Consider the following 69916-nt stretch of genomic DNA (forward strand, 5'->3'; position numbering starts at 1 on the left):
GGTGAGGCTCCAGCAGAGGGACGGGCATTTGGGAATCAGCCTCACGGTTTGGGGAAGCTTGTCGTTTATAGGGGAGGACTGTGTTCCCAGTCTACGTGCTCCTAGATCCTCAGTCCCATGCCACAGAATGAAGAGGTTGGCCATTTTCAGTAGTTAGTTAATATTTGACAAATAATTTCCTCATGTAGCCTTGAGGAGGTCACCTGTTTTTGGTTTCAGAACCCACGAGTGTCGTACTTTTGTCTTCTAGTTGTGTCGAAATACACAAGAAAAGCCTAACAGGAGACAGCTTGGGCTTCTTAACATAGGAAGGTCCAGACAAGGCAAATTGTGTGTGTGTGTGTGTGTGTGTGTGTGTGTGTATTTTTCAGAGGCAGGCTCTCACTCAGTAACCCAGGCTTGCTGGAAAATAGGTAACCGTCCTTTTTCTGTCTGTGTCCCTGTCATCTGGCTCTAGGATAGGGACCTCATATCTTAATTCCTGGCGACCTGGCAATCATTTTGGGAACTGGCAATCATCTTGGGAACAGGCTCACCCTTTTCCACCTATGTTGGCAGTGACTGCCGAGTGGACTTGGATCTCATCTGCTGCCATGGTTATGTCCATGCTGTCCACAGTTACGTCATCAACCTTTAAGCTGCAGAACGACAACACAGACTCAGTTCTTTTCCTGGATACCGCCTGGCCCTCATGAGAAATCCCTGTGAGGCTGCCAGTTCACCACCACCTGAGCTGTGCTTATGTCTGCCGAGCTCCTCTTCCCACCCAGTGGTTCAAGCTCAAGACATCCTGGTCACATTTTGCAGCTATTCCAGCAGGAATAAGTATGTCCCTGTATGAAAGGGTGGCTGTCCCCGGGGTTGCTGTAGGGTGAGTGTCAGCGTTCCCAGTGAGCAGTAGTTTGTCCAGAAACCCAGAGAATTGTGAAGGAAGCACTTACTCGAGCAGAAGGTCTTGGACCTTGACCTTGAGCAGATCTGAAAGTGGGTCTTTGACGCTTTCTGGGAGTATTTCATTCACCTTGGCCTCTACAGAGTCTTTCAGGTTGTCTACGTTTCCAATCATGTCATCCAAAGGCTTCTTGATACCGGAGAGCACGTCTCCATTCAGAAGTCCTTTCCCAGGGCCCTTGTCTCCACCGAGGTTTAGTAAGCTGCCCAGGCCACCACCGCCCCCTGGGAGTAGCTGGCTGAGGCCTCCAGCAGCCTTGGACCCTGAAGAGGGCTTTGAGGGATCCTCATTCCCTGCTTTGCCTAGGATACTATCTAGGCCGAGACCGCCTGCCCCTTGTAGGAGGGAGGTGGGATCTAAGAGTGAGAGCAGGTCAGCATTGTCCACCGTGGCTAGCAGTCTCCCAAGTATACCTGCTATGTTAACGTCATCACACTTGACAATGCCCTCGATCTGTGGGGGCAGAGCGTCCATGAGATCTGAAAAAGATGAAGATACAGCCCTGCTGTGTGATTTCTGTTCAGATCATCCCTAGCAACCTCCTTTTAGAAGATGGCATATTGGAATATAGGGCACATAGGAACTTGAATTCTGCCTTCCAATTCGAGTGCTTCCCCTGCCCTAGTTAAGAATACTTGTCTATCAGATAGGTCCCCCTTCCCTGTTGTCCACAGCTCCTGTTAGTCCTCATGGAGCTAAATTGTGATGAGGTCATTTGCTTCAAAGATATTTGGGTATGGAGTGAGAGGGGAGTCCCATATATGTATGTTATTTTTCTTGTAATTTGTCTTGTTTATTTTTTTTATTTAAAAAATATCACAAACACACACACATACACACACACACACGCACACACACACGTTGTCTCCTGGACTGGACCTGTTATGGCCTGAGCCATCAGACCTGCTCTATTTTTTCCCTTTGTGTCTACTCCTCAATATCAGCTCTGCTCTTTAGAGTCTTCATGGTCCCCTGATCCCCAGTCTCAGTGTTTGTTCGAGGTTTATGTTCGGATGTGGTGCATGGCTTCCAGATGAGGGATAAAGGTTATGGTTGCTGATATCTTGTATATACGATGGACTGCAGAGTTAGGCATGTAGTTAAGGGACAAGCACAGTTACTCTTTCTTTCTAGGCCATTTTGCCTCATTCGCCTCTGGTGTTTGATTCACCTCACCACCTCAGTAGTCTTTGCAGAGTATTGTTTCTGGGATGTGCTATGTTGGGTAACCTTTGCATTTGCCCGAGGCTTGGGCACTGATAGTCAGGGGCCTATCATATGCCCTCCATCTGGTATAAATAGAAAGGGAGACAAGGAATTCTGGGTAGTAGAAAACAGGCTGCAAAATAGTCTAATTGCTAGAGTGCTATCTCCACATCCTGTCTTGCTAGATCTTGTAGGAAGTGTATAGAAATAAATATCGGTGAAGTGTTGAATGTGTTCAGCCTTGCTAACTTCAGAGCTAAGAGTGATTGAACCAAAGGGTATCTGACTCAGCAGAATTGCAGTTGAAGCAGTCCCTTGAAGTATCTCTTACAGCCTTGCTGGTCCTTCTTTGTTGAGTTCTGTGCCTAGGACATTGGACTTATGGGGGTGGTAGTTGGCCACTGTGACAGTTCAGTGGCTAATGGCCTTCATCTCCATCCTGTCATGCTCTGATGCAGGCCTTTGCTAGACCATTGCTTCAGGGAACTTTCAAGATCTACAAGGGTTTCCTGTTGTCCTTTTTTAGTTTTCAAATTCTATCCATTTTTGTTTAACAAACTAAATCACTTCTTTGCCATGTTTTTAGCTACCAGGTTCCTCTACTCCCAGCTTTTGAAATCCTCATCTCTTGGACTAATGTGTATCTCAGAGAGAGAGTGGAGTGGAAGTTCAATGAGTGCCTATGTGGTAAAGGGCTTCCTGGAAGATTCTTAATTTTCTGTTTCCTTTTTCTGGAAACAGGCTGAGGGTTAATTAACTGTGGGAGTCTAGATGAGCTTTGGACCCAGCAAGGAGAAACTCTGTGGTGTAACAGAGACTCTACGTGGTAAAAACCCACTGGAAGGCAAATAGAGAGACAGCCTTTGGGGTCAGACATGTCCGTCATCCAGTGTAGCATTGGTCTGTTCTGGAATATTAAACATTGGAACCTTACATGAAGCTTCACCATCTCCCAGAGCTTTTGGATTAGCTGGATTCAGCCCCTTGCTGTTCCAGAATTTCTAGGTTTGAACCAAATTCCCTTCTCTCTCTAGGCACCAAGAAGATGTCCCAGGATCCTCGTGTTTGAAAACCACTTGTTCAGAAGGTTGACCCACCCTGCTCTGAGCTCAGAAATGTTCGGGGTATGGGAGGTGTGGACAGGAGCCAAGATGACAGCTGAGGTTTGTCTTACTTACAGTCTTGGAGTTTGCCACTGGAGAGGAAGTATCTGGCTGCAGGTGCACACTTGCCGCCTTTGGAGAGAGCTGGATTAATTTTGGGAGCTGAGCCTTGCTTGTTGGGGGGATCTCTGAGGCGTGGTGGTGTTGGCAGGTTAAGAGGGAGGGTGTTCACATTGGGCACAATGGCAGGGAGAGTATTCAGCCCTGGGGGTGCTTCCACCAGGTCAAGTGTTCCTGCGTGGATGCTCAACATGATGGCCAAGGCCCAGAGAACCCACATCATGGTGACTGAAACCTGCAGAAGAGAAATGGGTCACACATCTTATTCCCAATGGGCCTTCGAGCTGGCGTGCAACTTTGTGTAGAGGATTCCCTGGCTCTTGTAAGTGCGCGTTTTTCACATTTTGAAACTCCAGTTTCTCCTCTGTTCATGGAAATTTCTGTCTGATACACAGTATTTAACGTCTCATGGAAACAACTCTTTTCTCTTTCTGTTTCTACTATTGGTAAATGTCCAGGATTGACTGCAACCTGTCAATGTTGTCTGAGCCCTGTCCTGAGCTCTGACTTCCTGGGCTCATATATATCATCCCCCTATACTGTACAGTTACATATCTTTGTATTATCCCCAATATGAATTTCTCCCCTCTTTTGTTTCTCAGTGCTGAGTTTGTACACAGGACTTGCCCATGTTATACAACTGCTCTAACGCTGAGTTATGTCCTAGCCCCTGGTTGTGTCCTAGTCCCTGTCTGTGAATATGTCAAGACCTTAGCTCCAATCTCAGGTTTCTTCCCCAAGTGTCTTCTTAGTGAGTAGCTAGTACTAGACTTTCCCTGAGACATCTTATAGAACTGTGCCAGCAAAGTTGGGCATTAGGCCCCATTCTTATCCTGGTTTCCCTGTCTTGGGTGGTTTTCCTCATTCATGGTGGATCTGAGCTGTGCTGGTCACTCCTGGAGATTATTTCCCATCTCCCCTTCTCAGATTCCTCTCTTATGCTTATTCTCTAAGTGCTTTGTCTCTGACATTTACTTGATTCAGCTGATTATTCATTTTGAGACAGGGTCTCAGTCTACAGTCCCAGCTTTCCTGAAGCTTGCTTTCTGGTTCTGCCTGGCCGTGACATCACCGAGAACTGTTGCCTCTGTCCCTCCAGTGCTGGGATTAAAGCTGTGCCCCTCCATGCCTGGCCTGCTTCTTAGTATTTGGATTACAGTTATTCATTGCTCCTCTTTGTGTGTTCTTAGTTATGTGTAAGTTCCAGGAGGAGTTGATGGAGTTGGTTCTTTCTTTCTGTCATGTGGGTTGCAGGGATCAAACTGAGTCCATCTGGATTGGCAGCACGTGTCGTTAGCAGCTGAGTGGTTTCGCTGTCCCCTCTCTTCAGATTTAGAGCGGTGCTGAGGTATGTGTCTCTGACATCTGCCTTTAAGATATGTGTTGCACTGTGACATTTCTTCCCTTTTGCCCTCATTCACCTGCCATGGTTTATAGTACTGGGGGGTCTGGGTCTTTGCTGTGACCTTTGGGAAAGTTGTCAGAATCAGTAGGTCACTTCTGTCAAATCCTGATCCTGAAGGGAAATAAGTTCTATTTTCTTAATGAAAGACAGGACCCTGCATATGTATTCCTGTTTACAACAACCATTCCTCAGACCTCAGGTATAGCCCCTGCTTTACAGAAACACTGCTGCTGCCTGGCACAATGGAGGCTCCTGCGGCATACCTGCCCAGCAAGTGCCTCCTCCACCTGTGACTGGTACCACTCTGGTAATTACTTGATGTTGATTTAAAATATCATGTATAATCCCTCTCCTTTCATCCTTCCAATCTTTCCATGCCCCGTCCTCTTTTCATACTCCAGTAGTCTCCAGTACCCGTGTCTTCCCAGAGCTGAGGGGCCTTAGTCTGAGAAGCTGATGAACCTTAGACAGTGGCTGTGATGGTTTAGATAGGCATTGTGTACACACACACTAGCCAAAGTAAGCCCTCTATTGCCATTGCCATCAGAAAGGGTTCCAGTAATTCAAGCCAGTGACAATTCCTTACCTGGAATAAATTGCATTTTTGAAAACTAAATCTTGCCACATTTCCACCAGACTTCTCCCTTTCCTCTCTGAGCTCTGGGAAATCTAAACAGTATTACATCCATCTAAACACACTGTTAGGACAAGTGGGCATCTGTGCCTCTTAATGAGTTCATGGCGATGCTGACTTGATGGACCTCTCTCAGAATTCAACAGTCAGTTTTCTGTTTTCTTCAGAAAACAGTCTTCCATCTGGGCATGCCTTCAATCCCAGTATTCAGGAAGCAGAGGCAGGCAGATCTCCATGAGATCGAGGCCAGCCTAGTCTACAAGAGCTAGTTCTAGGACTGCCAGGGCTGTTACACAGAGAAACCCTGTCTCGAAAAACCAAAAGAAAAAAAAAAAAAAAAAGAAAATAGTCTCCCAATCAGCCTTCATATCCACTGTCCCACTTTAGGCCAAGTGTCCTGCAGTTCAGCAGCAGAGGAACATTCTAGATCATCAGTGAATAAGCTCTAGTCATCTGTCCAGAGGTGACCCGTCCCATGGTCGTTCCCACGTAGCCTGCCATTTTTAGTGCATCCCTCTGGGCAGTCCTTACCTTGTCCCTCCGAAGGGTCAACGTCTTCAGAAGCTGCTTCTCCTCCTGCTCCTGCCTCTGACTGTCCACCCCAAGGCTGCACCCCACTTTTATAGGCATCCACTGTCTCCTAGAAAGGTCATCATAAAGAAAGGGGCATGATCTAGATGTGCTGATAAGACAGGCGTGATGCAGTCTGCTTTCCAAAATCAGCAGCGGCTCTTCTTGCTTTTGTTGGCATGTTCCTCAGCCTATCAGAGCTGGTTTTGAGATGGCAGAGGCAGGCATGTCACAGAGAGAGTGCAAAGGCCCTAGGGGCCTGGTGCTTCTTTGTGTTCTGTATTCAGCTATATGAGGAAGAGAAGAATTCAAATTCTTTTGATCTGGACCTCCTCGAGTTTATCATGCTAGGTGGCTGATCTTTCTCTTTCTTCCTTTTTGTCACAATCTTGCTATATTGTAGTCACATGTGTTGGGTGAACATCAGGGTAGAAAGGGTCTTGAAGCTGAGAGTTTTCAGTCCTCTGAAATTCATTTCATGGCTCAAAACAATGCCCCGGGCATAGGTGAGACTCAGCGCAGGGTGACTGTCAGGAATCCATGGTACAGGACCATCTCAGACATGACTGACATGTAATATCTAACAATGTAACGATGTAATAATGAGCATGGGATGCAGGTGGATGCACCTAGGGACCAACTTAACTTGATTGAGTAGCTGTGTTCCAGAGTTTGTTAAAAAGGAAAGCTAGATAATTGGGTGTTACCCCTTTTCTTTCTTCTCCCTATGGAGTATAGCAGGCCTGTTAGAGATGAAGGTATTTTAAAAAGACAATGGTATCCCTACTGGCAAGGACACTGAAACATAGCACTCTTGTGGATGGGAAATGACCCCTAGAATCCCAGTTTGGGAACAGAAAGGCTGGAGCTCAGTGCCAGCCAGAGGAGGGGTGTGTCCTGTAAGGGATTTCACAGCTGGGGGCTCATCAGACCACCAGCAGCAGAGCCTGCAGGAGGATAGTGATGGGAGCAAGCACATCCTGACTGGAACTGCTGAGATGGCATAACACTGGTCTCTATTTAGCCTGAACCTCATGTCAGGACCCTAAAAAGGGTCTCAGTGAGGGAGACAGTGTGTCACTGGTCTCTTTGTCCTGCTTCCCATGGAGACATGCTGATTAAGTCTCCTTCTTGTGCTTTTCACATTCATTTGGCTTTTAGTTGTCTCCTTGAGAGGGGTGTGCAAACCTGGCTTGTTGGATGGGGCACCGCGTGTGACCCTAAGCTCAGTAACAGAATGAGGCATGAATGGTGTTAGTGGTCTGTGATGGTTCTGGTTGTACTGAGTTTCTGCTCGGAGCCCGACTCCTTTCTGCCTCTTTTCTCATCTTGGGTTCTCAAGCTTCCATGCCTGTTTTCTGGTGTGAGGCTTCCCTTCCACTTCCAAAGAAAGCTGTGGGGCTCCCATCCCTGAAGGGTTTGCCGTTTCCCCTGTACATGCTATCATAGGGTCTGGTACAATCTGAGACCCAAAGCAGGATGGGGTTATTCAATGCCTGCTCTGACTGCACACATGCTGGACTAGAGCACTCGCCTGCATGGCCCTTCCAGCAGCCTCAGCATGTCCATTCATTGCAGGGCTCTCCCCAGCCACACTGGTCCTTGCTCTGAATCTCAGCAGCTGCTCCCCCTCCAGGTCCCAGTGTGGTCTTGGTGAAATGTCAGATGCAAAGAACAGTTGACACCTTTTCTCACATGGCAGAACTCAGAGCGTTACCCATGATGCTCAGTAGAAGACAGAACCTAAGTGTTCTGGGTCTTATTTTTTCTGGACATTTGAGGGAAATTGAGCCATGTTTTTGACGACAGTTTTGCCACGTCTCAGTGATTAGACCTCTTGATTTAATGTCCCTTTGGAGTCAAACAACTTATGGAAGAGCCGGAGAGTAAGTACATCAGGAGGCAGTCTGTGGTGGCCTCCTGGTTCTTAGGAGGTGGGGCAGCCATTGAATTCTGCCAATCCAGGATGCAGGGAATATGTTATGCAGGGCAGGTTTCCCAACTGGGGACAAAGGGCTGACAAAGAGCAGCTTGTCTCAGACACTAAGTGATTTGACCTTCTGATGTACCTTCGAAGGGAGAGCCTTTCAAGGCTGTCCAGGGCCGGCTTGAGATCACAATTGCCTGTGATAAAGCAAGGTCGGTGCCAACTCTTAATGGCCTCAGTGTGAAGAGATCACAATGGGCCAGCTTGAGCCAAAGGTGCCCCGTGGACACAGCCATCGCGATTTCCCCCTTTGATAGCTGTGTCTTTCAGCTCACAAACAATGCGCACACTGTGCATTGACTTCCACTTCTCTCTTCTCCTGAGCTTGTCTGTGTCTGCTCTTCTCTAAGTAGGGGCTGAGTTGGCCCTTTGTGCCATTGCTTCTGTGGTCTAATCAGTTCTGACCTTTGGGAGTCACAGGCCACAGGTTCCTCTCCTGGGTTCTTTGTGTCTCTGAACCTTCTGAATTTGTAGGTAAAGTGTGGTCTGGTCTGCAAAGGTGACATTCTCTTGATGAGGTCTCATTCCAGTTTTTCTCGTTCTAGACATTGGACCAGTGTCTTCCATGTGCTATGTATGTACTCAGTCACCAAGTGCTTCTCCTTTCATCTGCTCTTTTAACTTTTATTGTTATTCTAAAGAAGAAAAATGGGGTGAATTTATTTCATAGTTTTGTGAGGTTTTAGCTTCTTCTATGCATGTGTATTGTGTGTGCTCGTTGGCCATGGAAGTCATAAGTGTGAATCCACTTTATCTGAGATTATTTATCTGATATTTATCTGATGGTTGTTAGTCACTGTATGGGTACTGGCAATTAAGCTTCAGTTTTCTGCAAGGGCAACAAGTGTTTTTAACCACTAAGCCAACACCTAACCCTTTAATTCTCTAATTTTTTGAAGCTGGGTATCATTTACCTCAGGCTGGCCTCAAATTGGTTATCGTAGCTGATGGTGACCTGGACCTCCTGTTCTTCCTGTCCCGACTTTCCCAGATCAGTGATTACACGTGAGCCTACCACACACTCCTAACTCTGCTTCGACTTTGAGATACAGCCAGAGTCAGTTATGAAGGTGGACTTAATCCTTCTGCCTCAGTTTCTGTGGCGGCTGAGATTACTTGGTCTTAATGAGTTTCTTCATGTATTTTGTTATTTACAAAATGTGACAATCCCCATAGCCAGAACCTGGAAACAACTAAGTGCCCTTCTGAAGAATGGAAGGAAAATATGGTACATTTACACATTGGAGTATTACACAGCAGAAAAAAATAATGACATCTTGAATTTTGCAGGAAAATGGGTGGAGCTAGAAAACATTATTTTGAGTGAGGTAACCCAGACACAGAAAGACAATTATCACATGTACTCACTCATAGGTGGTTTTTAAACATAAAGCAAAGAAAAACAGCCTACAAACCACAATCCCAGAGAACTTAGACAACAATGCGAACACTAAGACTTACATACATCTAATCTACATGGGAAGTAGAAAGTAGAAAAAGACAAGATCTCCTAATTGGGAGCATGAGGACCTTGGGGGAGGATTGAATGGGGAAGGGGAAAGGCAGGGAGGGGAGCAGAGAAAACTGTAGAGCTCAATAAAAATCAATAAAAAACAATTAAAAAAAGAAAAAAAGTGCAATAATCCCATAGTTTAGAAGGAGGCAAGATTTCTGACTCAACTTTTGGGGTCAAATGGGTCCAGACGTGAACTGTGATTGAGCCGCTTTCAGACTGCGTGTCCTTGGTTGTTAAGCTGGCTTGTGCCTTAGTTCCTTCAGCCTACTTGAGTGTGAGCACCTCTCTCATAGGATATTCATGCATTAAATGAGATGGAATACATCAAGCAGTTGCTATCTTGACTGATGTATGTGAGTAGCTATACTGTTCTTTCTTTTCCCCCAAGAACTTAAAAAATTATTTTGTGTGTGAGTGTTTGACTGCATGTACATCTGTGCACTGCCTATGTACCTGGTACCTGTGAAGGCCTTAAGAAGGCATTGGATTCCCCAGAACTGAAGTTACAGACAGTTGTGAGCCATGATGGGAATACCGGGAATCAAACCTGGGTCCTCTGGAAGAGCAGTGAGTGCTCTTGGCTCCACTCTCCAGCCCCTGTGTGTTTTTCTTTCTTATCTCCCTCCTTCTTTTCCTTTTCCTCTTCTTCTTTCCCCTCATTCTTTATTCTTGCATCTGCTACACTCAGGTTTCCCCTGAAGCTTTTGTTCAATTTTATATTATCAAATTAGCAGTTCTGTATATGTCATTATTTGACAATTGCTTTTTTTTTTTAAAACCTGTTTGTAAAGATGACCTATGGATTCTTTCCCCCTCAGAGTTGAGGTTCAAATCCAGGGTCCTGTGATTTCTAGGCAATTGCTTTGCCATTGTGCTAACCCCTCAACCCTAAAACATGGATTTTAAGGTTATGTTTTTTTGAAGGACACAAAATGGATCCTTTGTGGTGTTTTAGCAAAAAAAAGACAGTTATTTTCAGTAGGAAGAAAGAATCTTCTTGACATCCTCTAGTTCAGTGTGTGGGATACTACTGAGCCAGTTCTAAAGGTGGTGGGAGTGGTGCCCTATGAGTATTGTGCCTACTGTCAGGTTAGCGTATAAGATGTCTTCTGGGTCCTAGACCTGCCATAGAGGCAGCATGTGTTTTCCCATATTACTTGGCCTGATAGGGTTGAAGAGTGCATGTGATCTTCTGAGTATCAATGCTATTCTGAGGTCAGTGCCCAGGTGGCCTCCTGGCTACCATAGCAGCACTGGGGAGCAGTGTGCCAAAGGAAGTCAACCACATTTGGCTTCAGGGAAGACTCTGGGTATTCGTCTTGCATTGTAGGGCAGTATGTGGGCAGCCCTGGATGCAGAACTTTTTCTGGATGAAAGCATGAAGGTAACAACATTGATACTGGAACTACCTTGAGGATAGCTCCTTGGCAGCTTACTATGTATAAGAGATATCCTGGGAGCTTCATGTGGAAGCTTCCCTGGGTGTTGATCCTTGACTCTGGTCAGCCTGGGACTGATCACATGGCTACTAGTGTGCAGTTACCCACCTGGGTACTTGTTCTGTCCCAGGAGCAGTGAACAAGGTGCTCCTGAGTACTAGAACTTGTTAAGTTCTAGTTCTAGTACTTCCCAGGCAGTACAACCGGAAGTCCATGTATGCAGAAGTGAGCTCAGACTGGACTATAGAGTCACTTCCGACAGTTAGATAAAAGTCATCATCCCTTAGGAACTTGTGAAATCAATTCCTATCTGCCTAAAGGAGTCTTTTTCCTTACCTCTGGCAGAAGGGACATATGGCTCCATTGACATACACCTGTGGTTGCATATCAAAGCCCATGCCAACTTGCAGGCTTCCCCAAGTGCCTACTCACAAGCACCCTGAGTACAATATATAACACCTCAAAGCCCCCATGCCAGCATTCCAGACCTTTTTACTTTTCTAGGCTTCTCTTCTCCCAGGTACTAGTTTGTTCTCTTTATAACAGTGCCTGCCTCTCTCACCCCTGCTATTCTCCCTTCTCTCGCAGGCAGCCCTGGCCATTACCAGTCTGTTTCTCTATATCTCAGATCTGGACTTTTCCAGATGCTTCTGGACATTTTCTATCTATTATTTACAATAAAAAACTTTTCTATTAGCCATACGATGGGACAGTCATGTTGGCGTTTTCTTTTCTGTGCCTTCTCATGTACAGAACTCCCTTGGGATCATTGTATGGTCATGCCATTGACTAACCTGCCCTGGGGATAGCTACAGTTATCTCTTGGGTTCTGGGTCTCCACTGAATTCAGCATGTGGACAATCCTATGGGTACTGACCCTGCCCAAGGTCAGTGGAGGTGTATTGCTCCTTCCTTGGGACAGTCCTCTTAATATTGGGTCTGCACAGTGAAGTGTGTACTGGGCCCATGCTTATTTGTGTATATTTACCTCCTTGGAACTGGGTTTGCCCTTTAGTCCATGTAAGGACACCCTTTGTTTATTGGGTCTACACCATAGACAGCATGGGCACAGTCTCTTAGACATTAGACGTGCACCGATTTCAATATACAAGCAGCCTTCTGTGTACTGGCTTGCCCTGACATCAACATATGGGTTGCCTCTTGAGTACTTGCATTGAGTGCCAATATGTTGCTGACCTCTGACTATGTAGGCAACCTGTACTGGGGCTAGTGTGTTTTCAGTCTTCCGGGTGCTGGGCCTGCCCTGGTGGCCACATGCATGTAACTTTCTGGATCTTGGATTTGTCTTTTGGTCAACAAGCATACAGCTTCCTGGATCTTGAGCCTGCCATAGAGTCAGCATGAGTCACCCCCTGGTCAGTGATCCCCTGTCCAAATAGGTTGAAGGTGTGTATGGTCCTCTGGACCCTTTCCTTAGATCAGCATGTGAGCAGCTTCCTGGGTGGTTTTGGCTGTGGACTCCAAATAGCCTTACTTTCCACCACTCATCACTGGAGCTCCGACAGCGTGGGCATACCTTGTTGAAGTTGTAGCAGCAAAGGCATAGCTTTTCCTGGTAACGTTTATAGTTTCCTATTGGCCAAGCATGGCCAGCATTGGCTCATTGTAGGGTTTGATGAAGATGAGGATGAATAAGCAGGAGGAAGTCAGAGTTTCAGGAGGAAGAAGTGGTTACAAAGGCCATTAAGGAAAAAACTCCTGGGGCATATTAGTCTATTCTCCATCAGGATCTGGTCAATCGATCCTCAGTATCTGATAACAATGAAGTAATGGAAGTGTCATATTAAAAATTCCAGGAAGTACAGATAGCAGAGAAGGGAGACAGGCACTCTAACTTAGACTACTGGAGTTGATTTAAAGGTGTCTCCTCCCACTTGTAGGTGGAGTTAACGTTAGAGAGGTAGTAATCAAATTGGTTGCTCCCAGTCAATTTTAAAAAAGGTTTATTATTATTATTAATTTAAACCTTTTAGATTATTAGATTTATTTATTTATGTGTATGAGTGTTTTGTCTGCATGTATGTATGTGCACCTATGAATGGTGTGAGCTGCCATGTGGGTCTTCTGTAAGAACAAATGCTCTTAATGACTGAGCCATCTCTCAAGCCCATGTATTATTTTTAGTTATGTGTATGTGTGTGTGTCTGTACACATGAATGCAGGTGCCCCTGGAGGCCAGAAGCATCGGATCTCCTGAAGCTGGAGTCACATACAGTAGTGACCCACCTGATATGAATGCTAAGAAATAAACTTGAGTCCTCTGCAAGAGAAGTAAGCACTCTTAACTGCGGAGCCGTCTTTCTAGCCCCCACTAGATTTTTTTTAAATAAGAAAAGTTTTTTTTTTTTCCCACCTAAAGTGTTTGGATTCAAAATACAGGCATCATGAATGTCATAGTCATATGTTCTGGCCCCAAATAAATTGTAAGTGTCCCATGAATGGAATTTTTTTGGAAGATTTAAATAAGGTTTGTCAACATAACAATTAGATTTTGTCATCAAACTTCTCCCTGCCCTGGCATGGAGACATTTGTTGTCTCTTGGGGTTGGTGACTGCCCTTCAGGTGGTCTGCCCTGCAATCCTCCGGACTCTGGGGAAAGCTACTTCCTCATGGACTAAGGACATACAGCACTTTTCTGTCTGCCTCCACCACCCCCTTCTCCCCTTTAACTGAGCCAACCATTCAGTTAGGCCATTATCTCCTCTTTATTATCTGTTTTCCGAAGAGGAAGAACGAAGTACTTTGACGTCTGTGCTTGAAATCTGTCTTAAGTGTTTCCTTGTTAGTTCTGGGTTCCTTCCCCATCCCATGTCTTTATTTCATCCCCGAGTCTTCATTTCCAGGCAGCTGTGGTTGTTCCAATGCTCCAGACCTGTGCGGAGTCTCTGAAGCTCCACCATTTTGGAGTTTTCTCCTTTCATGTGACGTCCGGGTTTGTTTTTGTTTTTGTATACATGTCTTGTTCAGTGTGGTCAGGGTCGAGCTTCGGGAGTCATTGTTGCAGAGCAGAGCGAGTGTTCTGATCACTGTTTCTACAGAGCTCAGAGCCAACGGTCTGAATAGACAAGGAGATTACACAGTATCAAGAGTAGATGCCAGAAACCCTCACTGCTGTGTTCTCTCCATTTGAGTATTTCGTAATTTTTTGGAAATATTTATGGACATGACTAAAACTAAGCTACACTACAAAGCAACAAACAAAAACCAAAACGAAATCTCAGACATGTAGATTTATTTTATCCAAGTTGTACTGAATAATGGAAAAAGTGAATACTTGAATTATTTTAAACATGAAAACTGGATTAAAATAAGACAGAGGTTCTGAGTAAGCAAGATCATGATTAGTGAAAACCATGATTCTTTTGTTTGTTTGAGAGAGGGTCTCTTTACACAGCATGCAACACCATACCTCCCCGGAACGTTGTTCATTAAATCTAAGGTTGGCATTATTTAATTACATAGCCACATACTAAGTAAAATAATAAATATCTGAAGCAATTGAAAAAGATTTACTTATATAATAATTTAAGAAGCATTAAAAACTAAGAGAAATATATACCATCTTGGGATATTCCATTTGTTAATGCATTTTAAGCCAACGCTTTTGCAGAATTTGATAAATTATTGGTCTCATTTCTTTATTCGTAGTCTACATTAATAAATATATTTAAATACTTGTCCATTAAAATGAGATCCATGATCCCTATGCAATTTAGCAAGAATACCCTAAAAAGGAATCATTCCCTCAATATTTTAAATGTGTGTGTGTGTGTATGTAGTGTGTGTGTGCATGTGCATGTGTGTGTATGTGCATGTGTGTACATGTGTGTGTATGTGTGTTCATGCATATTCACTGTAGTTAGAGTTACAGGCAATTGTGAGCTGCCCAATGTGAGTGCTGGGAACCTAATGCCAGCCCCCCTGCAAGAGCAACAAGGATCTGTCACCACTGAGCCATCTCTCTAGCTCCAGGCATACTTCTTTAGAAGAGAATTTTTCCTACTGATAAGGAAGTGGCTGTCTGGCAAGTGAAAGCATGAAACACATAAAATAAACTCTAATCACAGATTTAAAATGTTTCATTTAAATGAATATTTCATTAAAAAATAAAACAAAGTCCTTGCCTTTCTAAGCAAGTGATTTCTTTGTTAACATTACTAAGGGAAGATCAATACTTAAGAACACCTTGTTGTTGAAAACAGAATGAAGCATACGTTTTATCTCAAGGTGCTGAATTCTGACATTAAAAATTCAATAACTCATGATTATAATTGACTTTATTATTCTACACAAAGGCACAGTGAAAGCACTGAACTAAGCTACTGCCTGTGCAGAAAGGAGCAGGCTCTTTCTTGGGAGGCAGAGAGAGCAGCAACGGTGGAAAGAGCCAGTGGTGGGTTGTGGTGGGGGGCAGTGTAGAAGTCAGAGCAGCCTGGCGGCTAGAGTGGGAGGTGTGGGTCAGCCAGAGCAATCTTTTTAAGTGTAATGGCTTTTTCATCTAGTTTATTTCTGGTCATCATAGGTTTGGGCAGTATGTGGTCATCAATTTAAATCCACTATAAACGAGAAGTTACTTTCATGACATAATCAAATACATGGGATTATTTGAAAATTTAAGACATCCTGGTTTATCTTTGAGCAGGTTGTGGAGTTTTTATTTTTTATTTATTTGTTTATTTTATTTATTTTTTCAAACAGACTCTCACTATGTAGGTCTGGCTGTCCTGTAACTCACTAATGTCAGTCAGGCTGGCCTTGAACTCACTGAGATCCACCTGCCTCTGGAGTGCTGGGATTAAAGGCATGTGCCACTATACCTGGCATTTGTATAATGTTTAAAATAAAATTACCTTAAAGTGTTTGTGTATACATACATGCCAATGGCTATACATGTATACTATAGGTAGAAATCTTAAAAATGGTAGAAGTGGTAATATCAGCATAAATCATATTATACAGCACCTCTCAATCTTATTTAGCTCTTTGAACATAAAATGACAGACAAATCATATAGACAGATTGGATGAAGGCTTTAGTAGCACACATAACATCTGGAAGCTCGTGACAGCACATTGGAATAACATGCAATGATTTCATTGACCATTGAGAGAGCCAAAGGGTAGAGTGGAGGTTTTTGAGTCTGTTTTGTGTAGTTTTTTTTTTAATATTTATTTATTATGTATACAATATTCTGCCTGTGTGTATACCTGCAGGCCAGAAGAGGGCACCAGACCCCATTACAGATGGTTGTGAGCCACCATGTGGTTGCTGGGAATTGAACTCAGGACCTTTGGAAGAGCAGGCAATGCTCTTAACCTCTGAGCCATCTCTCCAGCCCCTGTTTTGTGTAGTTTTTTCTTAAGTTTTTAGGGGAGCTTGCTTGTGCAGGACGGAGAAATTCTGCCAGTTGAGTGCTCTTATGTCCTCTCCCCTTTCCTCCAGAACATCTTGCCTTTTGTGACAGGCTGAGAGCTGTGCTGCAGGTGGGTGGGGGAATGAGGCGGTAGAGCTTTATGTCTTCGGTATGTGGCTTCCTGGGGTGCTGAGGGGACGAGAAAGAGGTGCAGCTGAAGGCATTTCTGCAGGGTAAAGACTGAGGGACTACTTTGTGTGTTTTATTTGGATTTGGTTTGAGAGCCAATTTTACTTGGGTCACGTGTCTGCAGTGAAGAAGTGGTAGGGTGGAAGGGCTGGCATTTTGTAGGTGGAAGCATAAAGCCTTTTTTCTGAGAGGAGCTGTGGTTGTTTCCTATGTATGCAGTCCTGCAGGCAGGTCTGGACAAGGCACCCCCGTGAAGGGCAGTGGGCCAGGAGACAAATGCCAGTGCTGGGCTAGGGAAAAAGGAGTGGGAAGCAGAGAGAAAGGGGGAAGATTTGACTGGGAAGTTCCCAGAGAGAAGGAAAATCACCCCTGGAAGGGAAGAGCTGTTTTTCAGTCTCTTTTCTAGCTACATCTCCAATGCAGTACCAAAGCAAAGGCACTGATGGCTTGCCCTGACAGATCTAAATGGTGATGAAGTCTGCTGGGAATGTGCAACAGACATAAACCTTACAGTTTAACAATGTATAGTCAAGCAATCTCAATTTATTGTATTACATTATGTGTGTAGTTTCAACTCAAATCTTTAAAAAAATGAGGCGATATCATTATTTGTTAATGTGACCATATTGCACGATATTAAGAAAGGACATAAAATGAAAGGGAACCAGAAAGGAGGGGATGAAAATGTCAGAAGGACATAGGCAGAAAAATGTTTTAGCAAAGAAGTGTTTGTATGTTATAGAGGGAACTTATGACATAGAAGGCTGTTGTAAATCATAGGGTGTTTATAGAGAATGAGCCTCTATGAGACTGTATGTGTACATCATATAGCTATAATATATCATAGTCAAGTATGTATAATTAAAGGATATTAAAAAATCTGATCTCAAAGTTCAGTGCATTGATGGCAAACCTCAATGTAAGTCAATAGAATCCTCTTATGTATTGATCTTAGCAACATTTACAAAAATTGGCTTAAAGAAAAACACATGTATGTCCAATCCAGATTTATTTAAAACTATTTAGTTCTTTGTCTCTGCCTTATGTAAGTATTACATATCACCTACATTTTAAAGCATGACTTATTCTTTAAAACTGATGTAACTAACCTTCTGGGTGTTCAATAACCACACCTGCAATTCCATATCAGTGTGGATGGGGAACTAAAAGCACAGCCTGTATTTTGGCCTTTGCCATCCAAGGTCAACATTTCCCAAATGAGCACAGGACACCTCTCAGAGTGCCCTGCAGCTCTGGTAACTCATCTGTCCTCTTGGCTGAGATGCAGAACACATCCCAGAAAGAGGGCAAAGCCCTCAAAGCTTCCAAAAGAAGGATCAGAAAAACCCCAACTCACCCAAAAATGGCACAGTGGGCAAAAGTAATATTAGAAGAACCCAAGGCCTCCCAAGTCTCAAGTAACTCTCCGATGGCCAGACCTTCAGCTGGCCTTAATAATAAAATTGGAAATAGTCCACGTTGGCAATCTGTATGGTCTTAGACACCTGACTGAAAAGTTCAGCTGCAACCAAAATGATTAGAGGCTTTTTAGCCAGTCCAAGAACTCACATTTCCTAGACAGTAAGTAGGCTTACGTTCACATGAGATGTTTTAAGTTTGGTAAGAAACTGCAGCCTGCTCTGGGTATACCTTCAATCCCAGCAGAGGCAGGTAGATCTCTTGAGTTCAAGGCCAGCCTTGTCTATAGAGTGATATGCTAGGATAACCAGGGTGACAGAAAAACTCTGTTTTGAAAAAACAAATAAGAAAAGAAAAAGAAAGAAGGAAGGAAGGACAGACAGACAGATGACAGAAAGAAAGAGAGAAAGGAAGGAAGGAAAGAAGGAAGGAAGGACAGACAGACAGATGACAGAAAGAAAGAGAGAAAGGAAGGAAGGAAAGAAGGAAGGAAGGAAGGAAAGAAAGAAAGAGAAAGAAAAACTGATACCCAGATATAGGCATTTAGCTTACTTTCAATACTCTGTGCCTACATAGTACCTGATGCGCAGAGACAGGCTCACTATTGTTCCAACCTGAAGGTCAAGGAGGGTTAAGTCTCTTGTCTTTCTCCTTCTTGAGAGTTGACTTGAGAGGGGCCTTATGCAGTGATTCTGGCCACTCTAACAGCTCTCACAGTGCCTGAAGGCAAATCTTGGGTTCATGGCTCTTGAGTCAACCCTTGAAGGCCAGAGAAGGAAAGACCTAGCCAGAAGCCCAGTAAGCCAGACATAGCTGGATGCTCTGGTGAGCCTGTGGGCTTTCATTCAAACATTTCATTTTTATTCTCTTAAAGATTTGTTTTATTTTTGTGGATGGGTATGTGTGACCGTGTGTTTGTGTGTGTGTGTGCGGGTACCCACTGAGTCCAGAATACCGTGTTTAGTCCCTTGGAGCTGAAGTTATAGGTGTTTTTGAGCCAACTGGTATGGGTGCTGGAGTCCAAGCTGGGATCCTCATGGGGAGCATCAAGTGCTCTCAACCACAGAGGTACATCTCCAGCTCCTGATTCAGAGACTGAATCTGAAATAAAAATCTCCTTTGTTCTGCCTTTTCCTGGTTCTCTTGGGCCCTAGAATGCTAAGCTTTTGTTGAGATCCTATGTGTTTACAGTGGAGTGGAATAATTTCTAATGTTCAAAGGGCTCCTGTTCCAGTTTGCCAAGTCTTTGTTTTCCTTGTGCCTTCTCCTTCACACGCTGTCCAGACACCAAAGGCTTTCTTTCCTCACGTCACCTGGCTGCCACACAAATGAAACCATGGAGGCTTTCAAGTCCCTTAGATAGGACCACCAGAGAGGTGCCCTGACTGCCACTCCCAATAGCCCCACCCAGCCAGAAGACCAGTCACCACCCCACCCCTTTTCCTCATGACAGTTAGGGTCACTGCCTCTGAGGGGATGATGGGAACAGAAGACAGAAATGGCTCAGGCAGTTTTGAAGTCAGAGATCTTGATTCTTGTCCTCATCTCTGTCCTGACTGAAAGGTAAAAATGCCAGAAATATTTTAGGGCTCTAGATCCTGCCCTGACTTCTTGTTATCTTTCTTCTCTGCTTATACAGCTGCCTGGAAACTGTAGGTGAGGGTGTGACCAAAACAGCAGTTCAGATACCTAGGGATGGAGAGGCACATGGATACCTAATGGGTGGGATAACTGGCCCAACCAACTCCCACAACCCATTTTCTGCCATAAGTCATATAAAAAGTCCTCAAACTAGCAGCTTAATGCCACCTTAATGGCGCCCATCCCCAGGCCCTTCTCTTGCAACCCAGGAGCTTGTCTTGCTTCTTCTCTCTTAAGCTCTCACCTGTGAGCCTATAATGAACTTATGTATAGAAACTCACCCAATCCATGGTTGCTCTGTGAATTTGTGAGACACTCTGGAGCCACAGACACAGTGGAAGGAATTTTGCCAGACTCTTAGCTACTAGCACTCAAACTCCTGAATTAAGCCTGCCCGAGGCTAGGAAAGCCTCTGTTATACTCAAGAACCCCACTTTCCTCTTGTTTTAAAGGGATCAAGAGGCCTGTTTGGATGAACCCTTGATGGAGAGTTCTGCAGACAGAAGTTTCTGTCCCACCTGGTCCTGTAGCTGTTCAGTCCCAAAGAAACACACAGAGACTTATATTAATTATAAACTATTTGGCCTATTAGCTCAGGCTTATTATTAACTAACTATTATAACTTAAATTAACCCATAATTGTTATCAATGTTTAGTCATGTGGCTTGGTACCTTTTCTTAGTAAGGCATTCTCATCTTGCTTACTCTGTTTCTGGGTGGTGATTAATTCTCTACCTTTTCTCTTCCCAGAATTCTCCCAGTCTGGTAGTCCCGCCTATACTTTCTGCCTGGCTACTGGCTAATCAGTGTTTTATTAAGCTAATATGAAGTGACAAATCTTTACAGTGTACAAGAGCATTATCCCACAGCATATCCCTTTTTTCTTTTTAAAACAAGAGCCCTTGGAGGGATGAAGAGTCAAAAGGCTTTTCTCTTTTTTATTTCTCTCTCTCTCTTTTTCCTTACCCCTGCCCCTTTCTGGCTAGGTTTCCCTCTAGCCTGGGCTGACATGGAAGTCACTTTGTAACTTAGGCTGGCCCAAACACAAGACAGTTCCTCTACCTCAGCCTCCCACATTCTGGGCTGACAGGTGTGAACCACCATTCCCAGTCTTTCCTTCCACCGGGGACAGAACGCAGAGCACTTTCCTGAAGGTTCCCAGGAGAACTAGAGCGGGGAAGGATGCCCTTCATCGAAACCCTTCAAGGTCGCTTCCCTACTGTCAGGAAACACAGCAAACTCAGACCCAGACCCACAGAGGAAACATCTTTATTACAGCTGAGAACTCCACTGGGGCTGAAGCGGATCATGGACTTTGGGGTCTTGAGCACGTGCAGCTGGGGCAGGGACTGATTCTCTGCAGAGCAGCTACTCGGGAATGGTCAGTAGTATGAAATTCTGTGGACAGAGCAGAGAATGCTTTCCCAGGGTTGCTCCTGACACACCAGAGGGGCCCATACCTATGACTAAGAAAGGAGAGCCAGGGACTGAGTGGATGAGGGTGCAGAGCAGAGAGGAAGACGAGGTCTTGGGAGCGTTTATGAGGACAGGCACACTAGACTTTGGAGTGTTTTCTGAGGTATATTGACTAGTGAACGAAGGACGATGAGGGCTGGAAGAACAAGCAGGGCAGCCCTGGAAGGGTGTGTGTTGTACACTGCTCAGCTCCAGGTGACTTTTTCCTTTAAACCACAGTCTGCATGGTGTGCTCTGTAACCTGCACCTGAACGATGGCACAAGGCAGCCGAGAAGCAGATCAGAAAGTGTGCCTTGCTTCTCACAGGTCTGGTCATGAGACAGACAGGGCTTCGGTGGCTAGAAGGTGCTGGCTGTGACCTGGCTCCAGCCATTCACCTAACCTGATGCTCCAGGGCTGGTGGCATTATTTTTAGGACAGTCACAAACCCTGGATGACCTGGATGTGTTCCTCCAGACCTACTCAAGTAAGGTTTCTCTGGACTCTCTAAGGCCCCTAGGCAGAAGCAGCAGTGGTGGGGGGTGGGGAGTGGAAGACACTGAGTGGCCATTGAGGCAATGCCTGCTGCAGCTCCCACCTCAGGTTCTTTGAAGGCAGACTTCTGCAGTCAGGAATGGGGATGGGAGGCTCAGGGTCTAAGCTTGGGATCCTAAAAGCTCAAGGTCATTCGTCTTTTTGTTTCTTCTTCTCTTCTGTCCTTCCTTTCTTTTTGACACAGGGTCCCATTATGTAGTCTGACCTGGAACTCAGATCATCCTGGTTCCATCTCCTGAGTGCTGGGATTACAAGTATGTGCCACAGCCTTGGTAATCATCTCAAGGGGAGGGAAGAAATGAAGAGTGTGTCTGAGCCCTGCCCTTCCTACCAACCTCCTTCCCCATTTCCCAAGATCCCTGTCTCTGTCTCAGTGTCTCTGTCTTTCCCCTGCCCAAATCTGGAGTTTATTATGGTCATGTTCAGCTTTCAGAAGGCATTTCATCCTGAGAGATGTGTTCTGTTAACTGTGAGATTGTATTTCTGTCTGCCTTCCAACTTGTTCTTCTGAAACCTCCTTTAAATATTTCTTTCATCTTTCAAAAAGATATTTTTATTTTGTTTTCATATTTGTGTATGTTTGTATGTCTGTGAGTGTATGCCATGTGTGTGCAGGTACCAGTGGAAACCAGAAGTGGGCATCAGGTCCCCTGGGGCTGGAGTACCGTTGTGAGCCTCCTCTGGCTATGGGTTCTGGGAAGGGCGGCAACACTCTTCACCACTGAGCCCACATCCCTAGAACTTCACATAATGAACTTTCCCCCTTCGGGAGCCAGGGCAGGAAGTAGGAGCAGATCCCCAGCAGCATCTCAGAGGCTAAGCTTATCTCTGCTTCCTGCCCCTAGGTGTTTGCAGAGTGTGGGCACTGGGCACAAGTGTACTGTCTGGGAACCAGGACACCTCAGTTCTAGAGAGGTGGGTGGTCCTGCCGAAGATATAGACTTGGAGGTCAGATAAAGACTCCTGCTTTGACACCCTGGACCTGCTTTTCTGCCTTTCTGAGCCTCGAGTTTCCTCTCAGTCAAAGTGGGGAGAATAGTCTGTGTAAGGGGAGGTGCTCTTGATGAGTCCTGAGTTCTGGCTTCCTGAATGACTCATGCTGGCCCTCAAGGTCTCAGTCACTTTATAGCAGGTGTCGCATTTAGCATGGTTGTGAAGTAGAGGCAACAGGAGAGGCAGAGGGCCTGGAGTGGCCTCAGCTTCTGACTTCCAGCTCATTAGCTGAGCATCATGGAAAGACCCCTCCCTCTGCACCTACCTCAGAGAAGTCCACTTGGGCCTGGCTGAAGGAGATGCCTTTGATGTTGGGCAGCGGGAGGCCATGCTCTCTGAGCCACTCTGCAAGAGGAAGGCAGGAAGGGACTCAGGGCCTGGAGGGCAGGGCTGTCTGGCAGATGTGCTTGGGAGACTCTGGGTGGCTAATCTCCACAGCCCCTAGCTAGGGGACCTTCTGTACCTTAATCCCCCTTGACCAGGCAGTCCTGACAGCAAGCAGCCTAGTGAAAGGAGCCATTACTAGAGGAGTACCACTTTCAACATTTCATGGTGACATTGTCGTCTACAAACGTGTTGGGACACACATGTCCTGTGAGCCACAGGTCAGATCATCTTCGCACACCTTTACTTACACCTGTCTTTTAAAGGAACACTCACTAAATATGTCCCAGACCTGTGAACACATTGTTAGGAAGCTGTCCTGTGTGGTGTTTAAGGAAGATTCAATTTGATGAATATTGAAGGTTTCCTGCGAATCTGCTCAGGAAATGCATTTTACCTAATTCTCTCTCTCACTGAGCTTAAGATGAGCTGACATGTTGGCAGAAAAGAAACATCTCACAAATAGATGAGATGGCCAGAATCAACTGAAAACACTAGACATGGGCTCTGTCAGACAGTGTCAGATATATACTGAAAACTAAGCCTCAAATCAGTAAATTTACAGAGCCGCTCAGTTTGCTGTCAGTGCTTCTGGCAACTATTTGACTAGATGAGTTTCCATAAATGGAGTTGTGAAAAATTGAGGGCCTGGCACGGCCTCTTCCTGTGCCCACCACCCTGTGTTGAGCAGTCTTTCCCCACCCATTTCTCCCAGCCACTCTGGGCTCGGAGAGATCTTGCATCCTCTTGCTGGCCTAATGGTCACTCGGAAGTTAGGTGTGGGGGTGGATGGAGGAGGAAGAGCCCATGTGTTTGTCCTCCCATTTGTCCTCAGACTTCACTTGGTCCCCAGCCTGAGGACCCCTCGTTCTAGGACTCTTCCATGGGACTTGCCCAAGTCTCCCCACTGTGGTTTCTTCTCTCAAGTTGTTTCTTACAGCCCTCCTGGGTTTCTGCAATGGCTGCACACTGGGTGGGGTTGCAGTATGAACAGCACCCCATGGCATTTGAGCAAGTTCCTAGCCTGGTGTTTAGACCTTGTATGACCATACCAACTTCTGGGCCTGGCCCACTTTTTGGGTTGTTTTTTGACCCTTGTGGTGTTCCAGGATGTGATACACAAGTGTTCCATGAGAGCCTGTGGTGGGCACAGAAAGAGTGGGCCCTAACTACCCAGCCCCTCGCAGGTGAATTCTTGCCTGTCTGTCCTCTCCGACTGCCCTGCTGGGTCTTCTACTGCCACCTGCTTTGTGCCCAGCTTGTCTCCCTTTTTGAAAAGATTTGCTCACTTCGTGCCCAGAACCTTCCCTGGCCACCACAGTTCCTCAGGACGGAAGCCTGGCCAGCATTTGAACCTCTGATAACTTCTCAAAGCGATTGCTCTCCTAATGTGACTCAGAGCACAAAGACCCTCAATTGAGAAAGCAAGAAGTCAGGACTCTAGACTCAGGTTGGCCAAAGATGTGTTGGGTCACTTTGGACAAGTCACCTAACCACTCTGGATCTGTGGAGTAGGCCCATCTGAAAGATGAAAAGTCCCATCTGGATAATCTCCCAGAGTCAGTGGGGCCAGGCTGCACATCCTATGGTGTGAGTCACTGGACAGAATGCTAGGGACACAATGAGAAACATGAGGACCGGTGTCTGTGAGAAGCTCACCATGCAATGGGGCACAGGCACTGACCAGGTAACCATGGGGATGGGCACACACTCTGCCAAAGGAACGGCCAAGCCAGGAAGCCCTGTGCTATGGATTGCCCCTTCCTTTTCCTAACTCACCTCCCCAAGTGTCTACAGCACCTTGTCTCAGCATCTGAGGAGCCCAGGACAAGACAGGGAGTTTTGGAAAATTCTGGGTTCCTGATAGTTAGCGGGAAGGTGATGTGTTGTGGCATTTAGCTTTCAGCCAGTCTAGCAGGTTCCGATGCCTACCCTGCTGATCATGTTTACAGTGTGAGCTGCCCACTTTAGCCATCCTTCTGATTGGCCTCAGCCCATCTAGCATTCCACTCGGGACCATTGACGGCTGGCCCTGTAGTTGCTGAGACTGAGTGGCCCCTCCCCTCTGAGGGCCCCTTCCTGTGACTTTACACCCTCCCTGCAGCTGTTCATCTGGCCACCTGTCCATGCTCTGAGCTTGCATCAGCATTAGCATCCTCCACAACTGCATCTGAAAGCTTGGGTGTCTACTGCCTCCTGCTTTGCCTGGGGGCCAGTCTCAAGTCTGACAGCTATTTGCAGCTCCCGTGGACAGGTCTGGTGCTGCCTCTAGCCATGTATGTGATGTGTGGCCGACAGAGAGGTTCAGTGAGACTCACCGTTATGGTGAGGCAGAAACCGTCTCTTCAGGACCGTCAAGAGCAAGGCCTTCAGATGCTCTTCCTGCAATGGGGAAACAGCTTACAGTTCAGTTCCTCTGGCTTGGTGCATCCCAGCCCAGGATGGGGAACTATTCTACAGATACCACCTTAAAACACCCCAGTCTTCCTGTGTGGGAACTATCCTCCCGCCTTAGCTTCCCTAGTGCTGGGATTACAGGTGTCACCGCATCTATCCACATGCCACTTTTGAAGGACCTTGGAGGCTTTGGGTTAGATTAGTGAAGGGTCAGGCAACTCTGAGGGGCCCAAGAAGAAGACACCTCCCCCACCAGCCATGTATCATCTCTGCTGGGAAGGAAACAGATGGGTCTATGGAACACAGGGCACAGCTTCTCAGGGACCAACTTTAGGTCAGTGTGAGAGACCACCTTCTAGTATTGAGAGCTGCTGACAGCGGGACACGTTGAAACAGCAAGCATCCCATCTGTAGGAGTATGCAAGGGGGCTTGATCGGGACTGTCCCGACTCCTGCTTTTTGTCAGGTGGGAGGCTGTTATTACTACACACATGTTTTACATGTCCTTAGTGTATAAATTGTCACTCTGGTCTCATGGGTGTCCTGTGATATGTCACAGACGAGATTCCAGATTGGAGAAAAAGAGTCTTAGTGCCTTTGATGCAGATTCTAAGCAAGTGAAAACCATGTGACAAGGACCATAATATTCTGTAGGGTAGGCCTGGGTTCCAGTCCCAGTGAACTCTCCCTACAGTGTTTCTTGGTCCATATATTCACTCAGCCCCCCCTCCCTGTGACTCTTCTCTTTTAGGGCTGGAGTCTGTGACATACAGGCCTACAGAGAGGACCGGTGGGCTGTGGGGAGAGAGCCTACTGTGGCACCCTTCTTCCCCAGCAGGGGCAGGATCAACCCTTAGGGAAGAGGTACAGTTACATTAGCAATGGATTGAGCTCAGGGCTGATGGCTAGTAGGTTCAGCCATGTGGCACAGCTCCCTGTGTTTAACATGTAGAACACGACTGGCCCGTAAAAAGCTTGCCCCATTCTAGATGACTCCCCAGTTCCTTCCCCTTCTCTGACCCAGCTGGGAATCCTGTTGGTTAGGACCACCTTCAAACATGCCAGTCCCTGACTCTTGTGTGCTGGGTCACCACTACCACCTCCTGGGAACCTCGTCTACCCTCTGCTGCCTACACCCTGCTGTGGCCCCATTGCCTTCTCTTGGTGCTGCTTCTCCTCTGCTTTCACTCTCTCAATGAGGCTTCCATCTCAGTCTGAGGAAAAGTCACCCCAGTATGAGCCCAGTAGGACCTGCCTTGCCCCTCTTGGGTCTTGCACTTTGCTCCAGAGCCCTGGCTCTTCCTTGAACCCACGGGGACACATTTAGTCTTGGGTCTTTGGCTCACCTCTTCCCTGATGTCTCTAGTCTCCCCACTTCTGCTTTGAGTCTTTGTTTAAAAGCCACCTCAATATATCCCCCGACTCCCTTTTTAAAATAGATGATTTTTTTTTATTTTATGTATATTGGTGCTATATCTGCATATATGTCTGTGTGAGGGTGTTGGATCCCCTGGAACTGGAGTTACAAACAGTTGTGAGCTGCCATGTGGGTGCTGGAAATTGCAGTGCTCTTAACCGCTGAGTCATCTCTCTAGCCCCAGACTCCTTTCTAATGTTGCTGATCCTCACACTGACTCCACTTCTTCATGGTACTATCACCTGACTCCATGCTGTACAGTTTGCTTTGCTGAGGTCTTATGGCTGCTAGCCTTTGTGTTGATCCCTGACTCATCTGTGTACCTGGGGCAAGGCTAGGCACATAGTAGGTACTCAATTAATATTTGTTATATATATGCGAAAGGATGAAACAGACAAGCCAGAGCCTCAGAGGCCACACCCTACCCCAGCAGGAGTCGGGGGCTCCAGGGTGAGATGAGATTAGGGACAGAGTAGGACTTGGGCTTTCCCCGTGTCACTGTGTCAGTGACTTGGGAGTATTTACACTGTGCATTGATGGATCTTTTAAGACACAAGGCAGAAGAAAGGGACTCACCTGCTTCTCAATGATGGTGGGGTAGGAACCCAAGGTGACCACAGTGCTTCCAGAAGAAAGAGAGTAAGTCGGTGAGTGAGCTGGGAGTCTAAGTACCTGCCCTGCCCTGGGCACAGAGGGGGCTGCCATCCCCAACCATCCCCTTTCTCCTCACCCCTCACTGTCTTATATTTCCCAAATCAAAACCCATTACCTGTGTGGCACGACCTGGAGTTTTAGTTTCTGACTTCTTGTGGAGAATGCAGCTTTGGCCAGGAGTCGCTGAGATGGATTGAAAGCAGACAGGCAGGGAAGAGTTGGAGCCGTTTCCTACAGAGCTCCCCCACCCCTACCAACCCATCCAGTCCCAACCCTAGGCCCAGCCCATGAACTTGGCTTCTGTCCCATGGTCCTCATCCTGTACCCATGCCACTGTCTCTCCCACACTTTGCCTATATGGCCTCACTTGGGGGGCACAACTCTGGAGGGGCTGCACACCCATGGAAGGCAGAGGAGCCAGGCCTGAACCTGAGGTAGGCTCAATGGAAGGGTCTTTATTCTGGAATCATTTCTGGAAGCCAGTAGGCTTTTTGCCTGTGTACATGTTGGGTTGAACCTAGGGCCTCGTACTAGGCTAGGGCTCTATCAATGAGCAACAGGCCTAACTGACAACATCATCATCATCATCACCACCATCATCATCATCACCATCATCATCATCACCATCACCACCACCATCATCATCATCACCAGCATCATCATCATCATCACCATCATCATCACCATCACCACCACCATCATCACCATCATCATCACCATTATCACCATCATCATCATCATCATCACCATCACCACCATCACCATCATCACCATCATCATCACCACCATTATCATCATCATCATCATCATCATCATCACCATCATCATCATCACCATTATCACCATCATCATCATCATCATCACCATCACCATAATCATCATCACCATCACCACCACCATCATCACCATTATCACCATCACCATCATCATCACCATCACCATCATCATCATTACCATTTTATTTAAAATGGATTCTTGCTATGTTGTCCAAGTTGGTCTCAGACTCCTGGACTCAATGATCCCTCTGCCTCAGCTTCTCACTGGTTGAGATTATAGTGTGCACCATCATGGCTGGCTCCCCTTGGTTTTGTGGGGTGTAGATAGTCCTCTAATTCATATGGATAGGTTCAGCGCTCTTCACTTCCAGTGAGCGATAACTAACTCTTGTTTGTACAATGATGCCATCTAAGATCCAAGGACCCTGTTGCTGCCTTAGGATGCCACCCAGCACACCTGTGGCAGAGTACTCTTCTGCTTTCTCACCCAAGGCACTTTTCAATTCTGAGGTCAGGGATTCAGAATCGAGCCATTGGAATTTGGAGGGGCTGCGTATCCCAGAATCCTCCCCATGATGATTGGTATGGTCGCTTTGTAACTCAGCCATCCCTAGGGAAGTCTTTGAAAGCCCTAGCTGCACCCTACAAGAGGGTCTGGAGCCAGAACATCTTCATGGCTGAGGCGGCCCTCAGTGAGTACAGAAACTAGTATGTGGATGTCAGCAGTGGACACAGCTGCCCACATGTAGACCATTGGCAGAGGGTGGTAGGATTGGTAACAGCCATCCCATCCCTGCCCTCAGCCTGCAGACTGGGAACCAAATCCCTGCAGTTTTTCTCACCCAGGCAATTGCACCAGAGGAGGCGTTGGTGGTCCCCTGAAGCATCAGTAAGCCCTGCTGGGTGACTGTGACCCCGAAGTCATCAAGGAGGACAGTGGGGGGATCCAGAGCACTGATAATCAGTCCTGGGCTCCCTCTGGTCAGATTATACACCTGAATGAAGTTAAAGCAGGGACAGTAGAGGGAGGGTTAGAGGTATCTTTCCCTGGCCTGGCTTGGGAGGGTGGGAACAAGACCCTCTGATGAGGCAGGGGACTGGGTTTTTCTTCTAGCCCTACAACATCTTGCTATGTGGCTTAGGGGAAGTTACTTGGCTCCTCTGAACTTCTCTGAGGTCCTGGGCACGCACAATGCTGATTTTGGGAGTTATAGTTCTGGCTCTATCCCTGCAAGCTGTGTAGCCTGAAACAAAATTCTTAATCCCTCTGTGCTTTCCATTTTCATTCTTGTAAAATAAAGATAAGAATTGTGCCCACTCCACAGAGTCGTGTGGCTTAAATGGGCTAACAGATGTCTGTGCTCAAAAGACATTAGCACCTACAACGCTACAGGCTTCTCTGCTGTAGTTGTTTGTCCATCCGGTGAACACAGAAGAGCTCTCAGAGAGGTCAGTGAGTTCATATCCTAGAGCAGAGACTGGGTTCGAACCTTGCTCTTCCAGGTCCTCAGCAGTGCTTCCTTCATGTCCCTGAGCCCTGCCTTGCTGTTACCTGGGTGAGCCTTAGCAGGGCGGGACATGCTTAGTGTGAACACTGACAGCCCATGGTCACAGTCCCTGTCTTGACTGCTTCCTCCTGTTTCACAGCCCTGACACCGAGGGGCTGCAGTGACTTCCGCAGTCCACAGCAGAAAAATGGATGTTCCTTTCTGTCCAGGCTGCCTAGCCCAGGGTGCTGGAGGAGTGGCAGGGACCATACCTACCTCTGGCCTGGGTGTTGGGGCACTCAGGGACAACAGCTCCCACAGGCCAGTTTCCTAGAAAGGTAAAGACCAAGTCAGCTGTGGAGTCCTGCAGGTGTGTCCTGAGCGAACGGGGGTCTCAGGGAGATGGCTGCCTCTACTTGGTACACTGTCGGCACGAGTCAGCCTCAGCTCAGGGCCAGTCATGTGTCTGGCTTCCCAGAGCCACTTATCTGAAAAGGTTAACTTTCGGTGGTTTTGATCATATTTAGTCTAACATTTTATTGTACTTTTTTGAGCCAGGGTCTTGCTTGCCACGTATCAGTCTTGCCTCAAGCTCACTGTGTAATTGAGCTCCTGATCCTCCCCACAAGTGCTGGGATTACAGGTTTACACAATGCCCGAGATCGAAGCCAGGGCTTTGCTCTGTTAGGGAAACACTACTCACTGAGCCACACCAACAGCCTCTTAGCTATGAAAAGTGCTGTAAAGACAGTGAGCTGAGAGGGTTTCGTAGGGAACATTTGCGTGCTCAATTCCTGTCATTGCTTTATCACACTCCTGCCCATCCATCTATGCTCTACTGATTTCCAGGGAGGCATTGGGACTGAACTCAGGACCTCACACGGGCTAAGCTCATTCTTGACCTCTGAGCTACAGTGGATCCCTGCTCCATTGGTTTTCCAAAATCACAAATCATCACAAAGAAAGCTATAGAAATGTCTAAAGAATGTATCTTTCCTTTTCTCTCTGAATCCAATTCTCAGAGGTAACCATTGTTGACATTTTGAAGGATATCCAAATGAACTCTTTCTGCTCACATACAAGCATGAACAGAGAGGAGCATTCTGGCCACATAGCCCTGTGCCTCGTTAGTGCCACTCAGTGCCAGGACCAACAGAGCAATCTTGGCAAACGAGGCTCTACAGGACACCCTGCAGATGTGCACACCCAGCAGATGTGCACACCCTGCAGATGTGTCCCTGTCCACCACTGTAAGAACTTGTTCAGACGTAGAACTCAGTTCTAACCGTCTCAGAGCTGTCATACCTGTGTGGGACACAGACGCGAGCAGCGGGAGACAGGAGACCTCATCTATAGCCAGTCCCTCTATGGATGATATTGAATAGGCCACTTCCCCAGTCTGGGCCCTCATTTGTGTAACTATTCAAAATGACGTTCTTTGTACAATGTATCTTTCTGGATGTGGCATGTCTCACTTGTGGTGTCATGTGGGCACTTGAAAAGTTTTTAGATTTTGGAGCATTTGAATTTCAGATCTGAGTTGCAGATGCTCAACATATGTATGTACACACACATATATGCACTTTGCATACATCATTTTATATACATGTGAAATTATATACAAAGTAAGAATGAGATCAGTGTTTTGAAAGAGTAAGAGAAAGAGACCACACTTTCTTCCATCTTTAGATGCAACAGTCTTGAAGGGGCAGTGTGAGGAGATGACATTCATACCGAGACTCCCAGGGAGAGAATAATGTTCCAGGCAGAGAGCCCTGAGCTGGCAATCAGTGCAGCCTGAGTGGCTAGAAGGCAGGGAGTAGAGAGACAGAGCTAGAGAGAGACCCACACAGAGGAGCCTGGCCTTTACCCTGGGATAGGGAGAAGCTGCTGCGGGCTTTTGAACAGGGACTTAGGATGCCTTGCTCATTGTTCCCATCAGCCCTGGGAAGCGCTAATTCTCCTTGACCTGTGTGTGCCTCCTCACCACTGCAGAGGCCAGCCTCAGGTCTGCCTTCCCTAGTGACAGTATGCAGGTGGCCTTCTGGCTGCCCTGATTGCTTTAAGCAAATCCTGCTAGTTACTTATTCTAAGAATGGACTGTTAGAACCTGCCCTCCGCCAGGCCGCACAAGGTATTTACAGTGGCTTCCTTTCACAGATCCTGGCAGGCATCTCTCCATCCTCAGATCCCACCTCTGCCAGGAGGCCTCTGAGCCTGTCTTCAGAGACTGCCATGTTGTTTCCCATTGTCTGTCTGTCTGTCTGTGGCATTATTCGCTCTTCCTCCCCAGTAATCCATCTCAGTGTCCTCTGAACACCCACCCTAAAATCGTTCACTTACCACAATATTTTCTCACTCAGTTTTCCATTCCCCTATGAGACTCTGATCCCTACATGATAGGGGCCATGTGCTCATAAGGCCAGCCCACAGAGTCTTTCGTAGGTATCTGCTGTGTAAGAATGGGCATATGTTATAAAGAAAACAAGAAAGGCATGTGCATGTTCCTCTTCTCAAATAAAGGGACTTTTGTGAAGGGTTCTGAAGGATAAAGAGGAGTTATAAACAGGTTAGACTGGTCAAGTCCAGAGTGGGGAAGTGGCTTTTTTACTGGGCCTTGGCTCTTCCATGTAAGAAACAGGGCAGGAACATTCTGCCCCTCCATCTTGCCCACTTCCCACACTCACCGAGGAGTCTTGGGCCTCCACGAAGATCTCCTGACTGGTGTACAGACAGGACAGGATGTCATTGTAGATTTCGAGCCAAAAGGCAAAGTCTGCCATGCTGTCCTGGGCTAATGGTGGAAGAGGTGGGGGAACCACATGCTCTGGCCTTGAGGCCCGCTGGTGTGGGCCACAGGGAGCCACAAGCTTCAGAAAAATGGTGGAAGGAAGATGGTCAGTGTGATAGGTCTCCTGGTGGACACCTGGTTCAGCTCACCTTGCTGACACAGCAGGCACAGTTCCATTTGAATTTACTAACAGCATCACCAGAAAGGAGCCACTATGGTCACTGTCTGATCATGAGGAAGTTGAGACCCAGAGAGGTGATGCTACTCACTCAAATCTCACAGGAGAAGAGGTAGAGCCTGGCTTCCTGGCCCCCATCAAGCTCCACTCATTCTCTGAACCCTGTCCCTCCTGAGCCCTCTTGTTCCTCCTCTTCCATACAGAGAGACATCAAGGAGCAGTGGGCAGGAGCTGGGCAGTCCTCAGCCATTCTCTGTCCTCAGTTTCCCCATCTGACTCAGCCGCTTTCTTCTGGGTCTGACTCACTCGCTGGTCAGCAGCCTGTGGCCTGTCCATCCTCTTCCTTGTTTTGTTGACCATTCCCTTTTCCGATTCCTCGCTTTCCTGTCTTCCTCTTCCCCCTTCGCTCTCTACCCAGTGAGGCCCCATCTCCTTTTCTCTTTGCCTGTCCACTCTCAGCAGGTTCCCCAAGGGTCTGTGGCAGTCTAGGGTTGCTTACCTGCACTTCCATCACTATGGCTCCCTCTGTGAACGCCGTGCTGGTCACATAGTACTGGAAATCATCGGGACCCGAAATGATTGGAGCTATGGTGCAGAAATGAAACCTAACTCAGCCAGGGCTAGAGGTGGGAAGGATGCTGTGGGAGGCAGGGAGAAATTCTTCTCCTCTGTTCAGCCTTATGTTCCTTGATGGCTAGGCACATGGCCTCCTAGAACAAGGGACATTTATTGCATGCTGGCTTTGGGTCAGGTTGTTAGTATTATTCTAACAGGCCTTATCTATGGGCCTTCCATTGATCCTGTTTAACAGATAGGGAAACTGAGGCTCAGAGGGGAAGTGACATATGAAGGTTATACAAGTCATGTCGTCCCCTCCTTTTCCCCATTAGAAAGAATCCTCCCTGCAGGTAGGACTGTCCTGTCTCTGGGTATATTCCTACACACAGTGCCTGGCACACACGGTGCCTGGCACACACGGTGCCTGACACACACGGTGCCTGGCACATGGCAAGGGACAGTTGACCAGCAGCAACATACGAAGAATGATGTGTAGCAGGTCTTCCAGCAGGAAATTGAGGAGGTTTGTGGTCACAGGGCACACCTAGGGGGGGAAGGAAGGGGGAGTCCCATTGGCATGGAGCCGAGGTAGTGGGGCTCTCTTCGGGGCTACCCTCCCATGACTCACTATCTTCTGGAGGAGGAACGGCAGTGACTCATCCAGGATCTCAGTCACCAGTTTCAGCAGCTGGTTTGGCAACAGGGTGTCTGCTCTAGGGGAGGGGTGACAGGGTAGGGTCAGTCATGCAGTGCACCAAAGGTGTGGGCAGGGAATGGGCAGCTGAGCACCACTGAGACAGGACAGCAGGACCATTCCTTTCCCTGGCATTCCCACCTCCTCTCTATTTTCTTCTTCCTGCTTCCCCCTTCCAGTTTTCTGCATTATGTTTTGATTTGTATTCTCTCCTTCATAAAGGTCTTTGGGATTTTCACACAGGAAGTGACCCCACTGGCAATGGAAAGATCATGTCCTGTTTCCTGCAAGTTCTGGGTCATTTAAATGGATGAATGATCAATCACTTGGGAGTCAGTTTCTGTGCTATGTAAGTGGGTTCTTACATCTTCTGCCTAGGACCATTCCTTGTGGGTTGGGTACTGTCAGCAATGCAACCGAGGCTCCCAGAAGGGAGGATCTGGCTGGGACCCACTGTTAGGATTAGCTAGGCAGAGGTTGAGTCCTAACCATGACCTGCACGGTGGAGGCAGGTGAGATTGACAGGTGGCAGGCACAGTTTGTGACTTTGAAGGAGAAGCAGTCCCAGCCCTGGGTTTCAGAGACAGATCACCGCGGAAAGGGCTGGGCCAGTGCAGGAAGAACAGCCATCTGCCACACCCGGGGTAGGCTCAGAAGCACCAGGTACTCACTGCTTCAGGATCTCAATGTTGAGGCTTCCAGGTGGTGTATGGCACTCCTCGAAGGCCACCTGGGTCTTGTTCCCTATCTGTTCTAGCCGTATGCCAATGCGTATGTTCTTGATGACTTCCAGCCTCAGGATCCTGTAGGGACAGTGTGTCTGGGCAGGCTCCCAGCCAGACTCCAAGGCTGAGACCAGAAGTCATGAGCTGGCTGATGTTGCCACCTGCAGGCTTGCATTAGGAACTAAGAGAGTGTTTTAAATTGTAGAATCTGCTGGCAGACCGGGCAGCATTGAGCCAGTGTCCTCACAGGGCAAGAGACGCCTACACTGAGTGTGACCTTGAGATGGGACACATGTTCACCTAGTCGCCAAGGTCCATGGGTCATGAATCTTACTATTGCCACACTGTCCTAACCAAGGCAATAATATGTTCCCCAGGGAGCAGAGGCACATTTCTCGGGGCCCCTCGACTCTGTCGTAGTGTTTCCTTGGGCTTACATCTCTCATGCAAGCACTAACTAAGGGTCCTGGTAAGCTTGCAACTAAGCAGATTCATTTCAGGGGGAGTGGTCATAGAATGTTCCATTATTAAGTGGTAAAGTCACACCCAAAGGGCATATTCACAAGAAAGGCAGGAGCTGGCTTATTCCCAAAGGGCGTTGTGACTCTCCCTCCTTCACAAGCTAGCAAGCGTCTGTATCGCTGCCATTGCTGGTGGCCACAAGTACAGCCACTCACGGTTCAGAGCTGTGCAGGTGGGCACTTGGCCTGCTGTAGCAGGGAACTGGAATTATACCTGGTTATAGACTCGTGCCCGGGGAGTGGATACTCTTGCTTCAGCTTCCCAGCTCAGGAATCCCAGGACCCTCCCAGACGGCCCCATTAGTGCCAGTGTGCCCACATGCACAGACAGTACGGTAGAGGGCCCTCACTGCAGATTCACTATATGATCCTGGGCGGGGCTCTTTCCCATTCTATGCCTCAGTTTCCCCATAAGTCAGTCATTGAAGCATGCCAAAGTGGAAAGGACTTGTGATCCTTGTGGTGGCTTTTGTTGGTCTTGCTTCCTGGCAGCACGCAGGAAGGAAGTACCATGGGCACTTACTCCAGGAGCGAGAGGTACAGTTTGCAGCGCAGTGTGGTCTGCAGTAGGCTGTCACTTAAAATTTCCAGGGTGACTTCCGGTCCCTTGGCGTCTTCTATGACCAACCTATGGGAGGCACAGGGGTTGATGTGTCTGGCTCCACGCATGTCTGGAGTAGCTAGAATAGGAGCTGATACCAGGAGAAGTGGAGGCAGCTTTGGGATAGCCTTCCTTGCCCGCTGGCCTGCTAGAGGCCACAGAACTCATCTTCTAGTCTCTAAGCCTTGAAAATCTTACCCTTCTCCGAGTCAGCCTCTAAAAAACCAGGAATTATGGCGTAAGTCTATGCACACACAGTCATCTGAATCCTAGCATAAGCCTCTGGGACCAAGGCTGTGGCTCAGTGGGAGAAGTTTTGCCTAACATACATGTGATCTTGGGGTTGATCCCTAGGTATAGGGGACAAGGCTCCATGAGCTTCTCAAAAGAAAAGCCTGTTGGCAAAAGCATGGAGAAGCAGCCCCTCTGCTATCCATGAAGCCTCATGGGCTCTCCTGAGCACTTTTCTCCCTTCTAAGGCCTCAGGTGCCCCCATCCCTGGGCTCTGAGGGGTCAAGGTTGCTTTAGCAGCACCAGTGTCAGCTGGTGATTCCCCTGAAGCCACCGAGTCAGGCAGCAACGTGTTCTCTCATAGGGGAAACCTGGCCACCAGCATGGAGCCTTCTGGAGGGTTCTTTTTTCTCTGTTTATTTCAAAACAAGGTTTCATACAGCCTGGGCTAGTCTCATATGTAGCTAAGCATGGAACTTCTGATGCTCTTGCCCAGCCTGGAGGATATTTTTAGGATCAGACCATGTGGTGTTTTCCTTCTTCCTTCCCAAGCCATGTCCTGGGATAGGGATAGGCTTATAGCCATGGCATGACTACCCAGGTGCGGTGGGGGAATCAGTAGACAGTACCAAATACTTGGCATTGCTGGGATGGTATTTGCCTATGCTGCCTCCCAAGTTTTCCTGGGTAGTTCTCCTTACACTATAATTCCATGGCTTCTCACTCCTTTTCACACCCACCGGAAAAACCCGTTTGGAACCTGGGGTCTTAGGACCTTTGGGTCTTTCCTTGCTCATGTTGGAGGGACTCATGCACTTGGGACGGAGCCTGTGGCTGTGCAGGTCACCTTGAGGAAGACATGGTCCCAGTTAACATCAGCACCATTCATTTAGGCGGTTTCTTGTTTGGGTAGGAGGCTCCAATCCGGGGCTTTCATGGCTGAGTAGATAGCATGGTGGGACATCTGGGGACCTGCTAAGGGACTGGAGACCTGACTCAAATGTTCGGCAGGTGTGGCCAGATTTTCATTTTAAGGAAAATCAGCATTATGGGTTGCACTGCCTCCATGTTTGTGGGGATTTGGAGAGGTCTGGAAAGGTAGCCACGTAGTAGGAGGAAACCGGCTTTATGCATTTGAGGCTGGGGAGATGCTGTTGACCCCAGGTCTCCCCCCCACACACACACACCTCCACTCCACTTGTCAGAGAAAAGCCTCCTGAGGGAGAAGAGTGACAGAGGCTGCCTCACTAGACACTCACCCAACTGTCTCCAGTAACTTCTTCAGCTCAGGTATGGTCTTCCCAGAGAGCAGGTGCCCTATGAGCGACAAATCCAGCCCACTCTTCTTCCTAACCAACTCCTTTCTGGCGAAGGGCAGGGTGTCCAGGACAGACACACCCTCACTTGGGGATCCAGTCACAGGCATCCTGATCAGACCCTTGAGGACCTGGTGCTTAGTGAATAGATCTGAAATGTCTGGGGGCAGAGCATCCCCTCAGGGTTCATTCAACTGTCCAGCAGATACCCACAAGCACCCGGACCCAGCTGGCAGACAAGACAGCCATCCAGCAAACACCCACCAGCACCCGGGCCCAGCTGCAGACAAGACAGCCATTCAGCAACAAGTTCTTAGGAGGAGACCAGAGCTCAGGTCTCACTGTTTTAACCAGGTTGTTCTCAAAGTCCTAGGCTCAAGTCATTCTCCTGGCTCAGTCTCGCCTTGCTACCAAGTTGTGTGGGCAAGTCTTAGTCTGCTGAGCTCAGGAGGCAGTGTGGCTCCTGCTGCCCCAGAGTTGACATGTTAGTCAGGGAGAAAGACAAACTAGTAGTCAGGTCAGCAGGCACAGTATGTTTTCTTACAAAGAAAATGAAACCGGGCTGAGTCAAAGAACGTTGAGTGAGGAGTTCCTGCTTCAGACATGCTTGTCAGGGAGAGCCCTGCGCTGAAGAGGAGGACGAGTCTTGGGACAGACATCTCATGGAAGTGAAAGATCCCAATATGGAAGGTTCTAGGTAGAGCAGGTGAATTTCCGAACCAGATCTTCAAGCTGGGACAAGTACCTCACAGACAAGAGGCAGGGAGAACAGCAGACAGACAGACAGGCAGGCTGGCAGGCGTGTCTGGACAAGGCCACTGGGGTTCTGCCAGAGGGCTGTGGGAGCCCAGAAGAAGAGACCTAACTGCTACAGGGAGATCAGAAGAGGCTTCTGTAGGAGAGGAGCTGAGGGCTTTGTCTCCCAGGCCCAGGCAGAGTACACTACATTGAGAAGGAAAGAAAGGAGGAAGGACCCACACCAGCCAAGGAAGCAGCCATGACGCCTAGGTGGTGGATAGGGAAGGTGGGGGTGAAGAGTTATGGAGTTCTGAATGTCAGGGTAAGGACTACTCATGACAAGTGGAGGCCGTGCAAGTGTTAGAACCAAGGAGGGACAGTAGAGGTGGCCGGTAAGTGGGAGGCCAGAGGAGGAGAAGCCTAGAGCTGTCCCCTGCTCGGCCTTCTTGGAGATCATGCCTCCCCAAGCTCATTCCTTGAGATTCACCTGTTTCCAGCTGGCTCTCACTGATCCGCAAGAGGAGAGGACTATGGGTCGTCCCTTGGGCTCGGTGTAGCAGCCGCCAGTACAACAGCAGTGTCCAGAGCAGCAGCATTCTCCTGTTAAGACCTGTGGCCATGGAAGTGAGAGCTTCTGTCCTCTCCAGGGGCCCGCGGCCCTGTGTCCCACTCTGTGCCCCCACATCCATCCTTTTATGTCCTGCTCTGGGCCAGACTCGCCCATGGTGACAGAGTAAGAGGCAGAGCACTTGGATCTGAACCCAGCGTGACTGGATGCTGAGAACCTCTGCTTTATTTCACCATGTGATAACGGGGCGCAGTCTGAGTATGCGGGTGCTGTCTTTTTTGTCCTTACCACTCCCCGAATGGAACCTTCTAGAATCTCTCAGGCCAGTGTCACCAGCTTTCTTGAAGGATTGCTCTTATAGCCAAGCTCTGGAGCAAGGGGTGGGCACATGATGGGAAGTTAAGGCCCCTGGCCAGGGCTTGGCACACTCAGGAATTCCTCAGGGGAAGAATCACTCCTCTTGGCTCCATGTAGTCAGGGGCTTTTGGCCAAAATTGATAAAACCTGTTACTGAGGTGGGGGTTAGGGGGCAGGAGAGATAAGCTCAGAATGTGGCCAGCAGACCCCAAGGAGGAAGTGGGCCAGGCCTGGGCCCTTCCTGTTGGCAGATCTTCAGTTCTTGTGAGGGGTGCAGAGGCTACTAGTGCCAGATGTGACTGGCATGGAGCCCAAGGGGGTGAGGATATGTGTGTGTGTGTGTGTGTGTGTTTGTATGTGTGTATGTGTGTGTGTAGCAGTTGAGGGGCAAAGATGAGGCTGACAGTGTCTATGGCCACCTTGTCACTGCTATTCCGATGTCTTTCTTATGTATGTTACCTGGGCTCTCATTTCTCATTTCTGCCCAGGTGTGGTCACCAAAATTGCAGACAGGCCTTGAAATGGTTGCTTTCATTATATAGGAGCTAAGCAATGAAGAACAAGCCTTGTTCATTTTCTTCTAAGCCTCATTCAGGATATGATAAACATTCCTATGGCTTTGGGGAGATGGTGAAGGTTACTGTGGCCACTCATACAAATGTGAGCATGGGCCTGGTGCACACGAGGGGCTAACCAGCTGTTCTGACTATTTACATTCTATCCACGAGGGAGCTGAGCTCTCGAGGGGTAAGTGCCCCCATCAAGGTCAGGTAGCATGCCCAGGGAAAGCTGGAATTTGATGTCAGGGCCCAGAAAGGGCACTGAGATTTGGTGGCTCTACCACAGCAGTTCCAAGCCTGAGTTCTCTGCCACCTAGCTGTGCAGAGGTCCCCTTGTGGGGACCCAGCCCCCTTGCTTCTGCACGCATCGAGCTGGGTGAATGCAGCTCCTTTATTATTGGGTGGTGTGGCCACCCCACGGCAGACAGAACCATCTCCAGTTGAGTGGGGTGGCCACCCCACGGCAGACAGGACCATCTCCAGTTGAGTGGGGTGTGGTCACCCCACGGCAGACGGGACCATCTCCAGTTGGCTTGGGGTTTTCTCCTACACAACTCAGGGCACAAGCAGGACAGGTGTTAGCTCCATTTTTATTTTCTTTTTGTCTTAAACTTAGTCTTTGAGATTATAATATCATTACATCACTTCTCCCATCCCGCCCCATCCTTTCTTTCGTGAGTTCCAGCTCTCGCCTGGAGATTGTGCTCTGACAGCCAGTACTGCCCCTTCCCAGACACTGCTCCTGTCTTCCTGTAAAGGCTCTTGTGTGACTGAAGGCTGTGTTTGGGTGTGGGCATAACCCAGGCCTAAAAACAGAGGCCTATTGTCTTGTCCCAGAACCTTGGGCCTTACGGAAGCTCGGAGACAATGGCCCTCATGCTTGTCTGAGTAGGAAAGGGTTTGGTGATAAGTTCCCTGAGGTCAGGTGGCGAGTGCCTGTGAGGCCACAGTGCTACTGGCTGAGTGCCAGGAGTCACTTCATTTAATCTTCACCTTAGCTCTGCAAGGTGAGAACCGTGATTCTCCCCACTTGAAGGGCAAAGAGGCCTACCCAGGGGAAGCCGCATCCTGTTTGCCTGTCTCCAGAACCACAGGGCTCAGAGAGCACATGACCTGCCATGCCTACAAGATCAACAAAGTGGGTGCTCGAAAGCCATCCAAAAGGGAGGTGACCCCAACCAGGCCCACTAGCCTTCTGTGGCCGTGGAGTTTCCATATGACAAAGACTTGGCCAGGTTGGCTCAGAGCTGTCTGAACCCCTCCCATAGGTCTCTATCCTAGGCCTGCCAGAGACAGGTGGCTTGCATTCTAGACAAAACCACTCTGACAAGAGGAACCACTGGCAAGTGTTTATTGATTGCGGAGGGTAGTCTACACGGATGGCTCCCACACTCCCAGTGGGGACCTGGCCTGTGCTGGGCAGCTCCGGTGCAGGTCTTCACCAGGAGGGAGAAGAGCCAGGGTTCTAGGAGGAGACTGGGGTGAGCTTGAGGGCACCCTGGAATCGAAGAAGAGTCAATCTGGTTAGTTTATTGCTTTGGTTTGGATTTTACTTCCTGCTTTTTGGGGGTTGCCCTACCTTTGTTCTCCATGAAGGAAGCCCTGGTGTTGGGGACCAGTCATGCATGACCCGAACACACACGTGCAGAGCACGTAACACAGTTGTAAACTGAGGGTTTGGGTATGAACAGTAATTTCCTCTAGCGGTCTTGGCCCAGTGGAAGGCTTTGTGCGCAGTGGCTGGAAGGGTTTGTGTATAGTGGCAGTGTTGTGTATGGCAGTTGTCCTTAAGCCCACAGGGGACGCTAAGACATTTTATAAAGGCAGACTCCTGGCTGTCTCTAGAGGACACCTGAGTTTTAAACAACTGTCTATTTAAAAACAAATAGAAAAAAAACCTAAGTGTAATGATAAAACTTGCTCTGTTCTATTCCCCAAGACCGTATTCTGGTCTCATCACAGTGCTGAGCAAAGTAGATGCGAGCGATGGGCACATGACCTTGTCGTCTGTGTTCCACGTCTCCTCTCACGTGCCGGGTTTAACTCTGTTTTTCACTCTTCTCACACTAGTTCAAATGTATGGTGCCACCCAGCTATAGAACACAAGCAATGAATTGCTGGCTACAGAGGAACCAATAGAGCAAAATGGGACATTTGGAAATGGGGGAATATGGATTTAGATTTTGGGATTTCTCCATTATTAAATGGCTCAGGATCTCCGTGGTCCTAATGGGCAGCTTGGAGGAAAATTAGGACTTGTAAGAGTCACAGGTTTGGCCCAGAGTGCCTCTGTAGAGTGAGGCTGAACATCTTGTCACAGCAGGGCGGTCAGCAAGTCGTCTGTGGGCTTTTTCATCATTAGCCCCCTTCCTCTCCTAAGGGGCCAGAGGTTTCCTTCTCTTTTGTTCATTGTTGTGGCCAGTGTTTGCACATAGTAGGTGCCTAATAAATGACCACTGGTATCCTGACCAAGATGGGCACTTCATTGACTGGCTCATGAAGAAGTTGGGGCTAAAACAAGGGGTTATTGGGGCAGGTTTCATCTGCAAATCCTGACTCTGCCACCAGGAGGGTGTGTGGCTTTGGAAAAGATCTTGCAGTCACTGAGTCTCAGTTTCCCCATCTGAAAAAGGAGATTATGGATTCACCTCATGAGCTCAGTGTGAAGAAGACAGCACAGTTGGTGTTGACATCGTTGTTACGGCTGATGTGGGAGTGAGGCGCCTGACTCTGTCCAGCCCCTTCTTAGCTGCAGCCAGCAATGTTACTAGCTTACCAGCCATTTATGAACACCTAGGGTGAGTCAGCCTTGCTGACCATACTCCTGGGGGCAGCTGCACGGAAACCCAGCTGCACTGTGGTCTGCTCAAGCTGAGGTCTCAGGTGTGTGTGATCTGAAGTCTACAGCATTGGGTGCTACCTCATATCCCAGACCTGTTCCTCATCTTTCCTGGAACAGTAAACATCTCAGCCTCAGGGCCTTTGAACTTGCTGGTCCTTTTGGTAGGACACTTTTCCCACCTTCCACAGGGCTCACCGTCTTGCCTTCCAGGTACCAGCAAACATCACCTTTTCAGAGAAGCCTTTCCTGCCCACCCCATCAATACCAGCATCCCACTTTCTCTTCTGAGCCTGCCTTCTTTTCCTCCCCAGCCTTTATTTACTCAATTCTATATATTAGTTTATATAGGTGTCTCTCTTGCTAGAATGTAGGCTATCTCAGGGGGACAGTGTTTTTTCTGTGTCTATGGCCTGAAGCACTAGGAGCCATTCCTAGCACATATTACACCGTCAAGAAATATTCCTGAATAACTGAGTGAGGGGATGAAGGATGACAAGCGGGTGGGAGGAGCCCTGGCTTTTCACTTACAGGTACCCACAGCCTGACAGAGCCAGGAGTGGTGGCATGTAGGCCACCCCCGCCCAGACTGGGGTGAACTCACCTTGTTTACAGACAACATGGATTTCTCATATCCCAAGGCTCTCACCAACGACAGGGGGACTCCAGTCCTCACTTTGCCTGAAATGACAAATGCAGGCGGAGAGTGGTGGGTCAGTTTGGGCCTAGGTAGCAGTGGGCATGCTCGCAGTTCCTGGAAGCACGGCTTGGATCTGGCATGTAGGACCTGCTGTTTCCCTCCTCCTGCATGCGTGCCCTCTACTCTGGCATTTGCCTAACCCTACCTGGGCCTCTGGCACCAGCTTCTGGTTGTCCCACAATGCACCTCACATCTAACACTCTTGCTCAAGAACGGCCATGGCTCCCAACACCTGCTGCAGAAGTTTCTCTCCCTGAGATTTCCCACTCATAGAGCAAAATTAAAAAGGCGATGATGTCACAGGTACCAGCGATCACCTCTAATGCATGGTCATGATGTCACAGGTACCAGCGATCACCCCTCATGCATGGTTATGATGTCACAGGTACCAGCGATCTCTACCCCTCGTGTATGGTGATGCTGTTACAGGGTACCAGATCTCCCCACTCCTCACACATGGTTCTTTGCTGCCCCTGAGAGCCATGCACATTGCCCCATTTTCAGGCACACAGAGGGTCTATGTTGCCATTAAGCAAGTTGTGGCACTCTGCTCACAAAGCCCATTTAAGTGCTCTGTAGCTGGACCTCCTGAAAGAGTCAGAGCTGTTTGTGCTAGCAAACCAGGAAGCCGCTGCTTTTTTAAAGAAGCTGCACCTCTCTTAAAGCAGTCTGCCCTTGCTTGATGTGAACCCATCTAGGAAAAAAAATAAGTTTGTAGCTACCAAGAAACTGTGCTAAACTCTTTTTTTTTTTTTTTTTTGCCTAGAATTCCTTTTCAAGCTCTCTCAGGTTTTAAGTGGATTTAGTTGGCCATATTGGGGCATAAACAAGCAGCCTCCTACAACACATGGAGATGCTGTTACAAGTACCAGTCTCCCCACCTCTCATACATGGTGATGATGTCACGGGTACCAGCTCCCCACCTCTCACTGCTTCCTCTCATTCTTATCTCTGAGGAAAGCACTCTTACTTTTCCATTTCACAGCTGGAGAACCCGAGGCCCAGGAGGACCAGGCAGCTTGTCCAAGGCCAGCCAGCCAGCAAGAGTAGTTGGGCACTTGAGCTCAGTCTGCCTGTGGCCCCTTGAGTGAGCTCTAACTGTCTGTTTGCACGTGGTTCTAGCTAGCACGATGAATCTGGGGACTGCCAGCTCCTCCCTGCCTGCCTTAGATCTGTCATTAGTAAAGGACCAGGCTGAGAGGGGGGATGCAGGAGGGGGAGGGAGGAAGATGAGGCAGGAGGGTGAGGCAAAGGAGGAGGGAGGAAGGGGATGTGGGAAGGAGAGGTAGGAGGAGGAGGAAGTAGGACAGGGAGACAGGAGAGTCTTTTCCAATCAGTGACTAGGAAGGCTCCCTGGAGCAGGGAGAATTTAAACTATGCTTCGAAGATGGGTGGATGTGGTAGTTTGAAGGAACACGTCTCTTCATAGCAACAGAAACCCTAACTAAGACAGTGGGCCATGAATCAAAGGATCCCCAGGTGAAGGCAGGAGGTTCAGCAGCGTAGGAAAGGGCAGAGAAGGCTGGGGACTCACCATTCTCATTGGGCAGCAATGTGTAGTTAAGGATCTTGGTCAGGGTGCTCCTCAGGATATCCGGCTGTGAGAAAGAGGAAAGCCATTACCAGGCTGCTCGTCAGGTCCTCTGGGCCATCACAGGGCTTCTTACTCGTCCCCCGTGACAAGGGCAACCAGTAGGCATGTGTCGGAGTACCAGGTCTCCTGCAGGCTGGAGTTGCCTTGGCGGGCCAGATAGACTGTGGAGAGGCCCTCCTTGCTCTGCCTATGGCTCACTGAGAATGCTCTACCCTCAGGGACTTTGTTCCAGCCGGCAGCACCCCAAGGGAATGCTGTTTTTGAAGAAAAGCCAGATGTCCAGATTTTCACAAACCTTACATTAAAATATTGGTTTTTTTTTTAAGACAAAAAAGTCATAGAAACCAACGAAGTGTCAGATGTGGTAATGGATACCTACAGTTCCAGCAATCAGAAGGTAGAGGCATGAGGACTGTCATGAGTTTCAAGGCCGGCTCCAGAGCTACATGGTGAGACTGGTCTCAACAAAACAAAACAAAAACCCAAAACCCACCACCAACAAAATAAAGCAAATGAAAATTGAAACCAAACGGCAAAACCACCACCTATAACAACAGTCAAACTCAAAATAATGCAAAACAAAACAAACCCCAAAGATGAAGATAAAACTCAGCCCAAATGAGCTCTCTTCAGGCTAGGGACCTGGGAAGCTGAGGACCAGAGGGAAGGGGCAGCCCAGGGTCAATGGAAGGACATTATTTATAATAGAGAGCAGGCTTAGATCTGTACATGATCGGTGTTCTCAGTTATGTCTGTAGACTGTGCTCAGTAAAACTGGGAGCCTGCAGACCAAACTTTCTAGGGAAGTGAGGAAACCCCCAGCCCACCCTGGGGTCCTTGTGATATCTTCTTAAAGCAAATCCTGGGTGGATTGTCTCCTTTTAGAATGGTCCATTCTGGCCCTGTGCCCTTAGAGATAATCTGTTAATACTTACATTGAACAGTTTAATATCTGAGATCATCAGCTTGATGCGATCAATACTGTAACAGAGATACTTGTGAGAGTGGTTCCTTGGGGGTCTCAGTCAGTAACTTCGTTTATTGAGGCACAGGCAGGCTCTCGTGGGACAATGGTAAAGCAGGAAAGGTACTTGCTTCATGGTGCCACAGTCTAACCAAGGTGGCCCAAAAGACAGGAAATCACCCGGGAATGAGGGAGGATTGGTAAACTAATCAGTTCAAGTCTTTTCTAGAGGGGTCCCTAATTCCCATTCAACTACTCATGTAGAAATGATTCCAGTTTGGGTGATGGAATAGTTTGATATCTATCTATCTATCTATCTATCTATCTATCTATCTATCTATCTATCTATCTATCTATCTATCTATCTATCTATCTATCTATCTATCTATCTAATCTATCTACCTATCTAACTTATCTGTTTATCTGTCATCTGCCATTTTCTACCTAGCTATCATCTTACCTTGTATGGACTGAATAAAGTGCTCACCTAAATGCCCCTAAATTTATCACTGGAGGCTTCAGTTGGAGTACCTGAACTTAATTTGGGACAGAAGGTGGTAGATCTTGCAGGGCTGGCAGGGGCACAGATGTCCTTCTGTGCTGGGCCCCAAGTTTAGTACCTGAGGTTGTTACTGTTTCTGTGAAGTTTCAGAATGGGCCGTTTTAAGCCTGGGTGGGGCATGGCAGGCCAGTTCTGTGGCGGGGCTGGCTCACTCTGTGGCTCCTGTAAAGCCCCTTCATTTTCTATTTGGAATTAGCTTTTAAGGCAGTTCAGGCCTGGCAAGGCAGCCTTCTGGCATCAGCCATCTCTGGTGCCCCCTACTGGCGGTTTAGAGAAACCCACTGCTCTGGTCCAGCACTGAGCACCTCACAGATCCACACATTTACCTGATGTTATTGAAGTTGAGCATAAACCGGTCACCTTCCATGTAAAACTGAGCTTCATAATTGGTCTCCTGCAACAAGAGAACCCAGCCCTCAGTTTTTGAAGAGAATTTATCTTGAGGATGGGTTGGTTATACAGGAAAGATCGAGGTCAAGGAAATCTGATTTGACTCTTGGCTACTGACTCTGTGACCTTGGGAAATAGTTCAGCCTCTGTGGGTCCCACTTTCCATACCCTAGTCCCTGTTTTACAGGTGACCCTTCATGTCTGGGATGGCAATTCCAACACAGTCAGCTTGCACTGGTTGCTCACTGTGTGTCAGGCAGTTCAAACGCTTTCTTCAATAAGCCACCACCCCTCTAGGGAGCCCGTCAGTCCTTTCGTGTCCCTGGGAGGGTCAGTGGCCCTGGTAAGCCCCAAGCACCGTTAATATGGTTGCAAAGCTCAGTGGCTAAGTCAGGCTTAACCCACGGAGCTCAAGCCTTGCATCAGCTTGATCCCGAGGCCGATCACTAGGCTCCTTTATAGCGGAGCCCAGGTAACCAATTATTCCTGCTGTGCTTCCCATTGACCATGGAGGGGTCATCAGGGAGTGAGGTTGGCCCGAGAAGTGGGTTCCCATGCTGTCATTCACTGCAAGGCCAGGAAGTCAAGATGAACTCTCTGGGAGGTACTAATACACCTATAGTCTGTAAAAGGCACCCCTGAGATTGAGTGGTGTAGAACTGCACATAGAGAACCCCCGCTACGAGGAGTCAACTCCTCCTCCTCACAACAGGTACTGCTCGCCCCCTCTGGGTAAGCCTGGGTGGTGGTACTCATGAGCCTGCCTTCCTCCAGTCTTTGCTGACCTCTGGAGTACATGTGGTTGCTGCCCTACTCTGACCCTCCTCTTCCTTCCAGGAGGGGCTCTGCCGTTCAGCGGCTGCATGTTGCCTGTTCTCTGGAAAATGCCCCTAGCTGGAATGTAGCTGCCTTAATGGGAGTTATATCCCTCTCTCCCTAGGGCTGCTGATGGGCCCCCCAAGTTCTTGACTCTTGGTTCTCAATGGAAAGGAAGACCTCCCCAGTCCTTTTTCTATGCTACAGACACTTGAACTCACAATGCCGAGGGAGAAGAAGGGCCGGACATCTGTATTGGTTGGGAACACTTCCAGGATGATACTTTGGGCTGCTGTGGCACCGTCCTCATTCAGCACGATCTGGGGACCGCTATAAGTGGCAATCTTCACCATCTGGGTGGGCCCCAGCTTGTTTGCTGCCTAGAAAGACATCAGACCCACACACCCGGCTACAGTGCACAGGCCCTTGTGGCCCCCTCTGGTGTTTCCCTGTGCTCCAGCCTCCGCTCTCTCCAGTGCCCCTGTGTGGGTGTTCTCTGGTTTCTCAGCCTGGAGCAGGGACTTAGAGTTGCCCTCATCACCCAGCACCAGTCCATCCAGGTAATCATCAGATTTAAGATTCTATGCTAGATTGAAGGAAGTCTCTGGGCTTCCAGGGAGCCTGGTCCCCATAGTGGAAAACAAGAGAGCAACCTACATCTCTTCTCCACTGCAGAGACCCAAGGACAGCGGCAGCAAGCGCCCAGCCAGCTACAGATGAGAAACAGACCCACCTCTGCATTGATCTCCTTGATGTCTTCCTGTAGCTGGCGGGCTATATCAGGAATCTGGAGAGAGGGGAGGAGATGTGAGTCAGTTGCATCCATCATGCTGTAGTAAGAGGACTAGAGTATGTGTTAGTACCCAGGCTCAGGAGAAACGAAGATCTTTTTTTTTTTTTTTTTTTTTTTTTTTTTCACAACTAAGACTTTATTTGTCACTATTAAAAATCGGTATTTCACACAGATTCTTGGACTGGTGGTTCATATCCATCAGCTCGTTCAACCTTAGCACCTGTCTCATCACCAGTAGTTTTTCCAGAACTACCACCTTCACCATGGAGCTCCATGTATTTTCCCAATTCAAACTTGGGTTTCTTCAGCATTTTTACTTTCCTAACGAAGACATCATGAAGAGGATAAATGGACCGGCAAGCCTTTTTTATGTCTTTCCCAATGCTGTCTGGAATCAGTTTAACCACTTCCTTCAAGTCATTTGTCTGCACACCCGGGTCATGATCTCCATCATCTTCTTCCGGATCTGGCGGACCTGCTGGTGCTGTGCATATGAGGTCTTGCAGATCTGATTGTTGCGTTTTTTAGTGAAACCAACACAGAAGAGTTGGAGCAAATAACCATCGGTTGTCTTGACGTCAACGAGAGCTTCAATCATGGTCTGCCACTTTTTGACCATGGAACACATTTTGTCCCGGGTAAGATCCATGCCGTGGAAGTTAGTCAGACAGTTTTTGCCCTGAACATCCTCAGTGATTAGCTTGAATTTTCTAAATGCAACTTCATCGTTTTGGAGATCAGCAAGGCTCACTTCAAACACACAACCCTTGAGGCCATCGGATGCAATTTTGGTTCCTTGAGTCCTCGTGACTAGTGTCTTTCCAATGTTTCTAATATTGAACATGGCCGGGGCTTTCACATCATACCAATCTTTCTTCGAAAATGGATCAACCACTTTCTTCTTGGCTCCCTTCTTGCCGCCTTTTGTCAGCCGCTTGTTCTTGCTGACCGCCATGGTGCTGCTCAGGGAGCCAAAAGGGCAGAAACGAGGATCTTGATGAGTTAGTGACCACTGGGGTGCAGGCACCATTCTGGGTTCCTCAGGATCTTGAAAGCTCTTGAGCCCCCTGAGGATATCTGGAGGAGGAAATAGGCATCCCCGGTCCCTTATGGCAGAACAGGGCCCAAGCTGGGTGTTAAGGGGGTGCTTTTGGCTTTAGCATCACATGTCAGAAACAGGGTCTCTCTGAAGGGAGGGCAGAGTTGATCATTATTGGGAGCCCACCTCAGGCTCCTTTCAGTGGGCTGATGACGCAGAGGTGAGTTATTCCTGTTCACAGCGGGGCTTACCACGAATCTAAGCAGGATCACAAGCTCCTCCTTGGGGACCAGGGTGTTCACAACGCCATTCACCAGGTCCTGCCTCAGGAGCAAGCTGAAAGGGGCCCCATCTGGGGTGGTCTCCATCAGGGAAGTCACAGAGCTGTTGAACCAGTTGGTCACCCTTGCTTGTGAGTCCAGCAGCTTGGCCTGAGGAGACACAGGACAGGGTGTGGTTTGAGGGCTTTGATTCTGCATTGTATCCCATAACCACCTGGAAGGAAAGGACTGTGCTGGGGGGAGGGGAAGTTGGCTCCCAGAAGTCTCACGATGGAAGCCTCATCCCAGTCCTTCAAGAGGTGACTGGGCCTTGATCACTGGTCAGTACTGGTACAGTAGTGGCCTAGTGGCTGCAGGTGGGAGTAGGCCACTGGAAAGTAAGCTCAACCCCTGGCTGCCCTTGCTGTCACCCTCCCTCACTCTTCTGTCTTCCACCATGGGTTGATCCAGCATGGAGGCCCTCACCAGAAGATGCACCATGTGCTTGGATGTCCTAGCTACCAGGACCATGAGCCCATTAAACTTCTATTTCTTATAAACCATTCAGGCACTGTGTCCAGGCAACACAAGGCAGACTAACACAGATGCCATTCTGTCTGCTCCCCAGCTTTGCCTTTGTGTTGGGAAGCTTGGATTGATGAAGGCAATGCCTGTCAGGTGTCTGGCAGCCTCCACTCCCGAGTCCCTTACCTCTACTCTCCCTTCGTCCCTCCCTCAGTTTCTTCTTCCATCCTTCCCCCTGTCCTTCTGCCTCGTGTTTATAGAGATGGCATCTTCCTATGCTGCCCAGGCTGGCCCCTAATGCCTCAGCTGCAATGATCCTCTGTGGGCTCCATCTTCAGAGTGCCTAGGATTGTGGCTGCATGCTACCTGTGCCTAGCTTGTAACCGAAATGCTTGCTTTTCACTTGGGTTTCAACCTCTCAAACCCTTTAGATGAAGAGAGGATTCAGACTGCAACAGAGCAGAAACAACTGTCCCATGCTGTGGTTTCCAAGGGACTCCTGAGAACAGGTCTGGGACTCACACCACCCACAGGATATGTGCAGTGCGGTATTTTACAGAGGTCCACTGTTACCGAGTGCCTCCTGTCTGGGAAGCCAGTATGTTTCATCTAATTGTCTCCTAATATTAAAATATATATTTTACAATCAGGGAAACTGAGGCTGAGAGAGGTGGAGAAATCTGCCTAGAGCAACACAGCCAGGGATTGATGGATCCAGGAATGGTAAGGCTCTATGCTCCTTGAGGATGCCTCTGTCCTGAGGCCATGCTGCAATGACATCAGAAGTCTGGGGTTTGGCAGGAGCTTGCCTGAAAGCCAGGGAGCCATACACACATAGTCAAAGGCTGAGGTCAGGACCTTTGGGTGGTGGGGCATGAAGTTCTGCTTACTGCCTTTCACAGAGTTCTTAGGGTTTGACTTTATCAGTTGCCTTCCCTGATGCCATGTAGTTATTAGGCCCTGGGTGGTCATAGAGGCGCAGCTGTTCCTCAGTGTCCTCACTTGGCTCTGAGGTCTGTACACTCACCTTCAGGTTGAGCATGATATTACTGTCCTGGATAGCAGGAGACAGAAGGTCAAACGTCAGGGCTCCAGGGCTGAGGCCAACAGGTGCTTCTCGAGGCAAGAAGAAAGCTTGTGAGGATGGAGGGTGTGGTTGGGTGGGGTGGTTTTCTACAGCCCCAGCTTCTAAGTAGGAACATTGCCAGAGTCGGGGAAAAGGATGCTGTTGGTGTTAACTATGACAATGATTATAGGGACCATTCAAAACACCAGCACAGAGATAGACTTTTATGTGTATAACTGGAACCCATCCAGTCCTATGCCAAACCTGAAAGGCTGTTTATAACCTGTGCCTCCCTCACCTCACTGCAATCCACTCTGGGCGCTGAATGCAGATGCGCACCTAAAAGTTCAACCATCACCTGTGTTTGCCTTGGTTTTCTCCACTTGGTGAACAGGGATGGAGATATCCCATCTTCTCAGCTATTGGGTAGAGATGGCAATGGCGGCCTGTTCCTGCTCTCTTCCAGACCCCTGTCACTGATTTCTCTCTCCTCGAGTCTCACACATACTAGGTAAGTCATGGCCATAACAATTCACCTCTAATTGGAGCAGGGGGAATTAGGCTTCAGTCTTCTGTACCACAAATCTCCTCTGTGAGCTCGGAGATTTTTCCACACATGCAGTCAGGCAATTGAGTGCACCGAGGAAGTGAGACAGAAATGCCCAGCCCTGGATTTAGCCCTCAGATGCATTAGGCCCTTTCCTTTGTTCCCTTCATCTCACTCTGGCTACCCTGTGACATGCTTCTTTGGATCCTAAATCAGCACAACACTAGCAAAATTAGTTATGAAGTAGCAACGAAATAATTTTATAGTTGGGGGTCATCACAGCATGAGAAACTGTATTAAAGGGTTGCAGCCTTAGGAAGGTTGAGAACCACTGTCTTAGATGGAGCCTCGCACATATAAGATGACCATGAAGTTGAAGCGGCAGCATCTGGACAAGACTTAGCAAGTGCTGTGCGCCGGTGCTGGGCCCAAGGCCCTGATCAGACATGAGGGGGTGGCCTCTCCTGGGTAAAGGTGGGGCCTGAAGTCCAAGCCCGCAGATAAAGAAAAGACAGTGGAGACAGCAGAGCCCTTACCTGTTGCCAGCTTCAGGAAGTCACTGTAGATGTCATCGAAGGCTTGCTGGATCACAGGGCACAGCTGTAACAGCACAAGTGCAAGGCCATTGGTGAAGAGTCGGTCCCGGGCCTGGCCTCCCCAGCCCGAGTCTCACCGCAGTGCCCCAGCTAGTCAAATACTCGTCTGTGAACTTGAGGATGCACAGATTTGCCCACCTCTGTCTCTCATTGCTGTTCAGAGTCCATGGCTCTTCTAAGGGCCACTCAGGGCCTTTCTGCAATAGTTTGCCTTTTGCCTTGTGTCCAGATTGTGCCTGGCCTGCCAGCTCCCCTCTCCAGAGCACCCATGATTACTCAAAGGAGCCCATGCTTCCTAAGAGGAATCCAAGAATTCACTTGTTCATTCCATAAGAACTCAGAGAACTCCTCCCACCTCAGACTCTAGAGCAGAGGCCAGCTGGGCCGCCCCATCAGATGGAAGCAGTCTCTGTATCTTGGTGAGTTTCCAGCCCCAGACACATTGCTGTGCCACCAGGGAGTTCTCTGCCTAACATGGACAGCACCTCTCAACAGAAAATGATTTTGGTCTTTGGCAAGACGCTGGGAAACATTTTTTAATGTGTCAGATGAGCCATACTGACATCTAGTGGACACAGGTCAAGGATGCTATTACATACCCCTCCTCTCAGCCCAGTCCCAAAGTGTCAAAGTACAGTCAGCAGTGTGGCTTTAGCTGTTCTGCTGAAGGGGGTGTGTGTGAACATTTGCCATGCTATCTTTAGGATCCGCAGACCTTTTGGTGCTTAGCTGCTTTAATGGAAGGACCATCTCACTGGCCTTCAATATTCCTGTGTGATAGTGTATTTTGAGAAATGCTAACTTGTGAACAATGGTTCCCTGTTTCCATCAGCTTTCCTAACGCGCGGCCCAGAGAGGAGGAGGGACAGACAGGTGGAGCAACATCTGACTTGGGGGTTAGAATTCTAACACTAGTGAGCAGTTGGCTTGAGCTGGAAGCCACATATTTCTGCTTATTCTCCTATTTCCCAACTCTCTTTCTCCAACCTCCTCTCTTCCAAGAAGAACCAGGATTGTTTCCTCCCTCCCTCCCTTCCCACTTCTTCTCTCCCCTCCCCACTCCCTCCTTTCATTCCCTCTCCCTCCTTCCCTCCCTCCCTCCTTCCTTTTCTCCTTTCCTTCCTTCCTTCCCCTCTGAGGACCGTTCCCAGGTCTCACACATGCTCAGTAAGTGCTCTACCACTGAGCAACATCTCCAGCCCTTTTGGCTTACTTTTAGTTTTGAGGAAGGATCTTGCCAAGTTGCCCAGACTGACCTTGAACTTGCTCTATAGCACAGGCAAGCATTGAACTTCTATCCTTTCCTAGACTCCTGAGAAGCTGAGGTTACCAGCCTATTCCAGACTGGTCAATACTGTTTTTCAATGAACTCTATAAAATATAGAATCCAGGGGCCTGAAGAGATGGCTCAACAGTTAAGAGTGTGTATTACTCTTTCAGAGGACCCAAGCTTGACTCATAGCACCCACCCCAGGCATTCAAACCTACTTGAAATTCCAGCTTCAGGGATCAGATACTCCTGGCCTCAGTCGGCCCCCACATATGCAGAATATGCTCATTCCATACACACCCATACACATGATATTAAGAATAAACTGGATCTTTGCAGTAAAATAAAATCTCATTTATGATTTATTCTCTTTTCTTTTTTGTGGTGCTGGGCCTCGTGCATGCTAAGCAAGTGCTTTATCACCAAGGTACATTCTTAGCCCTTATGGTTTTTTTTTTAAAATAATTTGATTATTTTTCTTTTTTCTCTGTAACATGTAGACACTTAGTTTACTAAGTTCAACCCCATAGAAACAGAGGTTGAAGCTTTGCCAAGAATGAATTAAAAAAAAAAATCAAGCACAATTCAGTGTTATACAATAGACCCTGATTAGCAGAAGCAAAATGCCACACTGTTTTTTTTTCTTGAAGGTGACTTGGTAGGATTTAATACAATTTTGAACAATTTGGAGGGAAACTGATACTCTATTGTTTTGAAATAAAATCCCATCATGCATATGAAATGTTGTTTTAAAGTAATCTTAATACAACCATTTCATTAAAAATATCTTTTGAGGGGCTGGAGAAAGGTCCTGAGCAACCACATGGTGGCTCACAACCATCTGTAATGGGGTCTGGTGCCCTCTTCTGGCCTGCAGGCATACACACAGACAGAATATTATATACATAATAAATAAATAAATATTAAAAAGGATTTTAAAAATATCTTTTGATACCCAGTTAAATATGATCCAACTGTTATAATGATTATAAATGCTAATGAGGACCATGGAGCGTCAGGTACAGTCACATGAAAATCTGAGTGCCTGCGGGTAGAGCTTGAGATGTCCAAATGGTCAAACAGCTGCTCGATTGGACTAGACACATTATGAGTATTTTCTTCCCAGCTTGTGCTAATTATTATGTTATCATTTTCATTTAAACATTGCCATGGTACCAGCAAGACAAATGGCATCTTGTAGGCTTATGGTTAAGAAGTGACAGCTGTTTGACAGGGAGCTCTGAGCCCCCTGGGTGACTACTAAAGCAAATGCATCTTGAATTTACTATGGAAATCACAGGTAATTAGGAATGGATCCACTTACGGCATGTTAGTTTACCTGTGGCATATTGGGGTTGCAGGTGCCTCCTGTTGTAGAAGACTTGCCTAGCAGGTGTGAAGCCCTGGGTTCTATCCCCAGCACCACACACACACACACACACACACACACACACACACACACACACAGCCAGAGTTTACTGGCACAAATGAAATAGATGCAGTTGGTCTGGTGGGCTGAACTGCCTTCAAAGCATGTCTGGACGGCTGAGCAGGGGCAATGCCACAGCTCGCTTATGACAGTATTCCAGCACAAAATGCTGGATGTTCAGGGATTTCCAGCTTAGGTTTTAAAGGTAAGGTATATAGGCTTACATAAAAACACAATAAAACAAACTTGATGAAGGCAGAAAGCCGCCCCCCCCCCCCCCGGGTGTTTTGCTCACCCACTGTTGTCTACTGCTCTTGAGGTTGCTCTTGCCTACTGTCTGTTTGCTGCGGTACCTCACAGAAGCTTGCTACTACTGTGCGCCTTCTCCCAGTTCTGCCCCATGACACCCCTTTACTAAAGTCAGCCTGGAGGTAGGATTTACAGCCAGGAAGGCAGCAAAAGCCCCACGTAGTTTCCACCCTCAGCCCTCGTAGAGACAAGTGTTAAAAGCTTAGTCAGCACGCCACTAATCAAAGCTTCCCGGCTGTTTGAACTCGCTGACTCAGCGGCTCAATTCATTGACTCGATGGTTCTTTGCTTCAGGAATTATTCAGTCCCAGAAGAATCTTACCCACGGAGACCAGACTCGGTTGGCACCAGCCTGCAGTCCCACCCTAGCCCTACAGGGGATGCCATCTCCAGAGGCCAGAAGCCTGGATTTACTCACGTGGTTTTTCACCATCTGGGGCAGGGCTGGCACCAGGAGATTCATGACATTATTTGCCAAGGAGTTGACCATGAAGGAGAGCCTTTGGCAAAGCAGAGTGGGAGAGTAGGAAGCTTATAAGAGAGAATTGACCCTGCTTTATAGAGTGATGTGGAATCCTGGGAGGAAAGAGCTGGCTCAAGTTTACCCGGGGTATTAGCCAAAGCTGAAGAAGAGGCTGAGCGGAGGGCAGACATAGACCTGAGTATTGTCTTTACAGATCTGGGCTGACATTAGGGTGCTGGGAGCTAACGGGTCCCCTGAGAGGTGACATGCACTTGTATGAGTAGGTCACTCTTGCTGCCTGGAAAGTGTCAGCAGCAGCATTTTCCAGACCAGAAAAGGGAACCATCTGAAGGTGACTTGCCCAACATCACCCAGTCGAGGAAGAAGATAAACTTGCTTTGGGCTCACCTAGGTCTCCCTGGGTGACATGGGAACCCTAAATGGAGGCTCTGCCCTGTCAGCAGGTGTTTGCCCCATGCCCACCCCCCCACACCCCTCCCTCATCCCTACCCCCACCTCTACCCACCCACACCCACCCTCCCGTCCTGGCGTCATGCCACTATTGCTACTTTCGTCTCTGCCATCCAGAACTGCTTTGGCATCCTGGAGTCTCTGGAAGGAGCCTTAGATCTAGAATTAGGAGGGACCTGTGTCTGTTCCTTTAGTGTTGTCCACGGGCAAGGCCACGGTTTGCTTCTCCCACGGGCGTGATGGAGCCCGGCACTCACTTGTTCAGCAGGTTGAGGCGCAGGGTGTTCTCACTGCTGGAGCAGTCACTAAGGTTCAGGCGGGCAGGGCCGCTCTTGCTTTTCTCCACTCGGATGAGGGCTTGGATCTCGGTGTTCATTTGGAACTGCACCAGGGTCTTGATCAGTGGCCTATGCCGACAACATCAGTGAGAGTGAGTGCCGTTCAAGCCCACGTAGGAGCTGCAGATGGGTGTCTGTCCCTCACTGTCTGTTTTGGCTGGTTCCCCTAATCCCTTCAGCATCTGGAGTCCTCTCCTGATCTTACCCGTTATGGGTGCCTTGGGATTCCAAGTCACACACCGCGCCCCACTTGGATGTCCTCTGAGTTCCTCACGATAGCAGGCAGTAGTGGATTCTGCATCATCCCCTGGCCTGCCACTCTCAAGCTTAGTCCTCTTGGCTGCTGGCTGCTCCTCCCGGATTGACCTGGGAGCAGACCCTGGAGCAATCCTTGATCTCTCTCTCTCCATAGAATCCCTGCTGTTTCTGCCTGCTCCCAACACATAGCTAGAATCTGATCACTCCTCTGTCCACCTGACCTTAGCCATCACTCTCTCCTCTAGAGTTGTTGAAGGACCTTCTATGGTGCATTCTTGCCTCCACCCTTCCCACACTGTCCCCCATAGCTCTTCCTTGGCTCAGACCTTCTGTTGCTCATGACCCTCATACTCCATAAAAGCCAAGTTCTCATCTTGGGCTTGCATCATCAGGCTCCAACAGCTTGCTGATCCTCAACTCTACCCCACCCCTACCCCTGCCATTTTTGAGCAAGGCAAGTAACACTCAGGGCCTTTGCACTTGCTCTTCTTACTTGTGGATTCATTTCCAGATATCTGCATGGAGGGAGGAGAGCAAGGAGATGAGGCTGTTAGGTTAGCTGCGTCAGATTCAGGGGACACTCACGTGTTGAGTCCGGCCACCATGTCCAGGGGGATTCTGACTACCAGTTCCTGGTCATAGGTGGAAGGCTGTACGACCAACTGGAGGATGTTAGCAGAGGTGACCCTCATCCTGGACAGGGAGGAGGGGAGATGGAGTCACGTCCAGGTTCAGATGAGTGTGTCCCCCACCTGAACCTGTTCCCATCTTCTTTCCTGACTTTTGCACATCTGACCAGACCCCAAGCCCAGCCTACTAACCCTCTCCATCATGGTCCTACCTCTGTCTCTCCCCTACACCCTTGCTTACCTCTCTGCAGATTCCTTGGTTTTTAGCCGCAGTCTGTTGGGCTGGCCGGGAGCCCCCCTGTGACCCTACCCTCCTGGCCTGTCACTCTTTACTGTGGGGGTTTGAAATGCAATCATTCTGAGTGACTCTTGCCCCTCCATGGTTTTGCCCTACTGGTCCCTTTGTCTGGAGTGCTAGTTTCTTGGTGTCTCTGGCTTAGCCATGACCTCCACTGAGAAGCATTGCCTGGTCCTGACACTGTGCCACTTGGGACTACCTTCCTATGTGACTGCCTCTTAGGGTACCAGTGACACTGCCTTAGGGGCACTCCTAGCTCTTCTGGGACTTTTCAAAAGAGGGGCTTAGTCTGGTCAATCCCCACGAGGTTTGTTGACTGAAAGCTGAGCAATTAGCATACTTGGGCAGAGGTGTGGGGAGGAGGCAGCTCCCAGCCCTGTCCAGCACTGCTCACCAGATGGTGTATCTCAGAATAGAGCGCATGAGGCCGTCCAGAATGGGGATGCCCCCAGACCCCTCCTGCATGGCACTGAGCAGCGGCAACTCATGGAGGATGGCAGTGGCATCGTGGTTCTTCAGTGCCTGGGTCAGGTCTGCAGATAGATCCAGGAATTAGAGGTCATGAGGAGGCTGAAGATGGCCATCACTCAGGACTCCTTGGACCTGGCATTAGGTGAGACTGGTGGTCTTGAGTGGAAACCCTCACACTCAGAATGTTGCCAGTCACTTCTGGGATGCAGGACCCATGTCCTCCCTCTCCCTAGTCAGGCCAAATATTTTTTTTTTTTTTTTTTTTTTTTGGTTTTTCGAGACAGGGTTTCTCTGCAGCTTTGGAGCCTGTCCTGGAACTCCCTTTGTAGACCAGGCTGGCCTCGAACTCACAGAGATCCGCCTGCCTCTGCCTCCCGAGTGCTGGGACTAAAGGCGTGCGCCACCACCGCCCGGCAGGCCAAATATTTTTTGAGCTAAGAAGCCAACTGGGGACAGTTTTGTGGCCAAATCACACTTGCTAATGTTCTTCTGGCTCCCTCTCTGTCCCTCACTGTCCCGTTGTCCAGAGCACCTTAGGTGCTGAGCAGAGCAAGCAAGAAATGGAAGTGAGGGCCCTGGGGCTGGTGCCTGTTGGCTTTTCACCAGTGAACAGAGCCTGTTCTGTAGACAGTGATACAGGACCCTTGGGCCGTTCCTACCAAGCATTTGCCTATTCTGTGCTAATGGGACTGGATCTATTAGCATTTTACTTTGCCAGGTGTCAGTCTTTAACCCTATCAGCATAGGCTCTCAGGAGTTCTGAGAGCCTCCGGCAAGCTTCCAGGGGCCACACAGAGATGGTCCTCTGGAGAGATATAACAGCGTCTCCTTCCAGGGACGTCAACCAAAGGACATCTTCAACTGAGGGCAGGGATGTGTTCTGCAGCTTCTGTCTGCCAGCATCAGGCCAGCGCTGGCCTAGCAGAACCCTGCTAGCTTCCCTTCATCCAACAGGCCCTAGTCACACCCAGGCCTAGGAGACCTTGGGAGGGGTCTCCGAGTGTGAGTGTGTTCTGTCCTTGGGTGCTACCTCATTGCTGGGTGCCCCTTAGAGTTAGTTCTCTTTGTCCCTCCCAGTCAAGTCCTCCTTCCTTTGATGTCCCAATATAGTCTTTTACATTGAACACCCCTCCCAAGATTTATGGTATGGCTTTTATCTTCTAATGGAGTTAACGGATGCAGTTGCCTAGTGACTTCTGACCCTTAGTGGTCACTTGCTTAGACAGGGCCACTGACTCTCCTGCAGGGGTTCTGCAGGAATCTCCTTCCAGACTGCACTGGTCATAACTCCTTGGCTTCACACTTATACCATGGTTGCTCACTCCAAGCTTCCTGTAGCTCAAATGCCACATGTTTGGGAGTCACAGGAGGTGCTTTAGGTCATCTGCTTCCCCCAGCCTTTGGCACAGTGCTTGTCCCCCACGTAATTGCCACATTGTCATAGAAGGCAATGTGTCCATATCTGGGTGGAAGGTGCTTCCAAGTGTCTTCTAGCACACAGGACTATGCCCCATGCCAGAGAGGAGCTTGGAAGAAAGCTGTGACCCTGCTTAGTTCCCATGGTGTTGGAAGTTCTGGTTGGCCCAGGGAGAAATACCTTTTCATGTGCTTATGGAGAGTGAGCCTAGGCCCAGGGTCATGTAGCTGGAGTAACAAACCTGTGTGTGAGACTGAGGCCATCAGACTCTGTCCAGGCCTCTGCTTTGGGGACCAGGAATGGGTGTTAACTTGTTGATAGGAGTCCAGGCAAGGACAGTACTAGGGTGCATCCCTGCATGCAGAGGCCATATACTACTCATAAGGCTCCCAGACCCCTGGGGTAGTGGCTTTTGGAATAATATCATTTGAGGACATCTTGGCATCATGGGATCTTGAGATCAAAACATCCCAGAACTTCATACCTCAGCCACTACTCTTGTCTCACTCAAGTCTTGGGCTCCACCATGTCTGATATACCCCTTTGACAAAAACTCCCCTGCTTTTTGGAGGGCTGTTCCATTTGTCCCTTGCTTTATGGTGATGAGGCTGGGGGAGGAGGGTCATGACTTACATGTCTCGATGATTTCTGGGCCGAGGTTTAGCACTGCAGGGGGACCAAGGTTAGCTTGGACCAGTGTGGCTCCCAGAAAACCACAGAGGAGGGTGACAATCCATGGGCCAAACATTTTCCTGGGTGTTGATGAGAAGTAGGTGGCAGGTAGCAGGGCCTAGAGTGAGCACAAAGGGTCCTACTAGCTGGACAGAGGAGCCCATGCTGGGGGTACAGTGTCCAGAACAGGCATTCAGGGCAACTGGCCAAGAGTCAAGGCTTAGCTGTGCATCTTTGAATAATCAAGGCTCGAATACCTCTCCCTCAGGGTTCTGTAGTAGTAGGAGGTCACTTGTTCTTCGTGGCCACCCGGCTAGCTTAGACCCGAAATAATCACACAGAAACCATATTATTTAAGTCACTGCTTGGCCCATTAGCTCTAACTTCTGTTGGGCACCAATCTGTAGTAAGGAGAGAGGCTGCTTGGTCGTTCTGGGCTACTCAGCCCTGAAATAATTACACAGAAACTATATTATTCAAATCACTGCTTGGCCCATTAGCTCTAGCTTCTGTTGGGCACCAATCTGTAGTAAGGAGAGAGGCTGCTTGGTTGTTCTGGGCTACTCAGCCCTGAAATAATCACACAGAAACTATATTATTCAAATCACTGCTTGGCCCATTAGCTCTAGCTTCTTATTGGCTAACTCTTACTTATTGATTTAACCCATCTCCATTAATCTGTGTATCACCATGTGGCAGTGGCTTACCGGTAATGTTTCGGCATGTCTGACTCTGGCAGCTCCATGGTGCCTCCCTGACACCGCCTCTTTTCTTCTAGCATTTTGTTTAGTTTTCTCTGCCTAGCTCTGTTCTCCTATAGCTCTGCTATAGACCCAAAGCAGTTTCTTTATTACCAATGGTAATCACAGCATACAGAGGGAAATCCCACATCAGAGTTCTCCTCTGCTAAGTGGACGAGATGAAACTTCTCTTCATAGTCTCTGCGGTTAACAGTATCTAGAGATCGTTCAGTGTGGTGTTTCCCCACGGGAAGAACTTGGGGGACATTCACAGTTTTCAGTGACTACAGCTTCTGACATCAGAGGAAACCATGCCACTGTCACAGCCAGAGGGCAGAACTGACAACCTACATTGATTGACCAGACAGACCACACCCTTAAATCATGCCTTTGTCTTCCCAACACTTTGCCCTTTTCTCCTGCCCACTACTCAGACTTCTGATCAGACGGGTTCTGAGCCCAAGACCTATAGCACCACCTCTCATGGGAGTCACTGTCTCCCGCACCTGCGTCTACCCACCACGTGGTCCTCAGCCCCTGCCCTCTTCATGGATCCACCACGTGGTCCTCAGCTCCTGCCCTCTTCATGAATGCTTTTTGCCTCTTTCTAGCATCCACCCAGCTTTGCATCCCACAAGCTACCTCTTCCAGGAAGCTCCTCTGACTGCCCTCTCACTGGTCCTGGGCTTTCCTATAACACAGTAGGCCCACAATGGTCCCTTGGGAGTTCTTTGATGACTGCTGTGACTGATGCTTCTCTTTGTCCCCAGAAAGAGCTCGGCACATACAGGCACGGCACAACCAGTGTGTGCAGAGAGGTTGAAGTCCCTGGACTGAGGACTGGGAAAGACCAACCTGCCTCATGCCTCCATCTTTGCTCATGGCTTTTTGACGAGAGCACCAGCACCTCTTTGCCTCTCCTCTTGGCCCCCAGAAATCATAGCTGACAGGGGTGTTATTAGGCGCCTCAGTCCTCCCTCAGCAGTTGGGCTGACCTCGGCAGGTGTCCCCTGTGAGGAACATTCTTGACTGCCCAGGCTTCTCCCTTCCCCACATTTTACCTGGATGTGCTAGAGTCCTGGGTCTGCCTGTCCTCCTCTCCCAGGTGGTGGGTCTGGAGACCCAGCCTTATATCCTGCAAAGCTGACTTGGGCAGCCACCCAAGGGTGAGGTCTCCAAGGTAAATATTTGCAGCTCTTGGTGAACCAGAGCCCTTCCTGGAGGCAGTCTAGGAACTCTCTAGCTTCCTGAGGGTTGTAGAAATGAGGGTCCAAGATAGCTGGAAGGACAGAGGGAGCGCTGGGGCATATGGCAGGGAGGTGGCTCAGGTACACACAAGCCTCATAAGGAGCTACCTGCATCTCGGGCAGCCACTGCTGCAGGACCGTGTAGGAGGTCTCTGCAACCTCCACAGCCAACATAATCTGCAGGAGGCAAGAAGACAGTTCAGTTCAGTAGGATTCAGTAGCTGGTGATGAGTCAAACTTCTGGAGTCTGACTGTGCGTAGTTTATTTGGGGCATATTTAAGCATAGTAATATTTGGTGAAAACTTATTCTGGTGATAATTAACTGAGTCTCGTATTCACAATAAAGCATCCGTAAGTCTCTTTGAGGAACAAAATAAGCTAAATATAGACCAGACATGACTCCATTGAAACTCTTGTAAAGTCCCTAAAGATAGGTTTTTTTTTTTTAAGACTGACCAAGAAACATAAATTTACAATAAGGATCTTGGGTCTTGGCACCAGAAAAAGTCTTCAGCCATACAAATAGAGCAAAGGTCACCAGGTTAATTAACATGTCCTCTCTCAGCCTTTTGGGAGGATCGCAGGCTATGCATTTCCTCCCCTGAGGGAACGGCCCTGTGTGTGTAATATTCCAGGTTCCTGTGCGTCTCTGTGAGCACAGAGACCTCTCTGCCTCCTACAGCACCACAGCGACCACAGTAGCAGTCGTGAAGGATGAACATCCCTGATATGGCTGCGTCGTCCCTGCTTTCCATCAGTTAGGTTAATGGGCGTCATCCCTATGTGTGGTCAGCCAGTTTACGTGAGGAGGAACCAGCCGCCGCAGTCAGCAAACAGAAGAGCAAGGATAGTAAGCAGAGATCTGGCTTTAAAAGTCATCTGGGGACATCCCCACAGCTTGGTGGACACAGGATGTGTGTTAGGGGACAAACCAGATTCAAGTCCTGGCTTCACCTTCTCTCTGAGCGACTTGGGACTCTGAGCCTCTCTGTTTCCGTATGTGAAATGGGCATACTCAAGCACCTCTTGCTTAGAGGGCACAGAGTTGGGGACACTGGGCCTCCTCAGAGGAACGTTCAGTAGCAATGCCTTTGGGCCTCTCGTCATTGTTACTGCTTACAACAGGATGAGATTTGTAGAGAGGCAGCATTAACAGTTTAGTCAAGGCAACCACCTGGAGAGGAGGAAGGCACAGCCTTGCCCATCTCGCTTTCTCCTCTGCATCGCGAGGACCTCTTCACTCACCAATTCCTTCAAGAGAATAGGTTTGAATCCCACCTCTGCTACTTCTTTGCTGTGCTCCCCTGGGCAGGGCGCTTCACTTCTCAGGGCCTCTCTAAACTCCTGGGTCCAGGAGGGCTCATGGTAAAGCTGCCCATCAGGCCGGTGAGAGCATCAGCTGGGCTATGGGCCATATGCCCTTGTCATGGACGTTCATTTGGTCATTTTATGACCTGAGCGCCTCTCTGCCTCACCACTGCTAACGAAGCAATGGATGCTTGTGGACTGGAAGTACAATGAGTGATGGACCACAGACCAAACGTGAATGGCTAGAGGAACCCTGGTCACCCTTGCCTGGGCACCAGCTAGTCTCAAGTAGCCACACAGCACCCAAGGGGAATAAACAGTCTTGCTGTTCCCAGGAGCATTGGATGCTCAAGGGACTGTGATTTTATCAAGGTCACAGGGCCAGGGGTATCAGAGAGGGGACTTGAGCACATAGTGCAGACCATACACTCCTGGCCATACTGTTTTATTGACTCTTGGTTAATGTTAGGGTCAACAGGGATAAAGATGTGACCTTTGGATAGCACATGGGCACATGTCTTAGCTTCTGTCTGGAAGTGATAAACTATGGATTAGGTTGAGGAGATCCATTGTCGAGTTTTGTCCCCATCTGTGGTATGAGAAGAGAGGGGCAGTGTCTATGAGGTCACACAGGCCCTGAATGGTCATGGAGGAAAATGTGATTTTCATCCTGCCATGTCTGGAACACTCAATAGGTTCTGAACACCAAAGGCAGCTGGTCCAGAGCCAGAAGGGCTCCCCGGAAGGACCCCGCCAATGCCTTGGGCACATGTGTAGAGAGATACACGCCCCTGCTTGGCTCCTCGGCTGCCATGCCTGCTGCTCAGGGACAATGTCCCTCTGTGGGGTGGTGGAGCTGGTGCCAAGGCCAGTGCCCATGTCTGCTCCAGCTTCCTGCCTGTTGGCTTGACCTATTAGGGTTGAATAGTCATTGTGCCCCTCCTTGGGCTGTGTACCCAGTCCCATGTGGCCCTGCCCTGCACCTCTTCCTATTGTCTCATCTCTTTCAGATCCTCACTTTCTTTGTGTGTGTTCCCTTCCTGGAACTCCTCACACCTCACAAAAGCTCCTTCATGGGGCTGGAGAGATGGTTCAGTAGTTAAGGGCACTGACTGCTCTTACAGAGGACCCAGGGTTTGATTCCTAGCACCCACATGGCAGCTCACAACTGTTTGTAACTGCAGTTCCAGGGGGATCAAGTGCCCTCTTCTGGTCTCTGTACACCAGACACGCACTTGGTGCACAGACATGCATGCAGGCAGAACATTCACACACACACATACACACACACAATAAAAAAGTTTAAAGGAAATACAAAAAGATCTTCTGTGGTGGTGGTCAGAAGGAAACCTTGGAGTTTCCTGTGCCATGAGCTGTGGCCTCACTGAACATTGCTCCCTTTTGAGGAGAAAATGCCTGGATCTTCACCCGATGAACGGCATTCCCACCACTACTACAGAACTGCCCTCACCAGTTACCTTCAAGGTCCAATCCAGAAGGGAATCTCTGCCCAGTCTGGTCCCTGTCATCTCACCCTCCTGAGTCCTCAAAGCCCACACTCCATTCCCAAGATATAAACCCTGTGCCTTGAGGAGTGTTATTGCCTTCTGTTCCTCCATTATTCCTTATTACTTCAGTCTTCTAAAGGTTATTTATTTATTTAGTGTGTGTATGTGTGTGTGTGCATGTGCACGCCTGTGAATGTGGTATATGCATATGTATGTGTGTGCTAGCATGTCTGTGGATGTGGTGTGTGTTTGTGTGTGTGTGTGTGAATGAGCATGTGCCTGTGTGCTAGCATGTCTGTGGATGTGGTGTGTGTGTATGTGTGTGTGAACATGTCTGTGTGTGCAGAGGTCAGAGGTTGATGTCGGCTATCTACTTCTGCTGCTACACCCTCCAGAGCTCTCCATCTTATTATTTTATTATCTTTTAAAATGTTTTTTAGTTTTTTTTATGTGTCTGTACGAATGTATGGCATGTGTGTGGAGGTATCCACAGAGGCCAGACAGGGACATCAGATTCCTTGCTTGTAGTGACAGGCAGTTATGAGTTGCCCAGTGTGGGTGCTGGAAACCATCTCAGGACCTCTGGAAAAGCAACACATGCTCTAACTAGGGAGCCACCTTTCTAGCCCCATCTCCATCTTATGTTTTGAAACATTCTCTCACTGGACCTGGAGCTCGCTGATTCAGCTAGACAGGCTGGCTAGTTAGTCCCAAGAACCTGCCTGTTCCTGGCCCTGGCCAGTATTGTCATCAAGCACACACTGCTGTATTGGGCTTTTATGTGGGTGCTGGGGACCCAAACTCAGGTCCACAAGCAGCACAACAGGAACCTTGTGCACTGAGCCACTCCATGCTACCCTCCTCCCTCTGGTCTCATACAGGCCTCACTTAGTCTCCAAGTCCTCACCTTTAAGTCCCTCTTACCGCAACTGCAGAGCCAGAGACCCTTGGTAAACTTTGTAAAGTCTTTATGAAGCTTGCCAAAGCCTGCGGTGCTCTTGTGTGAGACCCAAGCTCTAGGAGGCACAGCATGACTGACTGCTCACCTAAGCCCTCATTTCTCACCAGTTTGTCCTTGCTTCCTTTTATCCCACCCTAGGGCCTTTGCACATGCTGAGGCTTCTCCCAGGCTGGCTCCTTCTCCACCAATCTCCGCTTCTCTCCTCCCTTTCTCTTTTTGACAGGATTTTCTATGTCCCTCAGGCTGGCCTTGGACTCTCCATTTTCCTGCCTCTGCCTCCCAGGTGCTGGGGTTACAAACATGCACCACCTTGTCCATCTCTGTAAAGGCATTTCAGAAGGAACGGCTGTGGTCTACCAAGAAAGGAGCAGGGGCTCTAGAAGAAGAGGGAGGTCCCGAGACCACTTGGGAGCTTGAAGCTGTGTTCCTAGAATGTGACACACAACGGACTGAGTTCTGTGCGGGTGGATGAGCTGCAGTTGTGGAGGGCAGAGTGACATGCTTGGGAAGTCACTGCTGTGGATGGCACCCGAGCTGGTATAGACACAGCAGGAGAGGGTTCTCGCCTGTCAGAAATCATGGTTTGGAGAGGAGTTGAGGTGATGAAAGAAACTGAGGAGGACCAGGGAGGGCTGGAGAGGATGGTCCGGTGTGCAGGGTGTACAGCAGGGAGCTCTGCATTGGACTGGTTGCAGCTTGGGAAGCTCAGCAGAGAGCCTTAGGGAAACTCCCACAAAGGGCCACTGAGGCTCAGGGTAAGCACATCCTGTATAGAGAGCAAGGGCACCTTGCCCCAGTCAGGCTACACTTTCCTTTCCTCTTCCCCATATATCTGTACTCCACTCCCAGATGGCGAGAGGAGCAGAGCTGCCCGTCATCCAAGGCAGCTTGGATTAGGGCTGAGGAGAGAGGTCATGTCTTGTCAAAGCTGATTGTCCCAGCAAAGCAAGAGGCAGAGAGGAGAAGAACCAACCTCTACCATCACACAGACCCAGGAAGGAGAAAATAGCATGTTGGCACCTTCCCTTTCTTAGGTGAATTGGAGTCTAGAAGAGCAGAGACCTGCCTGAGTTCCCACAGCCCTAAAGCCGGGGCTAGGTAGAAACTAGGTCAGCTCTTCCTGGCTTTGTCCCCCGCTCTGCCACCCTGTCCAGCTGCAACGGGGACAGCTTCTCTGGAGAAGGCTGTGGCTGCATAGAAAAAGAAGGCATAGGAGGGTGTGGCATGACAGGGTTGGTCAGGTGGAAACCAGAGAGCTTGCAAACTGTTTCTTGCCCAGAAGAGAGGCAAGAAGGAAGGCAAGAATTCAAGCTGCTCTCGGCAGACTCAAGTCCTTTACACAATGGCTCTTCTTGGCCCCAGCGAGCCTTCACTATTGTACCAAGCCCAGTCATGGTTGTTGAAGTGCTCAGGGTCAGGATCTGGGTCCAGCAGAAAAGGATATGACAATTGATTAGTAATGTCTGCCATGAACAACACAGAGGTTGAACCGCTGCCTCCTGCCCCCTCCCCGTTAAGACTGTCTGCCCGTGTAAAACTCCAAAGACACGATGAAATGGAAATGGGGATCCTGCAGAGGACACAGAGTTTGCCTCTGCCTCCAGTGGATTGATTTCGGATGAGTTGGTTCCTATCTCTGGCCTCAGTCTCCCCAGATGCAAAACAGAGATGTGGGCTGGTTTTGTGAGCCCATTGGTCGGGCTGCTTTATCTAAGCCTGTCTGTAGCAGAGGGAACTAGCTAATATTCAGGACAGGGGTGTGCTGTACACACTGTGTGTTTTGAGATAGGTTCAGCCCCTTGATTTGGAGGTAACGGCAAGGCTCTGCCAAGGGGATTGCCCAGTAGTCTGGGAAAAGGATTGTTAGGCTGATGCCTGTAGTGTGGTTACTTGTGATAGTCTCAAAGCAGGGATAGCGCAAATGTTCATGAAACTGGAGATCTTTTCAACCCCCAGCCACGAGACAGCTGTCACTAAACAACGTCCAGAGACTGAGGCAAGAGAAATGAACCTAGAGAAAGTTTGGATGGAAGGATCTGGTCCCATGAGATAACATCTGTTTTTGTTTTGTTTTTTTTTTTTTTTGATGACACGGTCCCAGGTGACTTTTATGACTTCCTTGGTGATTTTAAGATTTAAATATTTTTTTTACACAATGCAGTTTTTGTTTTTTGGTTTTGTTTTTTTGTTTTTTGTTTTTTTTTTTTTGATCAGCAAACTACCACACTAAACAACTTGAAAATGAGCAGAAGGAGGCTGGCAGAGGTCAAGGAGTGCAGGAAGGCTCCCTGCCCGCCCCGCCCTTCCCAGGGCCTGAGTCATAGCCCTGCCCACTCCAGATTAGCTGGAAACTTTGCCACACCACCGCTGATACGTGCAACAAAAGCAAGGTTACATCAGTCCGGAAACCCCGTTCTGAAACCTTCTGGGCATAATCTCTCTTTTGTAGGGCAGGAATAGACAACATTGAAGGCAAACAACCCATGGCTAAACCAGGCTCCGACCCAGCTCTGCCTGGTAACAAGGACCAGGGACCTGCCCTGATGAGGTTCACAATCAGGTCCTGGCAGGTGCTGAGTGGCCTCTCAGAGGTCATGGTAGGCACCATGGTGGGGCTTGTTGCTGGCATTTCCTTCCATGCTATCAGAGGAGGACAGAGGCTGGGTGCTGTAAGGACAGGACCTGGAACAGGGTAGTGTGGCATGCTAGCACGGAGCTTGGCATGGGGACTGTGTCAGGGCCTGGGAGTGTGACGCACAAGCAGTGTGAGGACAAAAGCAACCCACAGTTGAAGATCAGTACTGACGGAGGTTGGCACCCGTCTAGGGTGTGGCTGTCCCGAGAATCACCGTTGAGGCCTCCGGAACAGGTGCATAGAGAGGAGTTAGATCAGAGATAGCTTCTGCAAGTAGTGACGTTTGCCCTGTGCTGGAAGAGGGTAATAACTAAGAGCTGGCTATAGAGGGAGGGAGGCAGTTCATGTGGGGCCCCACAGGGGCAAAACAATGAGTCTAAAAGCTTGTTCAAACCCTGTGGCAAGGATAGGGCAGATTGTAGGGGCCCTTGGCTCATCCCAGGATGCTGCAGCCTGCACCAGAACCTCCCTTGGGTGCGATTCTGACTCTCCGAGTCATACCTTGGAGAACTGCTGTTCTATCTCTAGTCCCAGTTCGCCTTCTCTGTGTCTGGTTTCTCCAAGCCTGTCACTTTCCTCTGTCTTCTTTCTCTTCCTTTATTTCTCAGCCCTATCTTGCCCAGTCCCACATCTCTCCCTTCCTCTCTTTCCTTCCCTTCTAGTGTCTTTCCCTCTTCCTGTGCATCTCTTGGTGCCAGCCACCATGGAAGCCGAGACAGAGCTGAGGAACCATGGAGAGCAAGGTTTTGGTACCTGGATAAAGCAGGAGACCACTCCCGATTATGTGGCCCTGGATATGTGTCCTCACCTCTCTGTGATACAGCCTGGGCCTGGCAGAGGGGCTCAGTGTCCCAGTTCTGGGCACCCAGCTATGTCTTACCTTGACTGGGTAGCACTTCTCAGGGATAGACTTGGAAAGCTCAAAGTGTTGACTTAGAGCAGGGCCTGGGCACAGGGCAGTGTTTAGTTCATTTTTTTTAATTTATTATGTGTACGAGTGTTTTGCCTACATGTACACAAACCTCATGCATGCCTGGTGCCCGTGGAGGCCAGCGAGGGTGATGGATCTTTTGGAACTGGAGTTACCTATGCTTGTCACCCACCACATGGGTGCTAGTCCTCTGTAGGAGCAACAATGCTCTAAATAGCAGAGTCACCTCTACAGCCCCAAATCAAGGGACTAACCTGAGCAGCTCTGACATCATTACTGCACGTGCTGAGATTGCTGTGTGTGTCCATGGATGGAAAAAGGAAAAGCCCAGTGCTCTGGAAAGTCCAGGCTTCTAA

At 48.7% G+C, this 69916-nt stretch overlaps 3 protein-coding genes and 1 pseudogene across 3 annotated transcripts in view; all 4 read right to left on the reverse strand.

Moving 5' to 3' along the window:
- The window catches only part of LOC130882035 (vomeromodulin-like), a 12088-nt gene extending 8487 nt beyond the window's left edge, over window positions 1–3601 (reverse strand). Inside the window, exons 1-3 of the mRNA XM_057781916.1 lie at window positions 3337–3601; window positions 942–1431; window positions 537–638 (exon numbers count right to left, since the gene is read on the reverse strand). Of these exons, the coding sequence (XP_057637899.1) occupies window positions 537–638; window positions 942–1431; window positions 3337–3601 (857 nt within the window). The remainder of the gene's footprint in view (window positions 1–536; window positions 639–941; window positions 1432–3336) is intronic.
- A 17323-nt stretch (window positions 3602–20924) lies between these two features.
- On the reverse strand, window positions 20925–38624 carry LOC130880929 (uncharacterized). The gene is made up of 15 exons (XM_057780112.1): window positions 38516–38624; window positions 37234–37450; window positions 35666–35770; window positions 34568–34699; window positions 33831–33915; window positions 33683–33746; window positions 33144–33229; window positions 32363–32545; window positions 29952–30005; window positions 29031–29183; window positions 27528–27595; window positions 27335–27380; window positions 25263–25326; window positions 22826–22905; window positions 20925–20954 (listed from the first exon to the last, which is right to left on the reverse strand). The coding sequence occupies exons 1-15, from the start codon at window positions 38622–38624 to the stop codon at window positions 20925–20927; spliced, it is 1476 nt and encodes a 491-aa protein (XP_057636095.1).
- Window positions 38625–40954: 2330 nt separating this feature from the next.
- Window positions 40955–60305, reverse strand: Bpifb1 (BPI fold containing family B member 1). Its single transcript, XM_057781214.1, has 15 exons — window positions 60191–60305; window positions 58064–58202; window positions 57328–57435; window positions 56404–56553; window positions 55631–55712; window positions 52145–52208; window positions 51023–51108; window positions 49462–49641; window positions 48112–48165; window positions 47600–47758; window positions 46499–46566; window positions 45582–45627; window positions 44587–44650; window positions 42957–43033; window positions 40955–41011 (listed from the first exon to the last, which is right to left on the reverse strand). The coding sequence occupies exons 1-15, from the start codon at window positions 60303–60305 to the stop codon at window positions 40979–40981; spliced, it is 1425 nt and encodes a 474-aa protein (XP_057637197.1). The 3' UTR covers window positions 40955–40978.
- Window positions 48336–49126, reverse strand: LOC130881580 (40S ribosomal protein S3a-like; annotated as a pseudogene).
- Window positions 60306–69916: the final 9611 nt, after the last annotated feature.

Source organism: Chionomys nivalis, chromosome 9 (assembly GCF_950005125.1).
Source record: "Chionomys nivalis chromosome 9, mChiNiv1.1, whole genome shotgun sequence".
In the NCBI taxonomy this organism is placed as follows: Eukaryota; Metazoa; Chordata; class Mammalia; order Rodentia; family Cricetidae; genus Chionomys; species Chionomys nivalis.

What these genes read in the sequence shown, in the direction of transcription:
- LOC130880929 (XM_057780112.1), bottom strand. Translation starts at nt 38,624, where the DNA reads ATGCTGCTGCTCTGGACACTGCTGTTGTACTGGCGGCTGCTACACCGA. An exon ending in AAGTTACTGGAGACAGTTGG is followed by an intron (nt 35,771 to 37,233) that starts GTGAGTGTCTAG and finishes TGCCTCCCATAG; the next exon opens with GTTGGTCATAGAAGACGCCA. An exon ending in CCTCTGGTGCAATTGCCTGG is followed by an intron (nt 27,596 to 29,030) that starts GTGAGAAAAACT and finishes AATCCATCTCAG; the next exon opens with CGACTCCTGGCCAAAGCTGC.
- Bpifb1 (XM_057781214.1), bottom strand. Translation starts at nt 60,305, where the DNA reads ATGTTTGGCCCATGGATTGTCACCCTCCTCTGTGGTTTTCTGGGAGCC. An exon ending in CTTCCTGAAGCTGGCAACAG is followed by an intron (nt 51,109 to 52,144) that starts GTAAGGGCTCTG and finishes TGCCTCGAGAAG; the next exon opens with CACCTGTTGGCCTCAGCCCT. An exon ending in CCTTCTTCTCCCTCGGCATT is followed by an intron (nt 46,567 to 47,599) that starts GTGAGTTCAAGT and finishes CTCTTGTTGCAG; the next exon opens with GAGACCAATTATGAAGCTCA.